The following is a 72089-nucleotide window of genomic DNA, read 5'->3' on the forward strand; positions in this document are numbered from 1 at the left end:
ACACAAAAAATCACTTACTGTACAATGTCTGCTGTCATTGGTATACCGACTGCCGGGTTGTTCGTATATTCCCGTTTAGATGAAGAATGACTCATGTTCCTCGCAGAGAAAAAAGGGGCGTGGAAATGTTTGTTTTTTTCCTGTCTTTCTTGCCATTTCCTGGTTTGAATTGGTTGTCAAAGTGTACCGACTTTTTGGTTTATGTCCACATCCTTACCATACCATGCCATACCAATTTTATTTATGAAGCCCTTTCTACTATCCAGGTGAGAGACATGATTTATAATCTGGGATTAAATTTCACCAGGTCAGAGGCGAGAGAGCAGTTCACCAGCTCATGATGTCAATATAGCCACGTATGGTAGTTAGCTTTCTGTGATCAATGTGCCGCTAAATGTAGGTCCTTGACTTTAGTTTAGGTTTTTTTTTACATGTCCTGTCCAGCCACAACTTCTCTTGTTGCCTTATTTGTATTTGACTTTATTAAATGGATTTATTTAATATTTGGCACAGCTAGAATGGAGCGGGAGGGGATAGAAATAATTTTAAAAAAGAATACAGAGCGGGAAATTGCAGGGACAAAAATGTTATAAGACAGAGAGACAGCAATAAAAAACAACAACAGAACAACGTCAGCAAATACGATATGTAAAAATATGTTGTCAAAAATTATATCAAAGAACTAGTTAATGAAGTAAATATTCATAACACAGAAATGACAATGAAGATTATCGCACTACAAATGGAGCAAAAAAAATACCAATAGAAATAGCACTATTGATAAAGAATAATAACAATTATGTCCATTATCAACAATACAATTGCTTCAAATGCAACAATATATATATGTAATAACTTGAATTACAAAATAAAGTAGATCAAGGGGGGGGGGGGGGGGGGGGGGGCAGAAAGAAGAGTTGACTAACCTTAAATATATTGTTATGATAAAATAGGCTAAGCTTTTGCAGTGTGCCATGTTTTCTACCAAGTTTCCCCTGAGGGGTGGGGGGTAACAACATTAATGTGTTTGATGAAACGTGATATTGTCACGGTTGGTAAAACTGGTGAACCCAAATGCAGAAAAAACAAGCAGAAGTAAAGTTCAAGGGTTATAATTAATAAAACCAGAGGGAAAGGAGGGAGCTCGTAGTCCTTGGCTTGGCAGTCCAGGAGAGCACACAGAGGCTAGCAGGCTGTGGCAAGCAGGCTGAGGCTAGCAGGCTGAGGCTAGCAGGCTGAGGCTAGCAGGCTGTGGCTAGCAGGCTGAGGCTAGCAGGCTGAGGCTAGCAGGCTGTGGCTAGCAGGCTGTGGCTAGCAGGCTGAGGCTAGCAGGCTGTGGCTAGCAGGCTGTGGCTAGCAGGCTGAGGCTAGCAGGCTGAGCAGGCACACACGGCAGGTAGGGAACTGAAGGCAGAGGGAAAAAACAGGGGTAGAATGAGGAGCCAAAAAAATACAAAAATGGCAGATTTGCAAGATATCCAAAAGTGCTATAATACAAGAACAAACGGGCGAGAAGCGTTACCACGTGTAGAAAGGTGAACGATCTGGCCATCGCGCCGAGTGAAGTCCAAACATTTGAAGGCTGCAGGTGATGAGTTGATGGCAGGCAGGTGAGTGATTAGGTTGCTGGGATCAGCTGTGCCAGGCTGAGAGCTGGAGCCACGCCTACGCCCAAAACACGCCCACTCTCCCAAAGACAAACACAGAGACAAACAGACACAGAGAGACTGTGACAGTGCCCCCCCCCCTCAAGGAACGCCTCCAGGCGATCTCCCAGGCTTGCCCGGGTGACTGCGGTGAAAGGCCAAGATGAGGGAAGGGTCCAGGATGAAGCTGCGCGGCATCCAGCAACGCTCCTCAGGTCCATACCCCTCCCAGTCCACCAGGTACTGCAGACCTCTACCCCGACGGCGCACATCCAGAAACCGCCGGACTGTGTAGGCTGGGTGGTCGTCGATGACACGGGGGGTGGGCATATCAGGGGGAGACAGTGGGCTGGTCGAAACAGGCTTCAGTTGGGAGACATGGAAGGTGGGATGGACCCTCCAGCGTGCAGGTACTTTGAGCTTAACTACTGTTGGATTGATGATGGAAATGATTTCATAAGGGCCAACATACCGGGGTGCAAGTTTCTTTGAGTCCACCTTCAAGGGAAGGTCTCTAGAGGAAAGCCACACCTGCTGACCTGGCTGGTATACAGGTGCCGGACTTCGGTGTCGGTCAGCATACCGACGATTTCGGTCCACAGAGCTGAGGAGGGCAGCACGAGCATCTTTCCACACCTTGCGGTAACGCCGCATCTGAGCCTGGACTGAAGGTACGGAGATGTCATCCTCCTCAGCAGGAAACAACGGAGGTAGGTAACCTAAAGATACCTCAAATGGTGACACTCTCATGGCTGCACAGGGTAATGAGTTGTGGGCATACTCAACCCATACCAGGTGGGTGCTCCAGGAAGAGGAGTTCTTAGCAACGACACATCGGAGGGCCGCTTCTAGGTCTTGATTTGCCCATTCCGTTTGCCCATTTGACTGAGGGTGATAGCCCCAAGTCAGACTCACAGTGGCTCCAATGGCCCGACAGAAAGCCTTCCAAACCTCCGAAATAAACTGAGGCCCTCTATCCGAGATCACATCTGAAGGAATTCCATGAAGACGGAACACATGCTGGACCATGAGGTTGGCTGTTTCCAGGGACGTGGGGAGTTTGGGTAGAGCCACGAAATGCACTGATTTGGAAAATCTGTCCACTATAGTGAGGATAACAGAATTTCCCTGAGAAGGCGGGAGGCCAGTGACAAAGTCCAGTGAAATATGAGACCAGGGGCGGCTTGGGACTGGCAAGGGATGGAGTAGGCCAGCAGGTGGTCGATTGGAGGATTTTCCACGGGCACACACAGTACAGGCAGACACGAAGGCCCGGGTATCAGCATTCATGGTAGGCCACCAAAAGTGTCGCTTGAGGAGAGTCATGGTGCGGCCAACTCCTGGGTGGCAGGCAAACAGGGAAGTGTGTGCCCACAGAAGAACCTGTGAACGTACAACATCAGGCACAAAGAGGCGGTTATCAGGACCATTACCCGGGTCTGGTTGGTCTAGCTGAGCCCTTCGGACCACCGACTCAATCTCCCAAGTCACTGCGGCCACCACACAAGACGCCGGAAGGATAGGCTCAGGACTGGTGGGACCCTCCGAAGTGAACTGACGTGACAGAGCATCCGGCTTGACGTTGCGGGATCCTGGACGGTAGGTCAGTGTGAAGCGGAATCGACCAAAAAACAAATTGAGACGCTTGGCAGACTGAATGTAGGTCAGGTTTTTATGGTCTGTCCAGATGATGAATGGGTGTTCTGCTCCCTCAAGCCAGTGCCTCCATTCTTCCAGAGCGAGTTTGACAGCCAGCAGCTCCCTGTTACCTACATCATAATTGCGCTCAGCAGGTTCTAGCCGATATGAGAAGAACGCGCAAGGATGGAGCTTCTGGTCCTTGGCAGAACGCTGGGATAGTACAGCCCCCACTCCAGACTCTGAGGCATCGACTTCCAAGATGAACTGGCGTGAGGAGTCAGGATGAATCAGGACAGGGGCTGTGGAAAAACGTCTCTTAAGCTCGTTGAAACCCCCGTCAGCCTCTGCTGTCCAAGTGAATGGGACCGACGGAGATGTGAGTCTTGTGAGGGGTGCGACCAATTGACTGTAGTTCCGGATGAACCGGCGATAAAAGTTTGCAAAGCCAAGAAAGCCCTGGAGACGTTTAACTGAGGTTGGTTGAGGCCAGTCTACCACAGCTCGCACCTTTTCGGGGTCTGCCTTCACTTGACCACACCGAGGAACCTTGTGGACTGAACATGGAACTCACATTTTTCTGCTTTAATGTAGAGCTTGTTCTCAAGAAGGCGCTGGAGCACTTGTCTGACATGAACCACATGTTCCTCCGAGTTGCGGGAGAAAATCAGGATATCATCCAGGTACACAAAGACGGAGCGGTTAATCAGGTCTTGAAGGACATTGTTCACCAGAGCTTGAAAAACTGATGGGGCATTAGTCAAGCCAAAAGGCATAACCAAGTATTCAAAATGACCAAGGGGAGTCTTAAAGGCTGTTTTCCATTCATCACCAGCTCGGATTGGAATCAAATGGTAAGCATTGCGAAGGTCTAACTTGGAAAACACTGTCGCTCCTTGGAGGGGTTCAAAGGCAGATGCCAGCAAAGGCAGTGGGTATTTGTTTTTAATGGTGATATTATTCAACCCTCGAAAATCTATACAGGGACGTAGAGTGCCATCTTTCTTTCCCACAAAGAAAAAACCTGCACCGAGTGGGGAAGATGAGGGTCGAATAATGCCTGCAGCCAATGAGTCATGGATGTACTTTTCCATCGCCTCTCTCTCAGGGCGGGACAGGTTGTATAACCGACTGGAAGGCAGGGGAGCTCCTGAAAGCAGGTCAATGGCACAGTCATAAGGGCGGTGCGGAGGGAGGGACAGTGTGTGTTGCTTGCTGAAGGCCTCTTCTAAGTCATGGTAGACAGAGGGAACCTTGGACAAATCTGGGGGCTCTGCGACAACTGGAGAGACTGTGTCCTCAGCAGGAACTGGAGGTTGAGGCTGTGCACATTGGCAAGTTGGGCTCGGCCAGCCTGGGTCTAAAGCTGGGGGGTTCCTATGACCTGCAAGGAACGGGGTCAGCTTGCCACTGGGCCATCTGGTCAGAGATGTTGATAGCTGCAGTAATAGCTTCGTCTAGGGACAGCTGCTCATTCCTCAGAGCAATCTCCCTTCCAATGACCCGACTAAGCCCATTCTGGAAAGCAGTGAGAAGGGCCTTGTCATTCCAGCCAGACTCCACCGCTAGGGACCGGAATTCACAGGCAAATTCTCTTACTGAGCTTTTCCCTTGACGAAGTCGCAACAACTGCTGACCTGCTTGCTGCCCTCGCATGGGGTGGTCGTAGACCCGCTTCAGTTCTGCAGATAGAGCAGCAAAGGACTGGACTGCAGGGGATCCTTGCTCACGAAGGGCATTGAAATAGCTCAAAGGGGGCCCCTGTAGCAGGTTAGCCACGTAAGCGATTTTGGCTGCCTAACGGCCAAAGCGAGAGGGCTGAGCATCAAAAGCAAGCTTGATCTGAGTTAAAAATTCACGACAAGTGCTAGGATTGCCAGAGTACTTATCAGGCGGGGGGATGTGTGGCTCTGCAGCAGGGACAGCAGGGGGTGCAGGTGGTGCAGGTGGTTCGGGTTGTGGTTGAGCTTGTTGATTGATGAGAGTGGTGAGCTGGGTGGAAACGCGTGACATCTGGTCAATAAGTTTCTGCAGTAGTTGGTCATGGTTTCCCAAACGCTGTCCTTGATTGGCAAGGGCCTCTCTCACACGGTCAAAATCTGCTGGGTCCATTGAAAAGGGCCAGATCGTTCTGTCACTGTTGGTAAAACTGGTGAACCCAAATGCAGAAAAGACAAGCAGAAGTAAAGTTCAAGGGTTATAATTAATAAAACCAGAGGGAAAGGAGGGAGCTCGTAGTCCTTGGCTTGGCAGTCCAGGAGAGCACACAGAGGCTAGCAGGCTGTGGCAAGCAGGCTGAGGCTAGCAGGCTGAGGCCAGCAGGCTGAGGCTAGCAGGCTTTGGCTAGCAGGCTGTGGCTAGCAGGCTGAGGCTAGCAGGCTGTGGCTAGCAAGCGGAGGCTAGCAGGCTGAGGCTAGCAGGCTGTGGCTAGCAGGCTGTGGCTAGCAGGCTGAGGCTAGCAGGCTGAGCAGGCACACACGGCAGGTAGGGAACTGAAGGCAGAGGGAAAAAACAGGGGTAGAATGAGGAGCCAAAAAAATACAAAAATGGCAGATTTGCAAGATATCCAAAAGTGCTAGAATACAAGAACAAACGGGCGAGAAGCGTTACCACATGTAGAAAGGTGAACGATCTGGCCATCGCGCCGAGTGAAGTCCAAACATTTGAAGGCTGCAGGTGATGAGTTGATGGCAGGCAGGTGAGTGATTAGGTTGATGGGATCAGCTGTGCCAGGCTGAGAGCTGGAGCCACGCCTACGCCCAAAACACGCCCACTCTCCCAAAGACAAACACAGAGACAAACAGACACAGACAGAGACTGTGACAGATATACAGTATCCATGAGTGTATGTAAGTATATGTGCATGTACAGGAGTTATGTACCGTATTTTTCTGACTATAAGTCACAGTTTTTTTCATAGTTTGGCCGGGGGTGCGACTTATACTCAGGAGCGACTTATGTGTGAAGTTATTAACACATTACCGGAAAATATCAAATAATATTATTTAGCTCATTCACGTAAGAGACTAGACGTATAAGATTTCATCGTATTTAGCGATTAGGAGTGACAGATTGTTTGGTAAACGTATAGCATGCTCTATATGTTATAGTTATTTGAATGACTCTTACGTTATGTTATATGTTATGTTATATGTTATGTTATGTTATGTTATGTTATATGTTACGTTATGTTATATGTTACGTTAACATGCCAGGCACGTTCTCAGTTGGTTATTTATGCATCATATAACGTACACTTATTCAGCCTGTTGTTCACTATTCTTTATTTATTTTAAATTGCTTTTCAAATGTTTATTCTTGGTGTTGGGTTTTATCAAATAAATTTCCCCCAAAAATGAGACTTATACTCCAGTGCGACTTATATATGTTTTTTTCCTTCTTTATTATGCATTTTCGGGCTGTGCGACTTATACTCCGAAGCGAGTCTCAATCCCACACACACACATATAGCCATGGACCGTGTGCCAGGACAAATGTGCTATTATTTATGAAGGAGTTGTACTCAGCCCCCTGGTTTGGTTTGCAATAGACTGACATGCAAAGCAGGCAACCCTTCAAAAAAAGCCTTCCAGATATGAATCAGGATGAGAGAGGAGCCGCAGTTCAGTGGAGATTTTTCTGGTGTATGTGTGTGTGTGTGTGTGTGTGTGTGTGTGTGTGTGTGTGTGTGTGTGTGCAGACACATTCATGAAATATTAAACTGAGTCTGTCACATTAATTCACAGTGACTGTGCTAATTGAAGCAGCGCGTACTTGCACTGTGTGGTGATGGAAGGCTGGAAGGGGAAACAAGCTGTTTGATGATTAAGCAAGGCTATACAAAGATAGTTCAGTTCAGTAAGATTTATTGTCTTTATCCTCTCATCATCATGATTAATGTGATGTTATACCTTCAGACCCCACTGCTTTAATTCTCTCAATAGTATTTCATGATGATTGTCTGTCCTGTCATCTATATGTGTCCCTTTAAGGCAGACCTGGGCATTCTACGGCCCGCGGGCCACATCCAGCCCTTTGTGCGTCCCTCTTCGGCCCGCTTGAGGCCAATCATAAATTACAAAATACATTTTAAAAAGTATCTATGTCGAGTGTGCAATACTTTTGTTTTGAAAAGCATTATTTGTATTACTTCCGTGTGGACTATGCTTGTGCGCGATTGTGAGTGAATGTGAACAGCGGCAATCACAAATGACAAAATAAATTTAAACACACATATATGTCGTGCGTGCAATACAACTGAGCTGCTTTTATTTTGAAAAGTGTTATTTATGTGCGTATGTCCGTGTGTAACCTGTGAGTGAAGGCACACAGCGACAAGTGATGCACGTTACCCCCGAGACGCTAAAAAGAGAAAAGTTGATGACGAATGCCGTGTTTTCAACAAGACATGGACTGCCACGTATTTCTTTACAAAAATTAAAGGTAAAGCCGGGTGCTTAATTTGTGGTACACAGGTTGCTGTGTTAAAAGAATATAGTTTGAATCGCCACTACACGACGAAGCACGAGGAAAAATACCGGAATCTGTCTGATGAAGCGCGCGCAAGGGAGGCTGATGCGTTGATGGTAAAACTGCAAACCCAACAAGGACTTTTTGCCAAATTTCACACCCCCAGAGATGCAGCTGTCAGGACAAGTTTCGTAATTTCTCACAAAATCGCCAGAAAAAGTAAGGCGTTTTCTGACGGAGAGTTTATTAAGGAGTGCTTATTGGACTCTGTTGCGCTGATATGCCCCGAGAAGAAGGGCGCATTTGAGAATGTGTCACTCTCCCGACGCACTGTAACGAGGCGGGTTGAGACCATCGCTGGAAACTTGGAGGTTCAGCTGAAGAACAGACTGTTTTTCGCTGGCTTTGGATGAGAGCTGCGATGTGCGTGACACCGCACAGCTGCTCATCCTCTTACGTGGGATAACTGCAGACTTTCAAATCACGGAAGAGTTGGCAGCCATGCAGTCAATTAAAGAGACAACCACAGGTAATGACTTAGGTAAATGCGTGTTTGGACATGTTAGAACTAAAATGGGACAAGCTGGCAGGTGTGACAACAGATGGTTGTTCAAATCTGACGGGGAAAAATGTTGGACTTTTAAAGAGGATGCAGGATAAAGTGACAGAAATTGACATTTTTGCATTGTTTTATACATTAGGAAGTGTTGTGTAAGACAGTGTTAAAAATAAAACCATCAAAAGCAATCTGCTTTTGTATAAAGTTAAGTTAGGTTAAATGAAATTATTATTATTTTTATTAGTATTATTTATCTTACGGTATATCAAAAACAATTTGAGCAAAATTTAATTGAAATATTGTCTGTGTGGCCCTCCAGCAGTGGTCGGGTTGCTCATGCGGCCCCCGGTAAAAATTAATTGCCCACCCCTGCTTTAAGGCCTAGTGGCTGTTGGTATTACCTTAATTCAGGGATTTGATTGGTTGATTGATTGATTGATTGAAAAGTTTATTGACATCTTGAAGAATTGAATCCATGTACTGCTTTAAAAAGGCAAATGGATGGCACAAAAAGCCAAATGGATGGCACAAAAAGCCAAAAGGCTTGTTTCCACTGTGTCCAAAGTGCGGCCCGGTGACCATTTGCGGCCCGCAGCTAATTGTTTACCGGCCCGCCACACATTTTGGAAATGCTATTGCAAAAATAAAAAAATAAAAACATTTAAAAAAGTGGAATGAGGTGAAAACTAGAAAAAGTTGCAATGTTGACACAAAGCTGCCATGCAGGCTGTTTTTTTTCTTTTGTCTATCTTTCTTTTTTTCTTTTTTTGCCATTGCTCAAAAAAAAAAAAGAAAATCAATGTTATAATGAATTATTGACCTATTCAAGGCTCCAATAACTTCAAATATTTCACTTTAAAATGTTTTATGTGGAAAATATTGCATATATTGTGTGGTTGCCATATAAATACATCAATGTTTTCTTTGACAAAAGAGCATAAAACAAACAAAATGATAGTTCAAACTTAAAATAGACAAATCTATCTGAAGTTGATCCTGTAACTTAAGTGTTGAAAGTAAAAAAAAAAACACTAATAAAAATGTATCACCTTTTGGATCCCAACAATATTTAGTGGGATTTTATTTATCTTTTCTCTGTGATTACTCAAAAATAATAATGCATTAAAATCAATGGTGTCCTGAATTATTGATCTTTAAGGGCTCTAATTACTAAATACTGCATATTTCAGTTTCACTATTAAAAAAAAAAAGTTGTCTTTGACAGAAAAGGCATAAAGGCATTTTTATTTTTATTATATATCAACCTGAAGTTCATATACAGATTTACTGCAAGCGTTAAATAAAAAATTATAATAATTTGACTTATTTTTAACGACTGAGACCCTTTATGGTCCCCGGGAACCCTAAAGGTAAAAAAAAAATTAAAAAATGGTTTGGTTTGAAAATTAAAAATATCAAAATGGCCCCTGCATGCTTTAATTTTTACGTGTGCGGCCCTCAGTGGAAACAGTTTGGACACCCCTGCCTTAATTAAAACTACTTGTGACACTTTTGGACTTGCCAATATTTTATTGTGTTCTTTGTTTTTTTTCCTGCACCAGAGCTCTCTTTCTCCAAAGATGCTATTTCCTATGTTGAGCGCTGAGCCACACACCTGCCTGGGTTTCATGATCACGGGACTCACCTGCATCTGATCACTAATTAGAAGGGTTTATATGCCAGCCTGGCTTCGTAGAAGAGGCTGACGTATTGTCTGTGCAATGGTCACATGTTTCTTTGTTATTGACACCTGTGATTGACTGCACTTCGCACGCGAGATTAGCTTTTCACCCACATGTCACCTCCTGTCTGAATCTTGGGGTCACACATTCCGTCGACATGCGAGTTTGTAACCATACTCTACAATTCTAATGCACACAACAACATTAATAATGATAATATTTTGTATACACATTTCATAGGTGTGTCCGATACGACTTTTTCCACTAAACTAACTAAACTATTATTCTACAATGTCACTCAGACATAGTCTTTTAAAAAAACTACAATACAATTTGAAAAAAAAAAAAAAAAACGTAACAATTTTAATTGTATTTGTGTTTGTCCGTCAAAATGAGGGGCACTAAAATAATACATACTTCTTTTTTTTTTTTTAAATCTTATATTACTGCTTTTATTTATTAATTAGATGCCTTTTACTGAATATGCACAAGCACTGTTTTTAATATTATGTGATAATGCCTTTTAGACTGTATTTTGTTTGTTTTATGTACTGCATGTGGTTTTATATCTACTTGGACATTGGAGTCTGCAATATAACTTGATTGAATAAAACTAGTGGTGTCCTAAGACTTTTGCACAGTGCTGTATGTCATTGGACAAATAACCTCCCTTGCTATAGCAAAGGTTGACCACGAGGTGGCAGTAAAGACCAACTATAGGAGCTCCTTGAAGAAGTCTCAGAACAAAACGTTGAGGCCAAGTTAAGGAAGTGATCCTCTAGATCAGAAGTCCTCACTCCTCAGTTACATTTGTCCAAAAGCCAGATTTTATTTCAGCAGGTACTTGCCAGATAAAATAATAATACATAAATAAATGAATTGAATACATGAATTAAAAAAAAATCCATCCTAAATTGAAATGATAATGTCAACATGGTAAAAATATAATTGTATTATTACCAATAATATATTATTTAATTTAAAAAAATACTAATAATATAAATAATATTTTAATAGAAGCAACAAAAAAGATAAGTGTAATTACCCCCTCACAATGTATACCCTCCGTTAAAGAGCAGTTACTCTTTATCAAACTGTATGATTTCATTATTTGGGTTAGTTGTGGTTATTTGGCGGGCAAAATGAACCGCCTATTAAGGATCCCTGATCTAGATCCTTATCTCCCCCTAAACCTACCTCCTGCTCTTACCAATTAACAAGATATTTTAAAAAAATGTATGCTTTCACTTTTACGGGGTGATCCCCGGGGCACAAAGCTAGGTCCATAAAGGCATGTTTGGATGAGTTTGACTCACCAACGCAGAGGGATGACCTCAACTACCATCAAATACCTTTTAAGATGAACTAGAACAGAGCTTTTGGATGTGACCTTTGACCTCGACATATTTGTTTTTGGGAGGGACGAATGCACCGAAATTCTAACAGACACCCTCAAAAATAAGTCTTTCCAGAAGAGTGGAAGCTGCAAACTAAGACTTGTTCTATTAGAAAATAGTGACATGTGAACATTTTAAACAAAGAAAGTGAAACAAATCTGTATTCTTTTAAATGTATTTATCATCCTTTACAACTTCCACTTTTTTAAAAAGAAGAAAATTACAGTGAATGTCATGTTTAAAAAATAAGTACAGAGAACAAATAAATTAACAAAGAGAGAACAACAAAAAAATTATTAAAAAATTAAAAAAAAAACAATAACAGTGAATTTCTTGTTAAAAAATACGGGGAAAAAAATTTACACAAAATAATACAATAAAAATAATGAAAACGAATCCCATCTCTACATGTTTTTATGCAAACATATACAGAAAATATGTCACAGTCCGGGCGCATGCCAATGCGCACTTATCTGTGCGCTCTGATGAGAGCACCTCCAAGAGCGCACCTCCAAGAGCGCACTTCCAGGAGCGCGGTAGGCGCGTGTCAGTCCTGCTGCAACCGGCAGCTGCAATCAATCACCTGCAATCAGCGCACCTGTGGTTAATGAGAGGTCCTGCCTTCATAAGCTTGCCCAACCTGCTATTCGGGCCAGAATGTAATCATCTGTTGGAGTACCGTAAGCGATCACCTAGCTCTACGCGACCTTGCTCTCCCTCTCTCTGTGTGTTCTCCACAGTCGTGTTTAATTGGTCTCGTGCCTTCCTTGTCGTCCTTCCTGCAGTCTGCCTTCGTTCCACGTGACGAGCTGTGACCATTGATGAAGGTTACGAGGACAGGGAAGCGTGTCGTAAGTAGCCCGTAGGAGGAAACTGATCCTTGCCTGTGGGATCTTCCACAGGTCAGACCAACTGATCTTGCGGTTGAGAACTCCCTCCCAGGTTGTCCAGCTTCCTTGTCGGCACCGCGACACAGCCTTGATCTTGTAGCGCGCTTCCTCTATCCTCGACACCTCTGCCACCACCATCTCCTTCCTCTCCTTGCAGTTAGCCTTAGACCAGAACCGCGGCGCTTCTCCCCATCCTAGCCCTGCTCTTCCTGCCTGGAGTCTGCCCATGATCTCTCAATGTTGCAGCCTGCTGGTCAAACTCAGCTTGGGCGTTCCACCTTCACCCAGTGGGAACCTTGATGTTGGCATTCCTCACTGACTGGTCAGTGGACTCCCTTAGATCGAGCACCAGCCTTGACTTCTCCTGCATATAACCCAGCCTGATGGACTGCAATGGAATATGTAGTGCATTCTTCCCAAAGAGGCCTGTTTCAGAAAGACACCGTGGCAGTCCCAGCCACTTTCAGATGAATGCGTTGGCTTTTCCATCCATCTTACTCACAGCGGAGGACGGGATCACACTCATTTTCAGGGGCCACATCACCCTCCTGTAGAGTATGTGCTGGTAGCACCGGACTTTATACATTAGAGATGGAATATTGGTAATCTGTGCCAATATTACAGCGGACATCAGTTAAAACAATTGCAAAGGATCCGCAAATCTGAGTGTGAAGTCTTAGGTTAACCGGAAAAGTAAATGGTAAATGGGTTATACTTGTGTAGCGCTTTTCTACCTTCAAGGTACTCAAAGCGCTTTGACACTATTTCCACATTCACCCATTCACACACACATTCACACACTGATGGCGGGAGCTGCCATGCAAGGCCCTAACCACGACCCATCAGGAGCAAGGGTGAAGTGTCTTGCTCAAGGACACAACGGACGTGACTAGGTTGGTAGAAAGTGGGGATCGAACCAGGAACCCTCAGGTTGCTAGCACGACCACTCTCCCAAGTAATTCAGTTATCCGCGCTAAAACGAAATAAGCGCCCCCCAGTGTACGGGAGGCACATGGCGTATGACCAATAATCGCGTTTCAGAGTTTGCATGGACACTTGGACTTCACACGTAGGTGTAAAATTAAAAATTAAAAAACAGTATACTTACTAGTAATTGTTGAAACATGGAGAAAGCGTATATTAAATAAGAGATGCTTGTTTTTATACGTATTTTCCAACATTCATAATTATGCCATTTAAAGGCCTACTGAAATGAAATGTTCTTAATTAAACGGCGATAGCAGATCCATTCTATGTGTCATACTTGATAATTTCGCGATATTGCCATATTGTTGCTGAAAGGATTTAGTAGAGAACATCGACGATAAAGTTCGCAACTTTTGGTCGCTGATAAAAAAGTCTTGCCTGTACCGGAAGTAGCGTGACGTCACAGGTCGAAGGGCTCCTCACATTTACACATTGTTTACACCAGCAGCGAGAGCGATTTGGACCGAGAAAGCGACGATTACCCCATTAATTTGAGCCAGGATGAAAGATTTGTGGATGAGGAAAGTGAGAGTGAAGGATTAGAGTGCAGTGCAGGACGTATCTTTTTTCGCTCTGACCGTAACTTAGGTACAAGGGCTCATTGGATTCCACACTCTCTCCTTTTTCGATTGTGGATCACGGATTTGTATTTTAAACCACCTCGGATACTATATCCTCTTGAAAATGAGAGTCGAGGATGCGAAATGGACATTCACAGTGACTTTTATCTCCACGACAATACATCGGCGAAGCACTTTAGCTACGGAGCTAACGTGATAGCATCTTGCTTAAATGCAGATGGAAACAGAAGAAATAAGCCCCTGACTGGAAGGATAGACAGCAGATCAACAATACTACCAAACCCTGGACCTGTAACCACACGGTTAATGCTGTGCCGCCTGGCGAAGCCTAGCAATGCTGTTGCTAACGACGCCACTGAAGCTAACTTAGCTACGGGACCTCGACAGAGCTATGCTAAAAACATTAGCTCTCCACCTACGCCAGCCAGCCCTCATCTGCTCATCAACACCCGTGCTCACCTGCGTTCCAGCGATCGACGGCGCGATGAAGGACTTCACCACGATGATCGGTGCGGTCGGCGGCCCGGAGACGGAGGAAGTCAACCCAGACAGGTGAGGACAGCGGTGCGGCGGCGGACGGCGTTGTAGCTTTCGACAACACCCCGGCCGCCATCAGAGTCGGCAAGAAACATATAGTTCCCAAAAGTTACGTACGTGACATGCACATAGCGGCACGCACGTACGGGCAAGCGATCAAATGTTTGGAAGCCAGAGCTGTACTCACGGTAGCGCGTCTGCTATCCAACTCAAAGTCCTCCTGGTTGTGTTGCTGTAGCCAGCCACTAATACACCGATCCCACCTGCAGCTTTCTTCTTTGCAGTCTCCATTGTTAATTAAACAAATTGCAAAAGATTCACCAACACAGATGTCCAGAATACTGTGGAATTATGTGGTGAAAACAGACGACTTAAGCTGGCCACCGTGCTATTCCAAAATGTCTGCTTCAACCCGTTACGTCACGCGTAATTTCCCGGGAAATTTTAAATTGCACTTTATATGTTAACCCGGCCGTATTGGCATGTGTTGCAATGTTAAGATTTCATCATTGATATATGAACTATCAGACTGCGTGGTCGGTAGTAGTGGGTTTCAGTAGGCCTTTAACTTGTTAATAAGCATGTTCAAACAAAATATACCATTACTACAAAATATACATTATGAGGATTTTTTGAAGCAAACGTACATGTGAGTCACAAGATACATTGTTTGACACATGAAGACCATCATCTGTGAGACAGCCATCCTGATTGTCTTCTAAGACCACACCGTTCTCGCATTAATATGATCAATATACAGGCTGGCAGCCTTGATTTGTGCGACACACCTCTTGATCCTCCCCCCCACCCCCCGGCTGTGAAAACTGATGAGCTGTCGTTGCCTGGCAGCTAAATTAAACACTTCATTTAATATCCGCTCATATGTTGTAATGGTCACAGGGAGGATCGATAGAGGTTAAAAATGAATGATAACGCGCAGACAAGACAGTCGTGGAACCTCTGTGTCACTTTAGGATGAGAAGAGCTATCAAAATTGTGAAGAAAATATAACTTAGTTTGAGTACAAAGGCTTAGAGACGAATAAGGCGGAAAATATAAATTTAGATGACAACATACATAACATACACACGAAAAATGTTGGGTTAAAAATAACCAAATTTTAACCCAACTGCTGGTTCAGAAAAGGACAAACCCCTTATTTGAGTTATTTTAACTCAACATTTTGGGTTAAGTTTTTCAACTCAACTTTTGCGTTGAATTATTTAACCAAAAAGTTGAGTTATGATAACTTAATGTTGGGTTATTCCCAACCAAACTATTGGGTTTAATTATTTAACCCAAAAATTAAGATATGTTAACTCAATGTTGGTTGATTCATAACCCAACTAGTTGTCCTGGGCATGATGTTAAAGTGCATCCGGCAGTGGAGGCTCCTCTATGGGGTCTTGGGGCACTAGGAGGTTAACCACTTTACTACTGTTACGCAGGTGCCCCTTGGCAAATGCCTAGTACCTGACTGCCCCCTAACCAGGGATACGGCGAAGACCTCAACGGCGGAGCAGGCGGAAGACTGTAGATTTAAGAACTACCACAACGGCTGCAGCAGAAAAGGGTCCCCAGTCGTCTTGGACTCAATGCCACTGGACCATGACCCGATTCTGTCAAGGATCGTGTGGTGACTGTCTGTGCACCAGTCTTCCCACGTTAATCAAAGTCACGCACAGGCATCCTCCATGGAGGGATATGCCCCTACCAGGAGGATCGTCATACTCGTTCGAGTGACCGCCGATGATGATGAGTGGGTTGAATTTATTTCACACAAAAGCTGAGTTATGTTCACTACAATGTTGGGTTATTCCAAACCCAACTATTGGGTTGCGCGATTTAGCGCTCCTACTGATCAAAATTATTTTTATTCCATTAAAATATACTCAAAAGCAACATTAGTGACATTTCTTTTACAAGAACTGCCGTGTATGGTCATAGTTGTCACGGCGGGGTCGCATTTTGCGGCGTGGATCGTTCTCCCAGGATGCAGACGGGACTCCGGAGGCAAGGTGCAGGTAAGGAAATTATTTATTGTCCATAAATCATGCGGGATACAACCAAAAGAGCACCAGCGTGCCGATAGCACGGGAAGCTAACAAGAAAAGCTTAGCATCTAAACAGGCAAACAAAAAGGCGAAGCTTGGCTCAGGAATCCAATTAGTAGCCGTCGTAACTGTTGTGTGGAAGCAAATAAGAAAGCCAGACTGGGTGTGGCGAAAAGCTCTCTGATTAGTGCCCAGGAGCAGGTGAGCGTCCCGAACACGAATCAGAGGCAGGTGAAAACAAACTGCAGTCATGGCAACTAAGACACAAACCCAGGGGTGCTCAAAACAAGAACTGAGGGAGTCAAAAACTGAACAAACATGATCCGGGCAGCGGATCATGACAATTGTAGTTCTATACAGCATGCTCAAATATGTTCATGTACATAAGATATGTGATTGTAAATAATGTTAATGAGATCAATCCTTAATAAAATTCCCTTTAAAAAAAAGTACTTTTTTAATTAAAAAAAAAAAGCCTTTTACCCAAAAATGCGTTACTCATTGAAAAACAAACCAAAAATGGTTCATAGTTTTGAAAACCCAGACATTTAGTTAAAATAATACCCTTATAACCCAAAAAATGGATTGCTCTTCATAAAAATAACTCCAAATTTTAATCCAACACTCACAACTCATATATTGGGTTATCAAAGTAACCTAGCATTTTTAGTGTGTACTTCGGACAGCACAGAGTGTTTTGTTTTGTTTCTCCCATTTTCATATCTGCCTTTGCACCTGTATCTCATGTAGCAGATGCAACCCTTGTGGGGGAAAAGCTGCCAAGTTGCTCGAGGATGCTGTGATGAGAGCCATTTCTGGAAATGTTTGAACGTGTTTTTCACAAAACGCTGAATATTGCAGGTTTCCACAGCACACTGGAAGTAAAATTGCAATTCCAATTTAAATTGAAGAAAGTATACATTTCAAGTTGATAGCACAGTGGCACAGGGGTTAGTGCATGTGCCTCACAATACAAAGGTCCTGAGTAGTATTGAGTTAAATCCCGGGCTCGAGATCTTTCTGTGTGGAGTTTGCATGTTCTCCCCATGACTGCGTGGGTACTCCGGCTTCCTCCCACCTCCAAAGACATGCACCTGGGGATAAGTTGATTGGCAACACTAAATGGTCCCTAGTGTGTGAATGTGAGTGTGAATGTGAATGTTGTCTATCTATCTGTGTTGGCCCTGTGATGAGGTGGCGACTTGTTCAGGGTGTACCCCGCCTACCGCCCGAATGCAGCTAGGATAGGCTCCAGTACCCCCCGCGACCCTAAAAGGGACAAGCGGTAGGAAATGGATGGATGGATGGATGTTTTGTTATTTCCAGAATCAACTATTGTACTGTTCCAAAGTCAAGACGGTCAACTTACTGTACTTGGCACTTTCATGCTAGGTGTTAGCGTCCTAACAGCATCCATATTTCTTAAACTGTTCCAAAGTTAAAATTCTCAACTGACTCATGGACATGTATTAGCATCTCTGTACTTGGTGCTTTCATGCAAATTTAACCATGCGCTGTTCCTTAATTTAATTTGTTAAACATATCTGAAACTAACAAATCATAACCATGTTAGCATGCTAACTGTTAGCATTTTAACCAATTTATATTTTTTGTGGATTCCTGCTAGACACCGACATTTATTTAATAATACCACCTTTTTTATGACAACCAAACAATTACAAAAGGCGACTCGGTAAAGAATCTGGGTATTATCTTCCACCCAGCTCTCTCGTTTGAGTCACACATTAAAAGTGTTACTAAAACGGCCTTCTTTCATCTCCATAATATCGCTAAAATTCATTCCATTTTGTCCACGAGCGGCGCTGAGATTATTATTCATGCGTTCGTTACATCTCGTCTCGATTACTGTAACGTATTATTTTCGGGCCTCCCTATGTCTAGCATAAAATGATTACAGTTGGTACAAAATGCAGCTGCTAGACTTTTGACAAGAACAAGAAAGTTTGATCATATTACGCCTATACTGGCTCACCTGCACTGGCTTCCTGTGCACTTAAGATGTGACTTTAAGGTTTTACTACTTACGTATAAAATACTACGCGGTCTAGCTCCAGCCTATCTTGCCGATTGTATTGTACCATATGTCCCGGCAAGAAATCTGCGTTCAAAGAACTCCGGCTTATTAGTGATTCCCAGAGCCCAAAACAAGTCTGTGGGCTATAGAGCGTTTTATATTCGGGCTCCAGTACTATGGAATGCCCTCCCAGTAACAGTTAGAGATGCTACCTCAGTAGAAACATTTAAGTCCCATCTTAAAACTCATTTGTATACTCTAGCCTTTAAATAAACCACCATATGTGTGTGTTACCCACATATGCGGTCCTCTCCAAGGTTTCTCATAGTCATTCACATCGACATCCCACTAGGGTGAGTTTTTCCTTGCCCTTATGTGGGCTCTGTACCGAGGATGTCGTTGTGGCTTGTGCAACCCTTTGAGACACTTGTGATTTAGGGCTATATAAATAAACATTGATTGATTGATTGATTCCGGAATCAACTACTCCCACACTTCTTAACTGATTTAAACTGTTCCAAAGTTAAGAGGCTCAACTCATTCATGGACATGTATTAGCATCGCTGTACTTGGTGCGTTCATGCTGTGTGCTAGCATGCTAACAGCATGTTTCAGACATGTTAAAATGTGTAAATGTAACTGCATGATGTAACTTGTTAAACATGTCTGAAACATATAAATCATACCCATACACATGTTAGCATGCTAATTGTTAGTATTTTAGCCAATTGAATTAAAATTCAATGAAATTCCGATTCATATTTTTTGTGAATTCCAGAATCAACTACTCCAACATTTCTCAACCGATTCGAAATGCTCTACTTATTCACGTCATTTTGTGAGCATTTCTTTGCTTCGCACTTCCATGCTAGGTGCTAGTGTGGTAACAGTTAGCATGTTTCAGACATGTTTGATTGTGCAAATGCAACCATGTGATGTTCCCTAATATAATGTGTTAAACATGTCTGAAACATATCATAACCATAAACATGTTAGTATGCTAACTGTTAGCATTTTAGCAATTGTATATTTTTTTTGTGGATTCCAGAATCAACTATCCACACATTTCTAAACCAATTCAAACTGTTCCAAAGTCCAAATGCTCTACTCATTCATGGACATTTGTTAGCATCTATGTATTTAGCGCTGTCATGCTATGTGCCAGCATGCTAACTGTTAGCATGTTTCAGACATGCTAAATTGTGCAAATTTAACTACATAAAGTTCCTAAATGTAACTTGTTAAACATGTCTGAAACAAATACATCATAACCATGTTAGAATGCAAGCTTTTAGCATTTTAACCATTTGAACTTAAATCGAAATGTTTTTGATATTGTTTGTGAATTGCTATATAAACTACCCCCAAATTTCTCAACCAATACTAACAGTCAAAATGTTCAACTTATTCAGGACATTTGTGAGCATCTTTGTACTTTATCAATGTCATGCTAGGTGCTAGCGTACGTGCTAACAGCATGTTTCAGATATGCTAAATTGTGCAAACGTAATTACATGATGTTGGTTAATGTATTTTGTTAAACATGTCTAAAACAAATAACTTATAACTATAGCCATGTTAGCATGCTAACTGTTAGCATTTTAGCCAATTGTATAGGGCTGATGAACTATTGCAGAATTAAGAATAATTGTGAATTCCAGTATAAACTACTACAAGATTTCTCAACCAATTCAAACTGTTCCAATTTTAAGTAATTATGAGCATCTAGCAAAGGTTATTATTCAGTTACTCTGTAATTATTAATAATAATGTTAATAATTACTCAGTAATTACTAAGTACTGACTAGAACTTGAATGTGTCATAATACAGAAGAGTTGTCCGACTATTTTTGTGGCAGTGAAGGCATCACTGGCTGAGCCAAGTGTATGGGTCTTTTGACGCAAATGAAAGAGAGCGCGCGGCTGCTGTCAATACGACATTTATTTGTTTTGGTGCGCTTACAACAGAAAGTGACCAGTTTTGTTAGATAGTGGTTTTGTTGCTGATGTTGTTTTGTTGTAGTTACGGCCGACAGTAATCCGTTTTGCTCAATAAAATGATTGTTGACGCATTGCACTTCCTCCTCCTCCAAAAACGTCTTGGCTGACTTCGTCATTGTTTTATCTGTTGTGAGCAATTGTTGAAAATGGTACAGAATGATTTGTTAAGTGTTTATTTTGTTTAGAGTTTAAATTTGATTAACATTGTGTGTGTTGCATCTAGATATGAAATATACATACATACAAATAAACATAGAGACACCAGGCTAAAGTAGCCCAAATCAGATTTTTCACAAGTGGTAGCAAATGGATGGATGGATGTCTACACCGCAAGTAAAACATGATCTTTATCAGACTCCAGTATAAACACGCGCAGGCCCCAGTGTGGGCCCCATATGCGCAGTTCGATACATTGTAAACAAAGGAAGTTGATCTGTCAAAATGAGCTTCTTTTAGATGAGGAGTTGACTTGTCACTGGCGCTACAGGTAATCGATGATTTTATTATAGATTTTATTTGACATCCAAAGGAGCATTTTGAAAATTAGGGTGACATTTTTAATCCGACAGCAGCAAAAAACAATAGCTGGTAGCTTTTTTCGACAAAGCGACTCATTTAGACCGAACACAGGATTCCGTAAATGAGGAAGTCGCTAATACGCGAGAAAACATGGCTGCCACAGATCAGCATGTTAATAGGTATGTAGAAAGTCGGCCGATAATGAAAAACCACTGCAGGATTGAATTGCAAAAAGGAAAGAGATCAAAAAGCCCAAAGATGACGTAAAAGTCAACATTCAGGTTGTGTTTCCGTTTGGACTGCAGTCGCATTTGAAAAGATCAGTGTGACAGGGGCGTCGTTAGTGAGAGGAGTGTTTATTAAACACAAAGAAGTTGAGTGTGTAATTCAACCAAAGAAGTATGGTGTGACTATGTGTTGTGTCTAACTGATTGTTACCCGGGGTTGTTGAAGGTGCGTGTTGAGTGAGGAAGCAGACAAGTCCAAAGAGGCTAGGCAGAAGAAGGTCCGTGTCCGAAGCGGACGAGGATCTAGGGAGGCAGTCAGAATCCAGAGGTGGTCTAGGGAAGTGAGGCGCACAGTTCACTTCCAAGGCGACGGAGGGTATTCTGAGGGAACAAGGGAAATGACAAGGACAGGTGAGCACAAGGGCAGAGGTACACGGAGAGAGAGATAGACATGTGGGCTTACAGTACCGCGACATGTAGCTACGTTCTGGCACTGGAACGAAGGTTGCGCCGGCTTAAGAGTAGTGGTGCCTCATCAGCGTCAGGTGTGTGGATTGTAGATTACCTGCAGCCACATGGAGGCACGTCTAAAGCCGTAGGGGAACGCCCGTGGGCGTGTCCAGAGGCGCATTCACTGGAGCGCACATATGGATGAGAGGTTCCAAACGGATCTGAACTACATCCTGATATGGTCCAAATATGATGTGAAAAGATACGATTTGAAGCACTTTGGTAAAAAAGATCCGATATGTGTCACTTAGGCGGAAACAAATTGGCTTTTGTGTGCAGTGTTAACAGGGCAATAGTCACCTTTACACTTGTTTAATCCAGTATAGCACTAGTTGTCAAACTTTTTTCACCAAGAACCACCTCAGAAAAAAACTTGGCTCTCCAAATACCACCATAATAACCAACATAAAAATGCAATAGAGTGTTCATTAAGAGAAGAGAAGAGAATGGACTTTATTGTCATTATGTTTGCATATAACGAGATTAAGGACTCCAATTTAAGGTGCGGTAGTGGGAACAAATTTGGGATAAAAATAAATTACACAAGAAGTAATAAAGATAAAACTAAGAACTTAAATAAATAGACTACTATCCAATAAAAATTATAAGCAATCCTACACAATACTGTACAATATACAGAACAAGACAAGAGTACCGGAGTGATAACAATCAGTGTCCGATGTATTGCACTTGAAGGGTAAAAACAAGGCAGAGGTTTTATTCAACACATATACAGTCGCGATCAAAAGTTTACATACACTTGTAAAGAACATAATGTCATGGCTGTCTTGAGTTTCCAATAATTTGTACAACTCTTATTTTTTTGTCATAGAGTGATTGGAGCACATACTTGTTGGTCACAAAAAAAAACATTCATGAAGTTTGTTTTTTTTATGAATTTATTATGGGTCTACTGAAAATGTGACCAAATCTGCTGGGTCAAAAGTATACATCCAGCAATGTTAATATTTGGTTACATGTCCCTTGGCAAGTTTCACTGCAATAAGGCACTTGTGGTAGCCATCCACAAGCTTCTGGCAAGCTTCTGGTTGAATTTTTGACCACTCCTCTTGACAAAATTGGTGCAGTTCAGCTAAATCCAAACATATTGCTGGGTATTGTGGCATATGTAATGTGTCACTGTGTGTATATGTATATATATATGTACATATGTCTAATATGTATATATATATACATACACATATTGTATATATATGTATTTATATGTATATGTACATATATATACTGCATATGTATATATATAATGTGTCACTGTGTGTATCTATGTATGTATATGTACATATATATATATATATATATATATATATATATATATATATATATATATATATATATATATATATATATATATATATATATATATATATATATATATATAATGTATAAATGTGTATACATACACTACCGTTCAAAAGTTTGGGGTCACATTGAAATGTCCTTATTTTCAATGACGATAACTTTAAACTGGTCTTAACTTTAAAGAAATACACTCTATACATTGCTAATGTGGTAAATGACAATTCTAGCTGCAAATGTCTGGTTTTTGGTGCAATATCTACATAGGTGTATAAAGGCCCATTTCCAGCAACTATCACTCCAGTGTTCTAATGGTAGAATGTGTTTGCTCATTGGCTCAGAAGGCTAATTGATGATTAGAAAACCCTTGTGCAATCATGTTCACACATCTGAAAACAGTTTAGCTCGTTACAGAAGCTACAAAACTGACCTTCCTTTGAGCAGATTGAGTTTCTGGAGCATCACATTTGTGGGGTCAATTAAACGCTCAAAATGGCCAGAAAAAGAGAACTTTCATCTGAAACTCGACAGTATATTCTTGTTCTTAGAAATGAAGGCTATTCCACAAAATTGTTTGGGTGACCCCAAACTTTTGAATGGTAGTGTATATATACTGTATATATATATATATATATATATATATATATATATATATATATATATATATATATATATATATATATATATATATATATATATAATGTGTCACTGTGTATATATATATATATATATATATATATATATATATATATATATATATATATAAATATATATATATGTGTGTCAAAGGTGACTAAATATATGATTATTAATTATTGGTTTAAAATGTTCAGGTTTTTCTTATTAAGTTCTGATTTTGTGTTCTTGTTCTTACATTTTTACTGTTGTTTTATATTATATGAAGATCCTCGAATGCTAATAAATCATCAATCCATGTTCAGATACACATTATGTCCCTCTCTTGCAGGCAGTGTAATGAGTGTGTGGTGTGCTAGGAGGCAGTCAGGAGGGAGGCAGGCTGCTCCCATGCACACATGAAGAAGGTATGAACACTCACTGGAAATCAAGCAGGAGGACAAACTTCACTTCAGCAGAACATGGAGGAGCTAGAATATCAATTTGTCCGGATTGTTTCAACTTTTGCCACATTTAATCTCGCTGGCTAGGACTTATTAACTTGTTTTTTTTTGTTTTTCTATGCAAAAAAAAAAAAAAAAAAAGCCATAATGGATAACAACATGACTGTTTTAAACGACACGACGCCGGCGGGCAACCAAACGCTGGGCGTGTGGAGCGACTACCCGCCGGAGTACAAAGTGGTCAGCGTGCTTCTGGTGTGCCTCATATGCGGCGTGGGGATGGTGGGCAACATCATGGTCATCCTGGTGGTGCTGACCACCAAACACATGCGCACCCCCACCAACTGCTACCTGGTGAGCCTGGCCGTGGCGGACCTGATGGTGCTGACCGCCGCCGGGCTGCCCAACATCACGGACGCCCTGCGTGGGCAGTGGGTGTACGGCTACGCGGGCTGCCTGGGAATCACCTATCTGCAATACTTGGGGATAAACGCGTCGTCTTGCTCCATCACCGCCTTCACAGTGGAGCGCTACATCGCCATTTGTCATCCCATCAAGGCGCAGTTCCTGTGCACGCTGTCCCGCGCCAAGAGGATCATCATGCTGGTGTGGGCGCTCACTTCCGTCTACTGCGTCATGTGGCTCTTCCTGTCCGACACGCAAACTTTGGTGTATGACAACGTGGTGCTGCTCAGCTGTGCTTACAAAGTGTCCAGGAGTCATTACCTGCCCATTTACTTCATTGACTTTGCGGTGTTTTACGTGCTGCCGCTGCTGTTAGCCACCGTCCTGTACGGGCTCATCGCCAGGATACTTTTCCTAAACCCTCTGCCTTCACACCCTAAAGACAACAACAATAAATGGAGGAGAAGGACGAGCAATGGAGGGGAAAGGATGATCAATGCGAGCTCCTCCAGCAGCACCACTGCTGCTTCTCGCAGACAGGTGAGGGAACTTCATTGGCCTCCATATTTCATCTCTTGGTGTTCTATAGCAGAGGTCCCCAACCACCGGTCCGGGGACCGGTACCGGTCCGTGACGCATTTGCTACCGGGCCGCAGGGAAACAGTAAATAATTTATAAACGACTGCATTTTCTCCAACTTAACTTTTGCCTGTCCCACTACACCAGGCCTGGGCATTTATTTTGACCACATTTAGAGGAAAAAAACGTGTCTGGGGGCCGGTATATCTATCTATCTATCTATCAGTGGCGTGCGGTGAGGTTAATGTCTAATGCTAATGTTGTGTCCCTGCGGTCGTTCGCGGCTCCTGCAGCGCGAGCATTGTTGTGTTTGCACTTTTTGGCTTCTTGTTAAGTGACTTTTTTTGGGTGGATTCGGTCTTGCACGTGGAGGGTTTGGGTGTGGGCTTTGGTTGGTGTGGCCGCGGTGCTCCCGCCGGGCGGTGCATTCTGCGGCGGAGGTGCTTGCACCAGGAGGCGGGGTTATGATACGAGCCTCACACAGTGTGTCTCCGCAGCAGATATATGATCGCTCAGCACTAAAAATACGTTACACACATACAGTTGTTGACAAAATACACTGTACATTATATACCTCAGCTAACTAAACTATGGAAATGTATAATATAATTCATATAGCAATACGGTCTCACTGCACAGCAGGCCAGCAGTTAGCCGAGTCGCAATCCATGGTGAGGCACAAGTGCCTCAACTGGCTGCTGATCACCGCACCGTCTCTTAGTATTTGAACGGCAAATGTGAAAATAAAAATAAAAATAATCTAAAACTGGTGAAGTTAAATGGAAAATAACTTTAGTATAATCACTGGATACATATAACAATTTATTTTATTTTTTTTCTTTTTCTTTTTTTTTTCTTTCCTTGATGGCAGGTGAGGCCCCGCCTCCCCTGCCTCTAGTGACGGCACGCCACTGCTATCTATGTATATATACTGTGTATATATATATATATATATATATATATATATATATATATATATATATATATATATATATATATATATATATATATATATATATATATCCATCCATCCATCCGTTTTCTACCGCTTATTCCCTTCGGGGTATATATATATATATATATATATATATATATATATATATATATATATATATATATATATATATATATATATATATATACACTACCTTTCAAAAGTTTGGGGTCACATTGAAATGTCCTTATTTTTGTAGGAAAAGCACTGTACTTCTCAATGAAGATAACTTTAAACTAGTCTTAACTTTAAAGAAATACACTCTATACATTGCTAATGTGGTAAATGACTATTCTAGCTGCAAATGTCTGGTTTTTGGTGCAATATCTACATAGGTGTATAGAGGCCCATTTCCAGCAACTATCACTCCAGTGTTCTAATTGTACAATGTGTTTGCTCATTGGCTCAGAAGGCTAATTGATGATTAGAAAACCCTTGTGCAATCATGTTCACACATCTGAAAACAGTTTAGCTCGTTACAGAAGCTACAAAACTGACCTTCCTTTGAGCAGATTGAGTTTCTGGAGCATCACATTTGTGGGGTCAATTAAACGCTCAAAAGGGCCAGAAAAAGAGAACTTTCATCTGAAACTCGACAGTCTATTCTTGTTCTTAGAAATGAAGGCTATTCCACAAAATTGTTTGGGTGACCCCAAACTTTTGAACGGTAGTGTATATACAATCCCCGTTTCCATATGAGTTAGGAAATTGTGTTAGATGTAAATATAAACGGAATACAATGATTTGCAAATCATTTTCAACCCATATTCAGTTGAATATGCTACAAAGACAACATATTTGATGTTCGAAATGATAAACAGTTTTTTTTTGCAAATAATCATTAACTTTAAAATTTGATGCCAGCAACACGTGACAAAGAAGTTGGGAAAGGTGGCAATAAATACTGATAAAGTTGAGGAATGCTCATCAAACACTTATTTGGAACATCCCACAGGTGAACAGGCAAATTGGGAACAGGTGGGTGCCATGATTGGGTATAAAAGTAGATTCCATGAAATGCGCAGTCATTCACAAACAAGGATGGGGCGAGGGTCACCACTTTGTCAACAAATGCGTGAGCGAATTGTTGAACAGTTTAAGAAAAACCTTTCTCAACCAGCTATTGCAAGGAATTTAGGGATTTCACCATCTACGGTCTGTAATATCATCAAAGGGTTCAGAGAATCTGGAGAAATCACTGCACGTAAGCAGCTAAGCCCGTGACCTGCGATCCCTCAGGCTGTACTGCATCAACAAGCAACATCAGTGTGTAAAGGATAACACCACATGGGCTCAGGAACACTTCAGAAACCCACTGTGAGTAACTACAGTTGGTCCCTACATCTGTAAGTGCAAGTTAAAACTCTCCTATGCAAGGCGAAAACCGTTTATCAACAACACCCAGAAACGCCGGCGGCTTCGCTGGGCCTGAGCTCATCTAAGATGGACTGATACAAAGTGGAAAAGTGTTCTGTGGTCTGACGAGTCCACATTTCAAATTGTTTTTGGAAACTGTGGACGTCGTGTCCTCCGGACCAAAGAGAAAAAGAACCATCCGGATTGTTATAAGCGCAAAGTTGAAAAGCCAGCATCTGTGATGGTATGGGGGTGTATTAGTGCCCAAGACATGGGTAACTTACACATCTGTGAAGGCGCTATTAATGCTGAAAGGTACATACAGGTTTTGGAACAACATATGTTGCCATCCAAGCAACGTTACCATGGACGCCCCTGCTTATTTCAGCAAGACAATGCCAAGCCACGTGTTACATCAACGTGGCTTCATAGTAAAAGAGTGCGGGTACTAGACTGGCCTGCCTGTAGTGCAGACCTGTCTCCCATTGAAAATGTGTGGCGCATTATGAAGCCTAAAATACCACAACGGAGACCCCCGGACTGTTGAACAACTTAAGCTGTACATCAAGCAAGAATGGGAAAGAATTCCACCTGAGAAGCTTAAAAAATGTGTCTCCTCAGTTCCCAAACGTTTACTGAGTGTTGTTAAAAGAAAAGCCATGTAACACAGTGGTGAACATGCCCTTTCCCAACTACTTTGGCACGTGTTGCAGCCATGAAATTCTAAGTTAATTATTTGCAAAAAAAAAATAAAGTTTATGAGTTTGAACATCAAATATCTTGTCTTTGTAGTGCATTCAATTTAATATGGGTTGAAAAGGATTTGCAAATCATTGTATTCCGTTTATATTTACATCTAACACAATTTCCCAACTCATTTGGAAACAGGGTTTGTATATATATATATATATATATATATATATATATATATATATATATATATATATATATATATATATATGTATATGTATATATATATATACCATATTTTTCAGATTATAAATCACAGTTTTATTCATAGTTTGCGATTTATACTCTGGAGCGACTTATGTGTGAAATTATTAACACATTACCGTGCTACTACTTCCGTACCTACTAAAATGTATCATTTCAACACTGGCGGTAACTTATAAAAACTGAGAAGGGCTGAACAAAAATGGCACCGGAAAGGAAATCATATACTGCAGGTTACAAGCTGGAAGTAGTGAAATATGCTTTTGAATGACTCTTACCATAATATGTTACGTTAACATACCAGGCACGTTCTCAGTTTGTTATTTATGCGTCATATAACGTACACTTATTCAGCCTGTTGTTCACTATTCTTTATTTATTTTAAATTGCCTTTCAAATGTTTATTCTTGGTGTTGGATATTATCAAATAAATTTCCCCCAAAAATGTGACTTATACTCTAGTGCGACTTATATATGTTTTTTTCCTTCTTTATTATGCATTTTCGGCTGGTGCGACTTATACTCCGGAGCAATTTATAATCCGAAAAATACGGTATATATTTATTATTATTATCGGCGGTCACTCGAACAAGTATGACGATCCTCCTGGTGGGGGTGTATCCCTCCATGGAGGATGCCTGTGCGTGACTTTGTTTAACGTGGGGAGACTGGTGCACAGACAGTCACCACACGATCCTTGACAGAATCGGGTCAGGGTCCATTGGCATGGAGTCCAAGACGACTGGGGACCCTTTTCTGCTGCAGCCTTCCTCCGCCATCGCAGCTGTTGTGGTAGTTCTTAAATCTACCGTCTTCCGCCTGCTCCGCCGTTGAGGTCTTCACCGTATCCCTGGCTAGGGGGCAGTCAGGTACTAGGCCTTTGCCAAGGGCCACCTGGGGTAACAGTAGTAAAGGGGTTAACCTCCTAGTGCCCCAAGACCCCATAGAGGAGCCTCCACTGCCAGATGCACTTTAACGTCATGCCCAGGACATATATATATAAATATGCGCACGCGCACACACACACACACACACACACACACCCCCACACACACACACACACACACACACACACACACTTTTGAGCTGTGAAAACGTGCTGTACAGTATGCGTGTTTGGATCCTAACACTAATACAAAACCTCACAATAATGTCTGATTGAATGCTAAAAACTTTATGATAGACCGCATGAAAAAAGGGGATGGAATTTTACATTTTCTACTGAATGAAACACCCAGAAAGTACATGACAATAATGTGGGATTTACAACATTAACTATGAACGATAAAACACTGAATATTGACAACGTATGAACGTCAATCCTCTTTTACTTCTCACATCCCCTTAACAGCGAAACACAACAATAATGCAACAAACACGGCGAAATATGAACGTGAAGAGTAAAAAAAACCCACCTACAATCTGATATATCCCTTTTATTGCAGAACTTTGTTGTAAAAATCGTCTTCCAAGTCTGTCCCTGACACCCGCATTTCAGGCTCTGGAAACACTCTGTGGAAACATTCCCCACCCACACTGCTTGGTCTGAGCTGCTGTGACTTACATTACCATAGTAACTAGTATATTACCATAGTAACTAGTTTATGACCATAGTAACTAGTATATTACCATAGTAACTATTATATGACCATAGTAACAGGTATATTACCATAGTAACTAGTATATTACCATAATAACTAATTTGATTACCATTGTTACTAATTAGATGACCATTGTATCTAATTAGATTACCATAGTAACTAATTATATTACCATAGTAACGAGTATATCATGCAAAAGCACAGATTCCAACCCTTGGAATACTTTGTATTGTTCAAGACTTACGGTCTTTAGAAAACATCACTGCACATCATAATGGCAGCTACACTTTCCATCTTAAAGATCTAAAAAAATTATTTGGGAATGTCCGGCGGGCCAGATTGAAAAGCTTAACGGGCCACATGTGGCCACCGGGCCTTAGTTTGCCCAGGTCTGCACAAGACGCACCACTAAGCTTGTTTATAGATGTACAATAAAACTCCTGATAGGAAGTTGCTATTTGTTATATTTGTTATAACTTTGCTACATGATACAATGAACATATCAAATATAAATGTGACAGATTGTAGCCAAAGACTGATTTCCATCTGCATTTCATTGAAAAGAAACAAGCCCAGGGCTCCCACTAATTCAGCGTTATGGTGAGTTGTATTTTTCATGCACTTATTTTTGCTGTATTTATCTGGCACAAGTGGAAAGCCGGTCCCTGAAAATAATGCCTACATTAAACCGGTCCGTGGTGCAAAAAAGGTTGGGGCCACTGTTCTATAGCAGACCTGGGCAAATTATTATTATAAGTCTTGAACTATACAAAGTAGGGTATTAGTATAGTACCGCGATACTAATGAATCATATTCGGTACTATACTGCCTCTGAAAAGTACTTGTCCACCACCCCTCCACGCCCCCGTCGTCGTCACGTCATGTCATTGCTGGTTTACGAGCAGACGAGCATGTTCGGCAGCGCACAATCACGGAGTACTTGCAAGCAGACACAGTGCGTGGACGGAAAAGGGAGAACGGACGCATTTTGGCTTGAAAACTAACGATAAAGGTGAAGTTATAACACTGAAACGCTCACCTGAAGAGGTGCTTTAAGACATGGCTAGCTAGCTAGCGGCTAAAGTCCAGCCCCAGTCGGCAGTGTTTTAGCTACTTCTAAATCACTAATCCTCGCCTGCATGGCGACAAATAAGGTAAGTTTCTTACAAGTATCTTCCCTGCAGGACGAGGAATAGCTAAACATGCTTCACTACACACCGTAGCTCACCGGCGTCAAAATGTAAACAAACACCATTGGTGGATCTACACCTAACATCCACTGTAATGATACCAAGTATAGGAGCGTATCTAGTCGATACTACGTTGATATGTTTTGGCATCGCATCATCTTCTTTCGTTTTTTTTTAATTTATGATTATAAACTCAGGAAATATGTCCCTGGACGCATGAGGACTTTGAATATGACCATCGAATGATCCTGTAACGACTTGGTATCGGATTGATACCCAAATTTGTGGTATCCATCCATCCATCCATCCATCCATCCATCCATCTTCTTCCGCTTATCCGAGGTCGGGTCGCGGGGGCAGCAGCCTAAGCAGGGAAACCCAGACTTCCCTCTCCCCAGCCACTTCGTCCAGCTCTTCCCGGGGGATCCCGAGGCGTTCCCAGGCCAGCCGGGAGACATAGTCTTCCCAACGTGTCCTGGGTCTTCCCCGTGGCCTCCTACCGGTCGGACGTGCCCTAAACACCTCCCTAGGGAGGCGTTCGGGTGGCATCCTGACCAGATGCCCGAACCACCTCAACTGGCTCCTCTCGATGTGGAGGAGCAGCGGCTTTACTTTGAGCTCCCCCCGGATGGCAGAGCTTCTCACCCTATCTCTAAGGGAGAGCCCCGCCACCCGGCGGAGGAAACTCATTTCGGCCGCTTGTACCCGTGATCTTGTCCTTTCGGTCATAACCCAAAGCTCATGACCATAGGTGAGGATGGGAACGTAGATCGACCGGTAAATTGAGAGCTTTGCCTTCCGGCTCAGCTCCTTCTTCACCACAACGGATCGATACAGCGTCCGCATTACTGAAGACACCGCACCGATCCGCCTGTCGATCTCACGATCCACTCCTCCCCCACTCGTGAACAAGACTCCAAGGTACTTGAACTCCTCCACTTGGGGAAGGGTCTCCTCCCCAACCCGGAGATGGCACTCCACCCTTTTCCGGGCGAGAACCATGGACTCGGACTTGGAGCTTCTGATTCTCATCCCAGTCGCTTCACACTCAGCTGCAAACCGATCCAGTGAGAGCTGAAGATCCTGGCCAGATGAAGCCATCAGGACCACATCATCTGCAAAAAGCAGAGACCTAATCCTGCAGCCACCAAACCAGATCCCCTCAACGCCTTGACTGCGCCTAGAAATTCTGTCCATAAAAGTTATGAACAGAATCGGTGACAAAGGGCAGCCTTGGCGGAGTCCAACCCTCACTGGAAACGTGTCCGACTTACTGCCGGCAATGCGGACCAAACTCTGGCACTGATCATACAGGGAGCGGACCGCCACAATCAGACAGTCCGATACCCCATACTCTCTGAGCACTCCCCACAGGACTTCCCGACGGACACGGTCGAATGCCTTCTCCAAGTCCACAAAACACATGTAGACTGGTTGGGCAAACTCCCATGCACCCTCAAGGACCCTGCCGAGAGTATAGAGCTGGTCCACAGTTCCACGACCAGGACGAAAACCACACTGTTCCTCCCGAATCCGAGGTTCGACTATCCGGCGTAGCCTCCTCTCCAGCACACCCGAATAGACCTTACCGGGAAGGCTGAGGAGTGTGATCCCACGATAGTTAGAACACACCCTCCGGTTCCCTTTCTTAAAGAGAGGAACCACCACCCCGGTCTGCCAATCCAGAGGTACCGCCCCCGATGTCCACGCGATGCTGCAGAGTCTTGTCAACCAAGACAGCCCCACAGCATTCAGAGCCTTAAGGAACTCCGGGCGGATCTCATCCACCCCCGGGGCCTTGCCACCGAGGAGCTTTTTAACTACCTCAGCAACCTCAGCCCCAGAAATAGGAGAGCCCACCACAGATTCCCCATGCACTGCTTCCTCATAGGAAGACGTGTTGGTGGGATTGAGGAGGTCTTCGAAGTATTCCCTCCACCGATCCACAACATCCGCAGTCGAGGTCAGCAGAACACCATCCTCACCATACACGGTGTTGATAGTGCACTGCTTCCCCTTCCTGAGGCGGCGGATGGTGGTCCAGAATCGCTTCGAAGCCGTCCGGAAGTCGTTTTCCATGGCTTCCCCGAACTCCTCCCATGTCCGAGTTTTTGCCTCCGCGACCGCTGAAGCCGCACACCGCTTGGCCTGTCGGTACCTGTCCGCTGCCTCAGGAGTCCTATGAGCCAAAAGAACCCGATAGGACTCCTTCTTCAGCTTGACGGCATCCCTTACCGCCGGTGTCCACCAACGGGTTTTAGGATTACCGCCACGACAGGCACCAACTACCTTGCGGCCACAGCTCCAATCAGCCGCCTCGACAATAGAGGCGCGGAACATGGTCCATTCGGACTCAATGTCCAGCACCTCCCTCGTGACATGTTCAAAGTTCTTCCGGAGGTGGGAATTGAAACTCTCTCTGACAGGAGACTCTGCCAGACGTTCCCAGCAAACCCTCACAATGTGTTTGGGCCTGCCAGGTCTGTCCGGCATCCTCCCCCACCATCGCAGCCAACTCACCACCAGGTGGTGATCGGTAGAAAGCTCCGCCCCTCTCTTCACCCGAGTGTCCAAAACATGAGGCCGCAAATCCGACGACACAACTACAAAGTCGATCATGGAACTGCGGCCTAGGGTGTCCTGGTGCCAAGTGCACATATGGACACCCTTATGTTTGAACATGGTGTTCGTTATGGACAATGTGTGACGGGCACAAAAGTCCAATAACAAAACACCGCTCGGGTTCAGATCCGGGCGGCCATTCTTCCCAATCACGCCTCTCCAGGTTTCACTGTCGCTGCCAACATGAGCGTTGAAGTCCCCCAGTAGAACGAGGGAATCACCCGGGGGAGCACTCTCAAGTACTCCCTCGAGCGAATCCAAAAAGGGTGGGTACTCTGAGCTGCGGTTTTGGCGCGTAAGCACAAACCACAGTCAGGACCCGTTCCCCCACCCGAAGGCGGAGGGAAGCTACCCTCTCGTCCACCGGGTTGAACTCCAACATGCAGGCTCTGAGCCGGGGGGCAACAAGAATTGCCACCCCAGCCCGTCGCCTCTCACTGCCGGCAACGCCAGAGTGGAAGAGAGTCCAGCCCCTCTCGAGAGAACTGATTCCAGAGCCCTTGCTGTGCGTCAAAGTGAGTCTGACTATGTCTAGCCGGAACTTCTCCACCTCGCGCACTAGCTCAGGCTCCTTCCCCCCCAGCGAGGTGACGTTCCACGTCCCAAGAGCTAGCTTCTGTAGCCGAGGATCGGACCGCCAAGTGCCCTGCCTTCGGCCGCCATCCAGCTCACTTCGCACCCGACCTCTATGACCCCTGCTATGGGTGGTGAGCACATTGGAGGGGGCAGTCAAACCTAAATCCACACAAACAGTTACCCACAGGGAAGAAAAGTTTGTTATGCATAATAGGGCCTTTTTAAATGAAGCCCTTGACATGAGTACATGTTGCTGTCTGTTTACACTGAACTGATTTAACGCTAAGCTACTAAATGACATGTTTATATTTAACTCCCTACTAACTCATTAGGTAACTTGCCACTAACATAATTTGACTCAGTTATTATGTCTTACTTTGGCGTGCAAAGCTGGGTGGAGCACGCAAATGATGCGCCATATCAGACATATTAGACCAGTGGTTCTTAACTTGGGTTCGATCGAACCCTAGATCGATCCTCATTTACTTTCACAGCGTGGCAACATGCAACACTTTTCGGGGCTAGAAATAATGTTAACTCAATAAAGTATATTTCTTTTTTTAGCTTTAACTTTTCATTTATTAGCATTGTAACCACATTTGCAAAGAACTTTTCTCTTCATAGAATGTTCTTTCAATAAAGAAATAAAGTGCAAAAATGTCAAAGCATCATAACAAACAGTTATGTCAAATAGCAGCAGAAGTGCACTTTTTGGAGAGCTGTATTATTTTCAGTTTTGTGCCCAAGGGACTGATTTTATTTAACACTATATTATTATTTATACACCTATAGTGATCACAGAGACAGGTTGTTTTTGTGTTACTGTACATATTTGTTTCTCTGAAAAATCCCACTTAATATACTTTGGGTAACAACAGTCAATATTTATTTATTTTATTGTATTTTTTTAGGTGGGTAACAGTCAATATTTATTTATTTATTAGATTTTATTTTTTTATTATATAATAAAAGTGAGCTTTTGTTAAACCAAATATTGTGTGTTTTTTTCCATATACAACAACCTATCTGGACTCGATAAGAGAATCGATAAGGAATCGGTTCGATAAGAGGATTCGATAATAGGCTCGAACTCGATAATTCCTTATCAAACATCATCCCTAACTAAAACACACGGTAAATAATTGTGATGTTTTCAATCACGGTTGATAGGAAAACCGGTTAATCGTGGCCTCAATAGGCGAGAGTGAACTTTGCGACCGCCCACAACTGCCCAGAAAAAAGTCTAATTTTAAATGTCAACACAACAAATTTGCAACACAACAATCTGAAGAAAACATAAGTTATTTAAATAATTACCCTCAGATTAAGTAATAACTAAAAACCCCCAAATGTTGTGCAAAAGTCATGGGGAGAAAATGGTGCACATCTTAATTTAGATTTTTTTTTTCTTTTAATTAAATTCTGCCATTTGGTACCCCTGGCAACTGCCCTGTCTTGTGCAATAAATCATGATAATGTGATATGCTAGATTACAGTAGAGTAAACCCTCGTTCATCACTGTTGATTGGTTCGGAGCCTGACCGTGGTAAATTAATTTATTCGCAAAGTAGAGATTGTTATTCCGATCAGGGTTTTATGGCTTCCACTTACGATACCAATCATCCATGAGTGAGATCAGCTCATACCAACCATTACCGATCATACCTGTCAACATTTGTATTTCAAAATATGGGACATTCCCATCACAAGTTGCCTTTCAATAATAAAATACAACTTTCTTGGATGTTTTGTAGACAAAGCACATATCACTCTGCAATGAATTTCCTCAACAAGCACCGGGTGGTGCCGTGAGCACCTCCTCACGCAGCAGTCCCAGCTGCAGTCAGAGCAGCGAGGAGGCCCACACCCCAATAAAATGTGCATGTGAAAAGCTGCCGTTATTTCCGCCTTGGTTTACAGAGCGAGATTTAAATGTTTCTTCACTGTCACGGTATAATAAATCACTGCAACATCCCAATCCTATTGTTCATGTTAAGGGGCCAGTCAGTAGATTTGTGAATGTCACACTAATCCAGTCTTTTGATTAAGTGTGATATTCTAACATTTACCAACTCTGAACATAATTGATTTGAATTTAAAGAAAAACAATTTAAACAATCATCAGAAGAAAGTTCATTTATCTAATCTAATGAGCATGTTTTAAACTGACACTATGTTATTCCTCTCTCCTACAGCGTCCATTGCAATCAATTATGTATGAGAAAACCTGAAGTGTAAACAACTGCGTGCTCTTTTCTAGGTAAAGATAATACGTTTTTTTGTATTTTTAAAGATATTCACACAAAGTGTGGATGTTCCTAAGTCAATCAAAAATTTAATTTACCATTTAGGAATTCAAGCAAAAGGGACGGTATGTGTACAAGATGAATATAATGCATATTTACTTGTTTAATACTCATAACTGAAGTATTAAATCAACTGAAAATAATTAGAAAGTCAACACTTAAATTGCATGCTGATTCATTTATTTTTAATATATTGAGCAGGTGTATACAGTGAAGGCAAAATAATAATAAAAAAGACTGTCACTGTCGAAATACTTACAGCAGCTACAAGGTTTACAACAACATTGATAGCAAAGGATGTTTAGTGTTAAATTTGTGGTTTAATTTGAATTACCAGTGAAATGTTTGGACTTACTTACTTATTGCTATAAACAAGGTGTTCTTAAACTTTTAACAGTAGTGTAGGTCATATATTTATTACCTACACTATTTGCGTCATAGCTGACATAGCAAAGAGTTTGTAATTATTTGCATTTAGACAAATGGCTCCTGATCCGAACCTTGGCGACACCTGGTGTAAGTAATGACACTAACATTTAATACCCAATGTAGGTCTTTAACATGCTAAAATTACTAAACAACAATGTTCACAAAGGACATCAGTGATTCAACTATATGATTCGAATTGGTTAGGTTAAGGCCGTAGGTTAAGTTCGTCTCATAAAAAATTCTCAATCAACCTTAAAACAAAAGTATTGGCTGAAACTTTAAAGGCCTACTGACACCCACTACTACAGACCACGCAGTCTGATAGTTTATACATCAATGATGAAATCTTAACATTGCAACACATGCCAATACGGCCGGGTTAACTTATAAAGTGCAATTTTAAATTTCCCGTGGAACTTCCGGTTGAAAACGTCTATGTATGATGACGTTTGCGCGTGACGTCGATAGTTGAAACGGAAGTATTCGGACACATTGTATCTCAATACAAACAGCTGTGTTTTCATCGCAAAATTCCACAGTATTCTGGACTTCTGTGTTGGTGAATCTTTTGCAATTTGTTTAATGAACAATGAAGACAGCAAAGAAGAAAGCTGTAAGTGGGATCGGTGTATTAGCGACTGGCTACAGCAACACAACCAGGAGGACTTTGAGTTGGATAGCAGACGCGCTATCCGACGCTAGCCGCCGACCGCATCGATGATCGCGAAGTCCTTCGTCGCGCCGTCGATCGCTGGAACGCAGGTGAGCACGGATGTTGATGAGCAGATGAGGGCTGGCGTAAGTGGAGAGCTAATAATTTTATCATAGCTCTGACGAGGTCCCGTAGCTAAGTTAGCTTCAATGGCGTCGTTAGCAACAGCATTGCTAGGCTTCGACAGGCGGCACAGCATTAACCGTGTAGTTACAGGTCCAGTGTTTGGTTCGGTGTCTCCTGATAGTAGTATTGTTGATCTTCTGTCTATCCTTCCAGTCGGGGGCTTATTTCTTTAGTTTCTATCTGCGTTTCTCCGTAGCTAAAGTGCTTCACTGATGTATTGTCGTGGAGATAAAGCCACTGTGAATGTCCATTTCGCGTTCTCGACTCTCATTTTCAAGAGGATATAGTATCCGAGGTGGTTTAAAATACAAATCCGTGATCCACAATAGAAAAAGGACAAAGTGTGGAATCCAATGAGACAGCTTGTACCTAAGTTACGGCCAGAGCGAAAAAAGATACGTCCTGCACTGCACTCTAGTCCTTCACTCTCACGATCTTCATCCACGAATCTTTCATCCTCGCTCAGTTTCATAAATACACCTTACGGTGCAACCTGGACACATCATCAGTGATTCTCCCGGGGTCATAGGGTGTTTCGGGTCTTAATCAAACACCCTCTCGCGGGCGACCCAGCCGAGGGTGATCAGTCCCTCGACTTGTGTCCAGGTAGCGCTCCACGCCACGCGTCCCCCCTCCGACGGTCTGCCCCGGGGTTGCGCCGGTGGTGCTTGGAGGTTCCAGGCACTGTGGGGAGTGTCCGGGCCTGGGTCCTCCTCCGTCTCATCAGGGCCGTACAAGGTACTGGCCCTGTGCGTTGCACCACGGGTTTCCTCAGGCAGCCTATCTTGATCTTATGTGTCTTCAAATTAATGGGGTAATCGTCGCTTTCTCAGTCCGAATCGCTTTCGCTGCTGGTGTAAACAATGGGGAAATGTGAGGAGCCTTTCAACCTGTGACGTCACGCTACTTCCGGTACAGGCAAGGCTTTTTTTTATCAGCGACCAAAAGTTGCGAACTTTATCGTCGATGTTCTCTACTAAATCCTTTCAGCAAAAATATGGTAATATCGCGAAATGATCAAGTATGACACATAGAATGGATATGCTATCCCCGTTTAAATAAAAAAATGTCATTTCAGTAGGCCTTTCATGTGTGTTTTGGAAGGGGAACTGATCGTATAAAAAGCATGAATTCAAATACAATCCAAATTTAAGTTACTAAATAGCAACAACTTACCATGTTCAGTAAAACCATTTTCTTTTTTCAGGTGGCTAAAAACATTTTTATAGAATCCAAGCTAATACTGCCATTATTTTATCTTGCAACTTTTTTTCGCACTGAACGGGACATTATGTATGCCACATTTTAATGTTCTTTAACACGGCAGTAGTGCTATTGCGGAACGCTGGTTAGTGATAATAAGGATGTTGAAAACATGACAACATATGTCGACGTATACGGACAATTTTATATAGAATTAAACATATTTGGCTCTCAAATTTGATGTTGAGAAAAGCGGCCAACCTGCAGGTACAGGCCATGTATGTCAACGTTGACGTACCATGTTGTATATCTAAAGGCGCAAAGTTAAAGTAAATCTACTAAACAGTAAAGGCTCGTAAAAATATTTTACTCCTTTGCAGAGCTGCATGTTTGTTTATTGGATGAAGGGAAGAAACCTTCATTGAATGCATTGAGGGTGTGGTACCCTGAGGATCCCTTTCCCCATCGGCCGATTTTAATCAGTTAACTCTAACTCAAATAGGACTTTATCTGCACAGGTAGATGCATATTGTTTGACAAACGCACACCCACAAATACCCACGCACATATGTTGGTCGGCATTAACTGAACCACTTTGAACACAAGTAAGACAATTCTGTGTATACTTTTTAGATTAGTCAAAGGTCAAGAAAGGATCTGGGATTAGGTTTTGCTCACGGATGACGCCGAAAGTATTGATGTACTGCAGCTTGTGTAAATGTCACTTGTCTGTCTCATTCGAAATAACTCACTGTTGAATACAAAACTGAGCAACACTTTATTTGCTTGCCATCTTTGTCAGCCAGAGCTCTTGTGCAATAGCTTTTGAAACATCATTATGATTGGTCATCTTGTTATTATTTGAGATTGAGAAATATTTACATATATTAACATTATGACCAGTTCTATGTTAACAATGGCAACAAGAAAACTGTCACATTGACACTCTGATCCTTTAGGAATCAGGAAATTAGCAGTGATCGGCAGTAGCAAGTTACATGTAGCAAAACTACATTTTCCAGTAGCTTCACTACTTTTTGAACAAGTAGCGATGTTTGTAGCTCAGCTTTTTTTAGACCCATGTAGGGAGGTAATTTACATCAAAGCTACAAGCTACAAAGAGAGAAAATGGAAGATAATAAAAACACAATTTTTAAAACGCTATTGATTTGTTTGTCAAGTTTAAAATCACTGTCTATAGTGACGCCAAGGCTGGTGACTTTGGGACGTACATCATTTTGCAATGGTCCCAAGTCAGTGAGGGCCGGACCAAAAACTAAAATTTCAGTTTTTCCCTCATTAATTATTAAAAGATTCTACGCTAAACAAGTCTTAACGTTGCATAGACAGTTGAGAAGGGGTGTCAGAGGGCCGTGGCCTTTTGAAATTGTCATATAAATTTGGCAGTCGTCTGCATAAAAATTAAAAGACACTCCATGCCTCTTAAAAATCTCTCCAAAAGGGAGTTATGGTCGAAAATTAATTTCATAAACATTTTATAGATTAATCCGGTGACAACCAAGCCATCATTTATGTCACGGCATGTTGCACGTCTATGTTATTATGCCCAAGCCATGATAAGATGAAAATTACAGTTTATCCCACCTTTTCTTGTGTTTCTGCAAACCAAGTTGTAATGTCGCGATGTCGAGTTTAGCAGCTAATCCAACTTCGTACTTAACTGGTCCATGTTGACAAAACAGTCCCGTGTAAAATGTTGTTTGTTTCATTTCATAGAAATCAGAGCAGGTGGAAGAGCATATAATGAGAAGGAATGACACAAGACTTTCCAGGCAGCGGTAACTAATCTTGGCACAAGAGAGCAGAGTAGAGAGGAGAGGCCAAGTCGAGAGAATATACGACACTGTGGCATCTCTGTTTTTTGTTTTTTTTGTCATAAAGAAATACAATCATGTGTGCTTACGGACTGTATCCCTGCAGACTGTATTGATCTATATTGATATATAATGTACAGTGTTTCCCATAAACTGCCAAGATACCTGTGGCGGTGGGGGCGTGGCTATGGGCGTGGTCACCATGACATCATCGAGTAATTTGCATAATTTACTACAATGATATCATTTTCTCTAAAAAGGCTAAAAAAATTTATACTTACTAATTAATAATAGTTTTGTTTTAAACGTCCATCCATCCATCCATCCATTTTACAATATAATTACAACACTTTATATACATATTTATATACAGATTTGAACAATAAGTTATTCACTGAAATATATTTATTAATTGTGGTTCTTACAAAAAATATATCTTATAAAATATAAAAGCTAAAATGTCTCTTAAAGCTCTGCCCCTTTAATTAGTGCATACTAAATAATTTAACTTTAGCCTACTACTACAACCATATTATTTACCAGCAACATAAAGTGAAACAGAGGCAGAGGTGTCCTGCCACAGTCAGTAACAAATAAACAGAAAACAGTAGTGGTCAAATACAAATAAGGCAACAAGAGAAGTATCCTACACTTCTCTTTTGTAAAGTAAATCTGAACAGCCTATATGGGCATCTACATCAACTATATGATTTGCCTGAGAAGCTGGAAAGGACAAAAAAAAAATAAAAACAAAACAAAAAAAAAAAAAATATATATATATATATATATATATATATATATATATATATATATATATATATATATATATATATATATATATATATATTTTTTTTTTATTTTATTTTTTTTTTTATTGTATTTTTTTTAAAATTTGTGGCAGACGTAATTCTTTCATGGCGGGCCGCCACAAATAAATGAATGTGTGGGAAACACTGATGTAGGAACAAGAAATATTAATAACAGAAAGAAACAACCCTTTTGTGCGAATGAGTGTGAATGAGTGTAAATGGGGGAGGGAGGTGTTTTGGGTTGGTGCACTAATTGTAAGTGTATCTTGTGTTTTTTATGTTGATTTAATAAAAAATGTAATTAAATTAAAAAAAAAAACATTTTTTGTTTTTTAAATTTCTTGTGCGGCCCGGTACCAATCGATCCATGGACCGGTGGTTGGGGACCACTGCTCTAAATGACTGACTTTTAATGGCCAAAGGTATAGATGTGTGTCCAAATTAAAGGAAATGACGTGATGTCTTCTTCGAATGGATTTATAACAATCTACGCAAGCTGAGTTACGTTTGCTGTGGTCTGGAACAACATGGCGCACAAACAACTATCAGAAATGCAGGCAATATTACATACAGATAATATGTCATGAGAAATGCAGGTATAAATTAAATACACAGAGGACATAGGAAATTAAATGAGCTCAAATATACCTACAAGTGAGGCATAATGATGCAATACGTACATAAAACTAGCCTAAATAGCATGTTAGCATTGATTAGCTTGCAGTCATGCAGTGACCAAATATGCCTGATTAGCACTCCAACAAGTCAATAACATCAACAAAGCTCACCTTTGTGCATTCACGCACTGCATAAAATGATTGGTGGACAAAATGAGACAAAGAATGAGTGGCATAAACTATGTCCTTCTCTGGCATCTTTGAAGAAATTTGTACATGTAAACAAACTACGGTGAGTTCAAGGACCGCCAAAATTAGTAGCACGAAACAGCGCTCGCCAAATACTCTCATTAGAGAATCATGTTTAATATAAAGAGTGGGATTTCTAACAATCAGAGAGGTTTGTGTCATGTTGTCCTCCTACAGAAACCATATTAAAACAAAAATATTAATTTTTCTATTTTCATACATTTTTGAAAAAGCACCAGGGAGCCACTAGGATGGCACTAAAGATAGAGCCACAGGTTGCAGACCCCCGCCCCAGACAAACGTTCCTTCTCCTCACAATGACAGCATTTCAGTCTCATTTTGTCAATTAATGTGACTGTTCACCTTTAGTGGTAGATTCTGATTTTCTCCGCCAATTCCGCAACTCATAGAAATCATAGCTCGGCCTTACGTTCCAAACTGAATAGTAACAAAGAAAAAGGAACATGATCTGAGCAACTCCGATCTGTATTAAATCAACCAGGCGGTTATTTTTTTTCATTAACTATTCCATCTGTAGTCAAGGCTAAAAAATATAATAAACAAAAAGTAGCGAGACAAGGTCAAGGTCCTCATGTGGACCGCGAGCCACCTATTGAAGTTATTTTATCGAGAGTCGTTGTAGCTAAAACAAGGTAACACTTAATCTTGAATGCAAAACATATTCCATCTTATTGTTTGTTCCCTCCCTCAGCAGTCATTTATATGTCTGAATATTAGTATGTTTGTCTCTCTTCTATCCTAATGAGTTTGTAATGAGCTGATGTTCTTGTAGTTTGCTTCATCATGGGTGTCCAATCCAATTGCAGCTCATTTATTAGCTGCACCTGGTAATCCTGCTGCTATCCTATCAGCTCCGCCAATTATCAGATATATTATTGTGTATTGTGCCAGCATGCCACAGAACAATAAAAATACATAAATGTAAAAGAAGAAGGAAAAAAACAACCTTGAAGGCTCTCAAAATCCCAATCTTGTCTGAAGGCAGCACTTCACCATCAGGATGAAATTTCAAGATGCATATGCAGCCACTTGCAGTCATTGTTCTACTGCTGGTGCCATCAAACATCTTAGCAATCACTACAATGATAGGAGAAAAATATTTCATATATTTGGAACAACAGCTAAGGACACTTTGGGTCATCTTATTGTTCAGTCTGATTATCATAGTATAGAAGGAGGAGGTGAGGGGGTGTTCAATTATGAAAGGGTGTTGAAGTTAACACCAAGTAATATGGGAAGATAATAAATATTGTCATTTCCAAGTTCATGCTGATGCATTCATTTCAAATGATTTTTTTTGTATTATTCTCACAGGAAAATCCACCTAAAGCATGTCCTCATAGTTTAGTTGTATCGTATCTAGATATTTCACCACAATTGTTGATTGATATATCAATCAAATATGTTTGAAGTGGAGATTATGACTTTAATATAAAAGGGTTCCAAGGCAAGGTAGATTAAATGGCGCTACAATGAGACGTCTAAAGGGAATTACAACTGAAAGTAGGGACATCATGGTCAATATATACAATCCATAGAGCATGTATGTAACCTATAAAGACTAAAGTTAAGTTTGCTGTCATTATCCGTTGCCCGAGTCATGTTTTGCTTAGTTTAGTAATTACCTTAGTCATCAATCAATCAATCAATCAAAGTTTATTTATATAGCCCTTATTCACAAGTGTCTCAAAGAGCTGCACAAGACACAACATCCTCGGCTAAGATCCCACATCAGGGCAAGAAAAACTCAACCCAATGAGATACAATGAGAAAGCTTGGAGGGGACCGCAGATGTGGGGACCCCCCCTAGTTAATAGTGTGAGAGTCCAGTCCATAGTGGGGCAAGCAGGGAATCATCTTGAGTGGAGACAGGTGAGCAGCGCAGACATCCCCAACTGATGCACAGATGAGTGGTCCACCCCGGGTCCCGACTTTGAACATCTGTGGTTACCTAATAACCTCTCCACGCTTGTTGATTAGTTCTGTTTCAGCACCCTTGTTTGTTTTCTTTGTTGCCATGGGTGATGATTTTTGTCACCTGTCTCTGACTAGTGGTCGGGACGCTCACCTGCTCCTGGTCACTAATCAGAGAGCTATTTATTCCTACCTCGCGCCACACTCTGCCTGCCAGTTTTATTCACATCACGAGACACTTACGTTGGTGTGAGTTTTGAACTACTAGCTTCGTGCTGCCTGGTTTTTGAGTCTCCTTGTTAAGCTTTGCCGTAGCTTCCTGTGCCATTGGCACATTTTCAGTTTTCGTATGTTTGCCTTTATTATTGGAATAAATCACATCCTTACCTGCATACTGCTTCCGGACGTCCATCTGCATCTTGGGGAAACGATCACCGCATAAATATGAGACCCCAATGTGACAGTTAGCAAGGTGTAAAAACTAGCAGAAAGTGAATATATCTGCAGTAAAAGGTCTGGCAACGCATTTCTAGGAGCTCCACACTTCAGCCACTCTACCTGCAAATTGCTAAGTTAAATAGATGTAATAAGTGGCGGTGTTCCAATTTGATATTGATATTGGTCCAAAAAAAACCATTGTTTTATATTAGTAGAATTCTGCCTCGGATACTTTCTATCTGCAAGTAATATGCAACTATAATTATTTGATACTTGTAAATATTGACAAACCTCGTGTTTTTATATGTTGTTCAATAAAGGACACTTATTATGTATGTCTATCTTGTGTGTCTAGCTGCTAGTTCCGAGTAGCTGATAGCCTACCATGTTTACCTTTTGTAAATCACTTCAGTAAAATACAAGAAAAGACCAACCTTGTGTGCTTATTGGAAGATATTTAGCTGCAGTACTGCTTGTATCACAGCACTTATATCGGCGATTTAAGATGATATTAGAAATTATACAGTAAGAAACATGTTTGAATCATACAACTTAACTTAATTGGTGTCGCCAAGAGAAAAACATATTACTCCGCTTCAACTGAAAGACAGAAATAAGTCAACCTAATATTGTTCTCTCGTTTGAGTAATTTCACCTGATCAAGCTTTTTTAGACACTACAAAATAATCCAAGTATGTATGATTCGTGCTGACATATCGACTCGATATCGGTATCTCCAATACTCAAGGTTCTATTATATTGGATACAATCAAAGATGAAATAGTTGTTTCGGGACACACTTAGTTATAAGAAATAATGTAAATCTAATTAAACAGTTTCACACACGCTAATATATAATACAAAACACATTTTAGGCATGCAGAAAATGTGATATAAACAAGAAATCTCACGGACACATTAATATTTAACATTGATTTAACCTTTATGGAAGAGTCTTGTTGGAGAAGACGGAAATGAGCAGCCCAACCCTAATTAGCGGAGAAGCGGGGAGACCCACAAGGGCAGCACCTTCGTACTTTGCTACTGGTTCTTTTCTATCACTTTCTATATCGACGTGCTGACCCTCAGGACTTTCTTTGGCAACATGGTAGATTTTGCAGCCGTACTCAATAAAAAAAGAGATGTGTGGTGTAAACCACAGAGTCAACCAGTGATGATGTCAGAGGGGTGACAGAGCAGGGAGGAAATGACTTCTGAGTGGTGATGTTGAGAGCTGGTATGTTTTGTAATAATGATATACAGTATTACATAGTTGGACTCACTCAGTGTATTAATAACACGGCTTGAGTTAGTTACAAATGCATAGGGTACTTAGTTTTTGCACTAGATTTTGCAGAAAGATACATGGGCAAACAGACTAGTTTGTTGGATTCTAACCCAGTTACTGAATTCAGTACTTTTTTAGGCACCAACCGAATTCTGTTGGCACTACCGGGTATCGATTCACGTAAAATCAAACAATGCTAAATTTCGATACCTTTTGTAGAATGTAACATCACGTCCATTTTCAAACACTTGTCAGGCAAACAAGCACTCAAGCAGCATTTAGGGAATGTTGAAATTTTCTAAGCCAACAAAGCAAGTATGCCTTATAAAAAATATTCCGATGTACAGTAAGGCTCCACTTTCCAAAAATGCTTGCGCCGGATGCTAATTTACTTTGAATTTGCCTTTAAAGGCCTACTGAAATGAATTTTTTTTATTTAAACGGGGATAGCAGATCCATTCTATGTGTCATACTTGATCATTTTGCGACATTGCCATATTTTTGCTGAAAGGATTTAGTACAGAACAACGTCGATAAAGTTTGCAACTTTTGGTCTCTGATAAAAAAAAAACTTGCCCCTACCGGAAGTCGCGTGACGTTGTCAGTTGTTCACTCCCTCATATTTTCCTATTGTTTTCAACGCAGCTAGAGCGATTCGGACCATGAAAGTGACGATTACCCCATTAATTTGACCGAGGATGAAAGATTCGTGGACGAGGAACGTTAGAGTGACGGACTAGAATGCAGTGAAATACATTTTTTTTCCCGCTCTGACCGTAACTTAGGTACAAGCTGGCTCATTGGATTCCACACTCTCTCCTTTTTCTATTGTGGATCACGGATTTGTATTTTAAACCACCTCGGATACTATATCCTCTTGAAAATGAGAGTCGAGAACGCGAAATGGACATTACAGTGCCTTTTATCTCCACGACAATACATCGACGAAGCTCTTTAGCATCTTTAGCATGAGCTAACGTGATAGCATCTGTCTCAAATGCAGATAGAAACAAAATAAATAAATCCCTGACTGGAAGGATAGACAGAAGATCGACAATACTATTAAACCATGTACATGTAACTACACGGTTAATAGATCTCAGCCTGGCAAAGCTTAACAATGCTGTTGCTAACGACGCTAAGGCTAACTTAGCAACCGGAGCTCACAGAGCTATGATAAAAACATTAGCGCTCCACCTACGCCAGCCAGCCCTCATCTGCTTTGCTCAGCAACACCCGTGCTCACCTGCGTTCCAGCGATTGACGGCGCGACGAAGGACTTCACCAGATCATCCGTGCGGTGGGTCTGCTAGCATCGGCTAGGCGTCTGCTATCCGAGTAAGTGGTCCTTGTGTTGCTACAGCCACCTACAACGTTCTTCTTTGCAGCCTCCATTGTTCATTAAACAAATTGCAAAAGATTCACCAACACAGATGTCCAGAATACTGTGGAATTATGAAATGAAAACAGAACTTTTTTGTATTGTATTCAATGGAGAAGGCATACCTCTGTTCCTCGGGCTACGTCACGCGCATACGTCATCCTTCGAAGGCTTTTTCAACCGGAAGTGTGGCGGGAAATTTAAAATTGCACTTTATAAGTTAACCCGGCCGTATTGGCATGTGTTGCAATGTTAAGATTTCATCATTGCTATATAAACTATCAGACTGCGTGGTCGGTAGTAGTGGGTTTCAGTAGGCCTTTAAACTACTACTGATTAGCTTTAGCAATTTTATATGCCGATTTCTACACCTCCAAATTTGATAACGAAAACAACAATTAAGATGAAAGTAATAATCAAGTACAATACTTACAGTATACACCCTTTTTGAGGGGCAACAAAAGACTTGATGCAGCCCTAATGGCAAAGACTTCTCTCTGACTTGGCAACACACCATAGCCTAAACACTACTGCCATCTAACGTCTTGGAATTGCAACTGCATGCAAGTGTAATGGGGGCCAGTCAGAGTGGCTGCGCCAGCAGTACGTTGGTAAACCCATCCATCCATCTATTTTGTACCGCTTGTACACCCTGGACAAGTCGCCACCTCATCGCAGGGCCAACACAGATAGACAGACAACATTCAAACCTCACTTCAAATATTGTACAGCACAGTTATCAATATCAACTCAGTGTTGAATGCCAAATGAAAAAAATTAGATTTTCCTAACACACATCAAAGTACCAAGGATTGGTACTGTTGAGTACAGGTATTGATTACCAGGTACATAGAATTGGTACCGCATGGATTAAAATGTGAAAGGTACCCAAACCTTCCCACTGTATAATGAATTAATGGTTTGCGTGTACAAATGTGTGATCCATACTGCATATATTAACACGTTTTATTGTAATAGGTTACAAAGATGCTGGCTGTGGTCGTGATCCTTTTCGCCTTACTTTGGATGCCCTACCGGACCTTAGTGGTGGTCAACTCCTTCCTGGACAAGGCCTACCTGGACAAGTGGTTCCTGCTCTTCTGCCGCCTCTGCATCTACTTGAACAGCGCCATCAACCCGGTCATTTACAACGCCATGTCCCAGAAATTCCGCGCAGCCTTTAAAAAGTTGTGTCACTGCGGTCCTCAGCGCCTGGAGAAACCTGCTTCATACAGCATGGCGCTTACCTACAGTGTCATCAAGGACATATCCAATGGGGAGAGTCTTGACCACTTCACCACGGACATGGAGGAGCTCCACACCCCGAGCGACCAGTTTGTACCCATTCCACCAACTGCCAAAGAGATTCTGTTTGAAGAGCCTCTGCTTTTGGGAAATATGTCTAAATTTAGTGAAAGGGGATCACTGGAAGTCAGTGAATAAATTAATCTGATACATTTTGCACCAGATATTTAGAGGTGTTAGCTTATGATCAAGATGCACAAATCATATCAGGATTGTTTACAGAAGTTTAAAGCAGATACCCCATGTAAGGAAATAGTGCATTATTTATCCTGTTTGACCTCCTACTTGTTCCTAAGCATGGTGTACCCAATGGAAACTCCCACAAGACTGAGCGGCAAACTACAGCTTGCCCATAGACAGGAAGGAACAAACACACTGTTAGAAAATGACCCCCAGAATACCATTATATGAATCATATTTTTTATCTATTTATGCACATTATGGGCCTGGTCTACTAAAGGTTTGTGTTTATTAAATACGCGCAAACTTGATTGGGCATGCAAATGGGATCTACTAAACTTGTGCACACAGGGGATTGATTATGTTTCTTAAAAAGGAAAATTAAAGAGTGCAATCTACTTTACATAGCATTTCTGTCGTTATGTACAGTACATGCCAAAAGTTTGGACACACCTTCTCATTCTATGCGTTTTCTTTATTTGCATGACTGTTTACATTGTAGATTGTCACTGAAGGCATCAGACATATGAATGAACGCATGTGGAGTTATGTACTTAGCAAAAAAAGGTGAAATAACTGAAAACATGTTTTATATTCTAGTTTCTTCAAAATAGCCACCCTTTGATCTGATTACTTTTTTGCACACTCTTGTCATTCTCTCGGTGAGCTTCAAGAAGTAGTCCCCTGAAATGGTTTTCACTTCATAGGTATGCTTGAAGCTCATCGAGAGAATGCCAAGAGTGTGCAAAGCAGTAATCAGAGCAAAGGGTGGCTATTTTGAAGAAACTAAAATATAAAACATGTTTTTAGTTATTTCACCTTTTTCTGTTAAGTACATAACTCCACATGTGTTCATTCATAGTTTTGATGCCTTCAGTGACCATCTGCAATGTAAATAGTCATGAAAATAAAGAAAACACATTGAATGAGGAGAAGGTGTGTCCAAACTTTTGGCCTGTACTGTATATGCAGAATATATGAGGATTATCGGAACACCGACAATACTGGGAGGCGATGCAATGTAATTTATGAAGGATAAAACTGGTTTGTGTCTCTTTATTTGCATTTGTGCAAACTGGCACAGTTACGCATAAATAACTGAGACAAGAGGCGATGGCGCTGCAAAGACAGAAGATTGAGAGAGAGAGAAAGAATATTCCATATATGCGTGTCCACTAGGGTTGTACGGTATACCGGTATTAGTATAGCACCGTGATAGTAATTAATCATATTCGGTACTAAACCGCCTCTAAAAAGTACCGGTCCCCCGACCCCTCGTCGTCGTCACGTCGTGGCATTGCTGGTTTACGAGCAGACTAGCTAGTTCGGCAGCACACACACACACAGAGTACTTACAAGCAGACACAGTGTGTAGACAGAAAAGGGAGAACAGATGCATTTTTGCTTAAAAACTAACGATAAAGGTGAAGTTATAAAACTGAAACGTCCACTGGAAGAGGTGCTTTAAGACATGGCTAGCTAGCTAGCGGCTAAAGTCAAGCCGCAGTCAGCAGTGCTTTAGCTACTTCTAAATCACTAATCCTCGCCTTCATAGCGACAAATAAGGTAAGTTTCTTACAAGTATCATCCCTGCAGGACGAGGAATAGCTAAACATGCTTCACTACACACCCTAGCTCACTGAATGTAAACAAATGCCATGGGTGGATCTACACCTGACATCCACTGTAATGATAACAAGTACAGGAGCGTATCTAGTCAATACTATTATGATTACATCGATATTGTTTAGCATCACAAAATCTTGTTTCGTTTAAAAAAAAATTGTATTATGTTTATAAACTCAGGAAATATGTCCCTGGACACATGAGGACTTTGAATATGACCAATGTATGATCCTGTAACGACTTGGTGTCGGATTGATACCCAAATTTGTGGTATCATCCAAAACTAATGTAAAGTATCAAACAACAGAAGAATAAGTGATTATTACATTTTAACAGAAGTGTAGATAGAACCTGTTAAAAGAGAAAGTAAGCAGATATTAACAGTAAATGAACGAGTAGATTAATAATTTATTTTTTACCACTTGTCCTTAATAATTTTGACAAAATAATAAAATGGAAAATGACACACTATGTAACTGCATATGTCAGCGAGCCTTTGTTTGTTTACTTACTACTAAAAGGCAAGTTGTCATGTATGTTCACTATTTTATTTAAGGACAACATTGCAATAAGAAACATATGTTTAATGTACCCTAAGATTTTAGTTAAAAATAAAGCCAATAATGCCATTTTTTGTGGTCCCTTTTATTTAGAAAAGTATCAAAGTACCGGACAGTATCTAAATACATTTTGGTACCGGTACAGTTACCAAAATATTGGTATCGGGACAATACTAGTGCCCACATATTTGGACTGTCACATATTCTACTCAGCAGTAACATTTTATAACCGCTGAATGATTAAGAGGCGTAATAAAACAAATCAAACTGATTCGCTTTGGTCTTTGGCGTTGTTGTTTTTTCGTTTTTCAGATACAAAAATGTATATCCTATTTAAAAAAAACCTCTTGCAAAATTATTTTTCTTGCATTGGGCTCATTCCAGAGGCACCGTCACAACACCAGAGCACACCATCAGCTTGCTTAGAGTAGGTTCTGTTGTCTCGATCGCGCTTCAATAAAGCCTAGAAAAGGTGGTTCATATTATATTTGTATGCTGCATGTGAACAGCATGATGAAAAGCCAAGGGTTAGATAATATGATGCCATAAATGTAGAGAGAAATGAGTGTCTCCATGACGACAGGATAGTACATGCAAAAATGTCATTTAAATAGGGCGATCTGCACCACTTTTGTACTTGTTTTCAATTGTACACACAGTCTTAGTACTGTAGATCCACAGGAAGCCCACTAATAGTACACACAATGTTATAGTGTGCACATGCTATTTGTTTGGATCTTAATAGATCAGGCCCTATATGCATAATAGATACCAGAAAGTAGACTAAGACTAAGATCACCACTCATTGACATGTATTTTGGGTGATGCAGACAAACTCTGTAGTCATGTTGGTCCACTAAATAAAACCAGGGAAGTAAAGTACAGTAGTAGTGTTCTCACAGAGGTTTATTAAGATGTTGTACAATATGTACTGTACTGTAATATTTAAATGCTTGTAGTGTACTAACTGAGTCAAAAAAAGCTTTTTTTTTTTTAATGAAGCACGTTCCAAGCATAACCACTATTTTACAATTGATGGCGTTTCCATGGCAACGTAAACTTTTGGTCATGTTTTGTAGAGTGTGTTGTGGCTGGACTCGCTTCGGAATTGAACGCCGCTTTGTCTGTGCATGCCCTTGTAAAGTTGGAATGTATAATATTTACTCTTTGTGTTGTACAATTTCCTACTATATTCCTGTGAGAATGTAGACAGATCGAATTGTATACACAATTACGCTTAAAATGACACATGCGGGGTTGTTTTGGGCACTTGGGGGGGAAAAAAAAGGATAGTTTTTTCTTGCAGCATTCTTGCAAAAAGTCAGTTGCCAGTGAAAAATTATTGTAACAGTTGTCGCAGTAATTTATTGATATTTTAAATAAGACTGCTGAGAGCGGCATTTCCGTGATATGTGTTATGAAAAATGTGCGAAGCGATGATGGAATGTGTAAATAAATCTTGATAAGGTGCCACACTGTCGCCTGCAGTATGTATATAGCGGGTGTTGCTATTATTAGAAGGTACAAAGGAGCTCCAGTGGGAATGAAGAGTTTCTGCAAAGTGATGTTTTGTTTTTTAGCCCACTCTGTACAGTTTTGATTTGTGCTTGGTAATGGAAAATCATTTCAGTATTGTGTTCCGCAAATGTGCACCACCAAGTGCATTCTGGAGAAGAAAAAAAAAAGAAGCTTGTTTTGTTCCATTCTGTTGTGTTTTGTCATTTCAAACCAGTCCGAGGAAATGGTTTGCCTTCAAAGTGAAATGTGTGGAAGACTAAAAAGGTATTGTGTTGTATAGCCTTCGTTGTGAAATAGCATCATTTTGCACTTTTACATCTCCCTCTGCTTTGAGTTCAAATGTTATTTTTTTAGGCATTCTACCAAACCGCTGTTCTGTGATGTGTAATGCACGAGCACAATATTTTGTCTGATGGTTCTTCTTCTTACCTATCTGATGCTTTGTGCATATTTCTATGTCAAAACAACTTTGTTGCTTTGTGTTCTCTTGTTATTGATCATGTTGATTTTTTTGTATCGTTCTCAGTCTGTAATAAATAGAGAAGGTGACAGTCGTGCAAAGTGCATTATTGCCCATTGTTCATTTAAAGGGGTTAGTGGCGCGCAGGATCGTTAAAAGTTCCCACCTTAAGATTTGATAAAAAATAAAGGTAGGCCCACTTGTTGATTATAAAACATGTACAAATCTAGTGTAACGTTATCTGTGATGAATATAGTGAAAGTATGTATCCAACTGAAGCCACTGTTGCGTTCATGCAGCGTTGCTTGCAACATAGTGTTGTCCCGATACCAATATTTTGGTACCAGTACCGGTACAAAAATTATTTCGATACTTTTCTGTACTTTTCTAAATAAAGGGGACCACAAAAAATTGCACTATTGGCTTTATTTTAACAAAAAATCTTAGGGTACATTAAAGGCCTACTGAAATGATTTTTTTTTATTTAAACGGGGATAGCAGATCTATTCTATGTGTCATACTTGATCATTTCGCGATATTGCCATATTTTTGCTGAAAGGATTTAGTATAGAAAAAGGACGATAAAGATCGCAACTTTTGGTATCTGACAAAAAAAAGCCTTGCCCCTACCGGAAGGAGCGTGACATAGTCAGCTGAACATTTCCGCAAAGTTCCCTATTGTTTACAGTGATGGCGGCCAGAAGTGAGAGCGATTCGGACCGAGAAAGCGACGATTTCCCCATTAATTTGAGCGAGGATGAAAGATTTGTGGATGAGGAACGTTAGAGTGCAGTTCAAGACATATCTTTTTTCGCTCTGACTGTAACTTAGGTACAAGCTGGCTCATTGGATTCCACACTCTCTCCTTTTTCTATTGTGGATCACGGATTTGTATTTTAAACCACCTCGGATACTATATCCTCTTGAAAATGAGAGTCGAGAACGCGAAATGGACATTCACAGTGACTTTTATCTCCACGACAATACATCGGTGAAACACTTTAGCTACGAGCTAACGTGATAGCACCGTGCTTTAACTGCATATAGAAACAAAATAAATAAACCCCTGGCTGGAAGGATAGATAGAAAATCAACAATACTATTAAACCGTGGACATGTAAATACACGGTTAATGCTTTCCAGGCTGGCGAAGGTTAACAATGCTGTGCTAACGACGCCAATGAAGCTAACTTAGCAACCGGACCTCACAGAGCTATGCTAAAAACATTAGCTCTCCACCTACGCCAGCCAGCCTTCATCTGCTCATCAACACCCGTGCTCACCTGCGTTGCAGCGATCGACGGTGCGACGAAGGACTTCACCCGATCACAGATGCGGTTGGCGGCCCGGAGACGTAGGAAGTCAAGGTGAGGTCACCGGCTAGCACGTCTGCTCTCCAACAAAGTCCTCCGGTTGTGTTGCTGTAGTCCGCCGCTAATACACCGATCCCACCTACAACTTTCTTCTTTGCAGCCTTCATTGTTCATTAAACAAATTGCAAAAGATTCACCAACACAGATGTCCAGAATACTGTGGAATTATGAAATGAAAACAGAGCTTTTTGTATAGGATTCTACGGGGTACCAATACTTCCGTTTAACTGACTATGTCACGCGCCTACGTCATCATACCGAGACGTTTCAGCCGAATATTTCCCGGGAAATTTAAAATTGCACTTTATAATTTAACCCGGCCGTATTGGCATGTGTTGCAATGTTAAGATTTCATCATTGATGTATAAACTATCAGACTGCGTGGTCGGTAGTAGTGGGTTTCAGTAGGCCTTTAAACATATATTTCTTACTGCAAGTTTGTCCTTAAATAAAATAGTGAACATACAAGACAACTTGTCTTTTATTAGTAAGTAAGCAAACAAAGGTTCCTAATTTAGTCTGCTGAGGTATGCATTAACATATTGTGTCATTTTCCATTCTATTATTTTGTCAACTTTATTAAGGACAAGTGGTAGAAAATGAATTATTAATTTACTTGTTCATATACTGTTAATATCTGCTTACTTTCTCTTTTAACATGTTCTATCTACACTTCTGTTAAAATGTAATAATCACTTATTCTTCTGTTGTTTGATACTTTGCATTAGTTTTGGATGATACCACCAATTTAGGTATAATCCGATACCAAGTTGTTACAGGATCATACATTGGTCATATTCAAAGTCCTCATGTGTCCAGGGACATATTTCCTGAGTTTATAAACATAATATACATTTAAAAACCCCCCGAAATAAGATGTTGTGATGCCAAGAAGTATCGATGTAATTATAATAGTAATGCTCCTGTACTTCGTATCATTACAGTGGATGTTAAGTGTAGATCCACCAATGGCGTTTGTTTACATTTTGACGCCGGTGAGCTACGGTGTGTAGTGAAGCATGTTTAGCTATTCCTCGTCCTGCAGGGATGATACTTGTAAGAAACGTACTTTATGTGTCGCCATGGAGGCGAGGATTAGTGATTTAGAAGTACAAAACAGCTGAATCTACTGTCATTAATGGAGGCTTCAGAAACTGGAAAAAAAAATCTTGCGAACAATTCACTTTACACCAAAACTCTCGAGCCCACCATCAATCACCATGTGAGTGTGAGTCACCCAAATCCCATCAGTGCACAATTACCCAACACAGGCAGGAGGTGCTGTAGCAAGACATTGCCTTGGGAAGATAATTTGCAGCATGTAGTCAGGTTCAACACTTGAATCTTTGAATTGATACCAGGTAGGGTTGTATGGTATACCGGTACTAGTATAGCATCGCGGTACTAATTCATCAAAAATGGCACTATACTCTGTTTGAAAAGTACCGGTTCCCCATTTTTTTTCTTTAACGGACATGATGGCGCCTCGTCACGTCATGACAGTGCTGGTTTTACAATCAGACGAGCATGTTCGGCAGCGCACAATCACGGAGTACTTACAAGCAGACACAGTGTGTAGACAGAAAAGGGAGAGCGGACGCATTTTGGCTTAAAAACTAAAGCTAAAGGTGAAGCTATAACACTGAAACGCCCTCAGGAAGAGGTGCTTTAAGACATGGCTAACTAGCTAGCGGCTAAAGTCTATCCGCAGTCTGCAGTGTTTTAGCTACTTCTAAATCACTAATCCTCGCCTCCATGGCGACAAATAAAGTACGTTTTTTACAAGTATCCTCCCTGCAGGACGAGGAATAGCTAAACATGCTTCACTACACACCTTAGCTCACCGGCGTCAAAATGTAAACAAACGCCATCGGTGGATCTACACCTAACATCCACTGTAATGATATTAATGACAGGAGCGTATCTCGTCGATATTACTATGATTATTTACTACTATCGATATTTTTTGTCGTCACAAAATCTTTTTTTCCTTTTTTTAGAATTCATATTATGTCTATAAACTCAGGAAATATGTCAATGGACACATGAGGACTTTGAATATGACCAATGTATGATCCTGTAACTACTTGGTATCGGATCAGTACCTACATTTGTGGCATCATCCAAAACTAATGTAAAGTATCCAAAACAACAGAAGAAGTGATTATGACATTTTAACAGAAGTGTAGATAGAACATGTTAAAAGAGAAAGTAAGCAGATATTAATAGTAAATGAACAAGTGGATTCATAATTATTGTTTACAGCTTGTCCTTTATAATTTTGACAAAATAATAGAATGGAAAATGACACAATATGTAACTGCATATGTCAGCAGACTAATTAGGAACCTTTGTTTGTTTACTTACTACTAATAAGAAGTTGTCTTGTATTTATTTTATTTATGGCCAACATTGTTCTTCGATTGCAATAAGAAACATATATTTAATGTACCGTAAGATTTTTTTGTTAAAATAAAGCCAATAATGCCATTTTTTGTGGTCGCCTTTATTTAGAAAAGTATTGAAATAAGCTTTGGTACCGGTACCAAAATATTGGTATCGGGACAACCCTAATATCAGGTTTATATCAGGTCTTAGAACACAAGAAGCACACTCAAATGTGCATAAATCCAAAATCTTGGAATTAAATTCTAAACATCATGGCCAGTACCATAATCTGGGGCATTAAGGCTGAAATTAGAAGTATTTAGTTTTCAGATACTGTATGGTTGAGTCTACTAGTTTCTGTTGTTTATCAAGTGACAGGACGTTCACCCATTAGGATGGAAACTATATTCTTATAAGGGGCGGCATAGCTTGGTTGGTAGAGTGGCCGTGCCAGCAACTTGAGGGTTCCAGGTTCGATCCCCGCTTCTGCAATCCTAGTCACTGCCGTTGTGTCCTTGGGCAATACACTTTACTCACCTGCTCCCAGTGCCACCCACACTGGTTTAAATGTAACTTAGATATTGGGTTTCACTATGTAAAGCGCTTTGAGTCACGAGAGAAAAGCGCTATATAAATATATGTCACTTCACGTATTCAAATTTGAATTAAAGTATACTGACAACAACACATCAGTATTTCATTCATCAGCATTAAGTGAATGGCAGCAATATCAGTGAAGGCAAGATTTAACTACAGAAGAGTTCCCTTAACACAATCACTCACCTTTCACCATGCAAATGCTCGGCAGTTGGATTCACTGCATTTGTTTACAGAGGAGACAACGGCACCTGACAATAGGCACACTTTTCGTCCCTTACTTTATTACGCACCTATTGGGAACGTGTCTCCAACCAAAAATTCCGATCCAAGTACCTGTACGCTTACTTGGAGAACACATTGAAAGAATAACTATGGTAGTAATGCAATTAATGTGTGCTTGTGAAGGTATAAGTGACACCAGAAGAAGCATGTTTGGTTCTTCTGTAATCAAAGTATATTGTTTAAGAACATATTTTGAGTGTTAGGTTCTTGTAAAGCTATTGTAGTTGAGATCAGACCAGTGTTCATGGTAAACAAATCAATCATGTTAGGTCATATATGATGTACAGTAACCCAATAGTGTTGCTAGTTGAACACACAATAATGTCTCGACAGAGAACATATGGACTCAGGACATGATGATAAATGACATAAACATTGGCAAAGTCACTGATGGTCTGTTGACTAACTCACCTGTTTTCAATTACAGGCAGTGTTGGTTCAGTTCCCACTCACTTCTTTGTTTATTTAATTTTTTTCTCCAAGATGGTAGTGGCTGCTGGTGGCAGGAGCTCTGTGTTCTTGTGTCATCCTTTTGTGTTCCTGAAGTTTTCCTCTTGTTTTCATGTTTTCTTTTGCCTTTTGGTTCGGGACCCTTTGGGACTGTGTGACAAAGGGTGGCACTTTCCTGACTTCTGCGGTGCTTTTTCGTGAACTTCTGGATCTGCCTCCCCGGGAGCCTTTTGGCCATAGAGACCAGCTGCTGGGTCTCTGCCACACCAGAGTCCGTTTGGAGAGACAGGAGGAGATGCGGATGAAGAGACAGGGCTGCGGAGCTGGCGCTAAGCGCCGGTACGGACAAGCTTCACAGTGTCTTGGCTGAATGATCGTGTATCTGACACCTCGGTCTCCTTGGACGCATCCTCGCTCATCCATGCAGACTGGACACTGAATGTTCTATGATGTTTCTCTCTTACACACATGTTTATGTGTGCTATGGCTATGAGGCCCAGACTTAGACTGAATATTTTTATTTTCTCACATTTTTAATCCGATTCAAACCATTCCATCTTCAGCCTATTTGGGAATCACGGGCTTTCCTATGAAAAATTCCAAAAAATCACAGATTTCCCAGACTTCCAGGTTTTCCGGGACATTTTCCCCATTAAAAATGAACAGGCCATTTTCAAACTTTCACCATTTCCACATTTTTCAACCGATTCAAACCATTCCATCTTCAGCATATTCCACTCATCCTGGAAATTCAAACAAGTTCAAAACAATTTCAAGAATTCCCAGAATTCCTTTTTTTTCAAACTCTTTTTCTGACCCTTTTTTCTGGCGATTACTCCTCCCACATTTTTCAACCCACTTTAACTGTCCTACCGTCCAAACATTCCTCTTAATCAGGACACAAAACCACGTTGTTTTTTGAACTGGAGAAATTCCCAGTTTTCCTGCAATTCCTGGAATTCCTTAATACCATTTGTCAATTAAAAATGTTAGTACTTCAACATTTCCTGACAGATTTCAAAAATCCCAACACCAATCATTTCAACTCATTCAGAACATTCAAGTCTTTTAACATTTTCCAAAAAATTCCCGCTTTTCCCAAAATTCCCAAATTTCCATGAAATTCCCATTTAAATGAATGGGACATTTTTCAAAGTTCCACAATTACCACATTTTTTGATCCGATTCAAACTGTTCCAACTCCAAAATATTCAGCCTGTTCAAATTTGTGTGCTCTCCCTCAACAATTTTACAAAAATTCCCGGATTTCCAAGAATTCCCAGTTTTTGGGGACATTTTCCCCATCCAAAATTAATTGTCCAATTTTTAAACTTCCACAATTCACAAATTTTTCAACCGATTCAAACCATTTGATTTGATTTTTATTAAGGATCCCCATTAGCTGGTTGCCTCAACAACCCACTAGTCTTCCTGGGGTCCACAATTCAATACAATTACAAGTAAAAGCATATAATTATAACTACACAATACAGAAAAAAAATAAAAGCATCAATAAAAAAACAAGCAAACAATTTACAGTCACAGAATAATAATTACCATATAAATATAACAAACAAATCATCAATGAGCAAACTAATTTAAAAACTCAGATAAAATATTACTCTCTTTTTAAAAACCTGTTTACTTTCAATGCTGGTGAGAATTCGAGGCAGGTTATTCCAGAGCGATAAAGATCTATAAATAAAAGATTTCCGCAAAGCATTCTTCCTGGGACGAGGGAGTACAAAATGCCCCTCACTGGATGCCCTGGTATTGTGATTATGTATAGTGCTACTGTGAACTATTTGGGCCATGAGAAAAGCAGGAGTTTTACTACCGGTTACTGATTTGAACAATATAAGAGTATTAGCCAACAACCTGTTCTGCACTGTTAGCCAGGAAAGAGAAGCATGCATTTGGTTCACATTGGTTCTTAGTGAACAACCAAGAACCAGCCTTGCTGCCCTATTCTGGACAATCTGGAGCTTACTGATCTCACCACTTGCAGCAGACGCCCAGACTGTAGAACAATAGTCAATATGACACAAGACTAAACTCTTAACAATTTGACAAAGAAGAGGTGGATCAGCAAAACCAGCACATTTCCTGGAAATACCAACAGCCCTTCCCATCTTTGTAACTATATCACTGATATGATTTGACCAGGATAGAGTGCAGTCCAGCATCACTCCAAGGAGCTTGGCACTTCTGACCTGTTGAACTGTTGAAATACCTAGCCTCAAATCCAACTTTGGGTCACAAGATAACCCTTGCCTAGTCCCCAATATAATACTTTTTGTTTTTGAGGTGTTAAGGACAAGTCTGTTACATACTGTCCAGTCATGCACAGCTTTTAGTTCCTCACTCAATACTACATTAAGTACACTGCATGATGGTGCAGCATGATATAAGGTTGCATCATCAGCATAAAGAACCAATTTTGCACGCCCGGTAGCCCAAGGTAAATCATTGGTGAATATAGAAAAAAGTAAAGGTCCTAGGCAACTTCCCTGTGGAACACCACAATCCAAACTTCTGCTATTAGACAAGCTGCCATTAAGATACACCTGTTGTGATCTTGAGGACAAATAACTCTGTATCCACATTAAACTTGAAGTATTAAAACCATAACATTTAAGTTTCTCAATTAAAAGAGAGTGGTCAATCATGTCAAATGCAGCACTAAAATCTAACAGCACAGCTCCAACCAACATAGAATTATCTATAGCATTAAGCCAATCGTCCGTCATTTGTATAAGAGCCGTGGACGTAGAGTGGCCCGTTCTATATGCATGTTGAGAATCAGTTGCTAGCCCATTTGATTGAAAGTAAGCTTGAATTTGTGCATACACACATTTCTCCAGTATTTTACATAACCCAGGTAGGATGCTTATTGGTCTAGAATTGCCCTCATTGAAAGCCAATTTGGTATCCTTATGTAGAGGAGTAACCTTAGCCACCTTCCATATCTTTGGACACAGGCCCACTTGTAAACATTTATTAAAAATATGACAAACAGGCACTGATATGATACCAGCAGTCATTTTCAGTAATTTACTATCCAGGTTGTCTACACCAGCTACTTTGTTGTCAGGAAGAGAGTGTAGTAACCTCTCAACCTCACTGACTTCAACCTGATGAAAATTGAATTCACAGTCCTTATTATCCATTATAAAATTCCTAATGAGGTCAGCTGATTTGTTGTTATTGGATATATGCATACCATGCCTTAATTGAGATACCTTGTCAACATAATAGTTATTAAAATGATTGGCAATGTCACATGGCTTAGTGAGTACCAACCCATTTGATTCCACAAAAGGTGTACAGACATTGTTCTTTCTACCCATGATTTCATTCAAAACATTCCATAAGTTTTTGCTATCATATCTCACATCATATAACCTCTGTTTGTAATATTCCCTTTTTTTCAGTTTGTTTAACTTTGTGACCTGGTTTCTTAAGGAACAGTACTTATGCCTGTCATCAATTAAACCAGAGTTGACGGAGGCTTTTTTAGCCATGTCTCTTTCTGTCATTAAACCTCTAAGTCCATTATCAATCCATGGGGCAGACTTAGTTTTGACAGAAAACTTCTTCAAAGGGGCATGCTTGTCCACAACACTCATGTACATTAACATAAATAAGTCCAGTGCAGCCTCAGGGTCTTCCTCACTGCACACCTCGTTCCAATTTAAACAGGATATTTCATCAATAAAACATTCTTCATCAAATCTCTTATAAGACCTTGTAAAAATAATTTTCGCTTTAGGTTTAGGAACCCTTGTCTTTCTAGTGACATATATTATATTGTGGTCAGTAAAACCTACAGGAACCGAGACTGCTTTGGAGCATTGGTCCGGAACATTTGTATAAATATGATCAATGCATGTAGCTATAATAATACCATCACTATTACTACCTATTCTCGTGGGAGGGGCAACAATTTGGGACAGATTGCAAGCATTTAAAATGGATAGTAACTTATTTTTGTTTGTACACCCCTGTCCCAGCCAGTCAACATTCATATCACCCAGTAAATAGATTTCTCTATTCGCATCTGATATCCTGTCAAACATCTCACATAACTCCTTCAGATACAGAGCATCAGCACTAGGAGGCCTATAGAAACAGCCTACTATAATTGGTTTCAAATAAGGCAGATAGACCTGCACACAAATAGCTTCAATACTGTCCATCATCAAATCATTGCGCACTTTGATAGATAAATGATTCTGAACATAAATAGCCACCCCACCCCCAAACCTGTTCCTATCTTTCCTAAAAATTGAGAACCCCTCAATGGATTCCACATTCAACACATTCAACTCATCAAACTAACACTTTCCCAAGTTCCAAACCAAATCCCGTTTTTGCTGGAAATTCAAACTCTTCAACATTCAAACTATTCCAAAATACAAACTGTTCTTACATTCATACTACATTCTATCAGCATTTCAGTTTAACTTCAGCATTGGAGCATTCACACACCATTCCTTCAGGAATTGCCTCATCTAGTTATACTTACTCTTCAATATTATTTTTATCTCCCCTTCACAAATTACTCTCTGAATTTTATCGCCGGCAACCATAGAAGCAACTACTTCATCCAAGATGCTGCCATAATCAGATAACTAGACTATCAGAGGACATAAATCAAATGGATTGATAACTAAATTGCTTAGCATGTGGTGCTTGAGCAATCTGTCAACGTTCCAAAAATGCCACACAATTTGATTTATGTTCAGGTTCTGTGAATAAAAAAAAAACGGAATCGTCAAGCTGTAGTTGGTCATTCTGTTAATACTTGGACGAGATTTGCAGGAGTATATACTTTACTATGCTAATTATCAGATACTACAGAATGCCATTTACACAGAACAGACAATGCAGTACGTTGTGCACTGTTTTTAATTCGTTTTTTGTGTGATTTGGTTTTAGCGGAAACATTTCACCAAAAACGTGTCTCGATTTACCCTGTGCATGTCTTAGGTGATGTGGGAGAATGCCACAGTACCAGGTAAAGTCCACACAGGCACAGAGACAACATGCAAACTCCACACAGACAAGAAATTCGAACCCTTGATCTCGTTGACTGTGGGCAAATCCAGCTAACCGCTCGGACACCATGAAGCCTATAATGTAAAAATGACAGAAATAGTTACACATGTTAAGTAGTGGTAGTGGTTCATTTAGAACATGCTTTACAGTCTATTCACAGTTCACCATGTTTAAAAGAGCGTAGGAAACACTAAAGCTTAGTTACTCCTACCCCTTTAATATATTGCATCCCAGAAATTGGGAGTAAGTTTGTTCACTTTCTGTGCTCAAAATGAATGACCCTAAGAAGGCAAGAGACACAGGCCCCCGGTGAAACACCAGAATGAACTCAAAATGCACCATGAATTCTGCAGGGGAACCTAACCCGACGCACCTGAACCCCCAAGCACACAGGTCCCGTCTCAAGTGCTCCAGCATTTTGCTCAACTCGCCAAACAATACAACGTCAAGTTTCTGATGTACCTAGTCTTCCCCTCTACATTAAAACTCAGAAGGTTGATGCTGCATGCACTAGCAGTGGATTGTAACGGAATACAGAATAAAATACATCGCATTCTTTATTGTGTTCAAGGCTGCTGAATCACAGTCAGAGGGTTGTACATATTCGATCACTCAGCAGTGCACATTTTGTACTACTTTTAGTCAGCTTCCCTCTTCAATTATTCAACCATGCATCGACCAGCTGGATTGAACATATCTGTCCAATGCCACGGCAGGATGTGATGCTCTCATCTGAAGTCTGCAGAGAAAAAATGAGACCTATAATTGAAGAGAGAGAGAGAGAAAAGTGTGAAAAGCTTAGTTTTCACTTAAACCAGGGGTCGGCAACCCACAACGTTGAAAGAGCCATATTGGACCAAAAATACAAAAAACTAATCTGTCTGGAGCCGCAAAAAATTAAAAGGCGTATATAAGTTTTATAATGGAAGCAACACATGACGTAAGTGTCTATATTAGCTATATTAGCCTACTATCAAAATGACTATGTGTCGCAGGCTGAAGCAAATCTTTGTTGACAGAAATGTTGAAATGCAATATTTGTTAAAAAGTACTGGCTTTTAATGGCCAAAGGTATAAATGTGTATGTCCAAGTTAAAGGAAATGGCAGGCTGTCTTCTTTTATTAGATTTATTACAATCTTTGGCAAGCTAGGTAATGTTTGCTGTGGTCTGGAACAACATGACACACAAACAACTATCTGAAATGCAGCCAATATTACACACAGATAATGTGTCATGAGATATGCAAAACTAAATTATATACAAAGAGGATATTAATGAGCTGTGTGCAATTATTACTTTCCACCCACGGTCTGAATGCTTCTGTATATATGTATATAGGATAATATTTAATATTTAATATTTAAACAACACATTCAGAACATTTGTTCTGAACCAGGACTGGACTGTGCACCTTACGTCCTTTTGCTCTATTTTTATTTTCTTTCCTTCCTATGTTTTGCATACTTACAGACTGTCGCACTGATACTGGAGTTGCTTTTAATCTCATTGTACCTGTGTATAGTGACAATAAAAGGCATTCTATTCTATTCTATTCTATTCTAAATGAGGCTTAAAGGCCTACTGAAATAATGTTTTTTTATTTAAACGGGAATAGCAGTTCCATTCTATGTGTCATACTTGATCATTTCGCGATATTGCCATATTTTTGCTGAAAGGATTTAGTAGAGAACATCGACGATAAAGTTCGCAACTTTTGGTCGCTGATAAAAAAAAGCCTTGCCTATACCAGAAGTAGCGTGGCGTCACAGGAGGAAGGATTCCTCACAATTCCCCGTTGTTTACAATGGAGCGAGAGACATTCGGACCGAGAAAGCGACAATTACCCCATTAATTTGAGCGAGGATGAAAGATTTGTGGATGAGGAACGTTAGAGTGAAGGACTAGAGTTTAGTGCAGGGTGTATCTTTTTTTGCTCTGACCGTAGCTTAGGTACAAGGTCTCATTGGATTCCACACTCTCTCCTTTTTCTATTGTGGATCACGGATTTGTATTTTAAACCACCTCGGATACTATATCCTCTTGAAAATGAGAGTCGAGAACGCGAAATGGACATTCACAGTGACTTTTATCTCCACGACAATACATCGGTGAAGCTCTTTAGCTACGGAGCTAATGTGATAGCATCAGGCTCAAATGCAGATAGAAACAAAATAAAAAAAAAACCCTGACTGGAAGGATAGACAGAAGAGCAACAATACTATTAAACCATGAACATGTAAATACACGGTTAATAATTTCCAGGTTGGCGAAGCTTAACAATTGAAGCTAACTTAGCTACGGAGCGGCGGAGGCGGCGGGCGTTGTAGCTTTCGACTTTCGATAGTCAGAATCGGCAAGAAACATATATTTCCCCAAAGTTACGTACGTGACATGCACATAGCGACCCGCACGTACGGGCAAGCGATCAAATGTTTGGAAGCCAAAGCTGTACTCACGGTAGCGCGTCTGCTATCCAGCTCAAACACAACACAACCTCCTGGTTGTGTTGCTGTAGTCCGCCGCTAATACACCGATCGCACCTACAACTTTCTTCTTTGCAGTTTCCATTGTCCATTAAACAAATTGCAAAAGATTCACCAACACAGATGTCCAGAATACTGTGGAATTTTTCGATGAAAACAGAGCAGTTTGTATGGTGACACATTGGGTCAGAATACTTCCGTTGCCGTCGTGACGTCACGCGCATACGTCATCATACATAGACGTTTTCAAGCGAAAGTTTCCCGGGAAATTTAAAATTGCACTTTATAAGTTAACCCGGCCGTATTGGCATGTGTTGCAATGTTAAGATTTCATCATTGATATATAAACTATCAGACTGCGTGGTCGGTAGTAGTGGGTTTCAGTAGGCCTAAATAGCATGTTAGCATTTATTAGTTTGCAGTCATGCACTGACCAAATATGCCTGATTAGCACTGTAACAAGTCAGTAACATCAACAAAGCTAATCTTTGTGCATTCACGCACAGTATAAAACGTTTGGTGGACAATATGAGACAAAGAAAGAGTGGAAGATTGTACATGTAAACAAACTGTTGCATCACAGTCCACACTGTGGTGAGTTCAACAACCGCCAAAATGAGTAGGACAAAAAGAAGCATACACACAAACATATTAAACAGTGGGATTTCCAACAATTGGGAAGGTTTGTGTCATCCTCAAACAAAAAACATACTAAAACAATACAAATATTTTCCCCCCATCTTTTTTCATTTTCGATCCTTTTTTAAAAATGATCCAGGAAGCCACGAGGGTGGCACTAAAGAGCAGCAAGTTGCTGACCCCCGACTTAAACAAATGAAACGTACCTGGTTGAATGAATATAATGTGTTCAAGCCTGTTGTAGCTATACTGGATTGGAACCACTCTAATATTGAACATTTGAACTTTTTGGTCAGTGTTTCTGATTTTAACATTTGCACTCGCAATGTAAATGCACTTGAATGATTGACAATAGAGTGAGTCCTGCAAAGTCCAAACTCTAAAAATCCTGAATGACGTAGCACAAGTGCTAAATCAAGCATGAAGGACCCTGACTGACGAGAGCAAAATCCGGCCATGCCGGGCTCGTGTTTCCTTCACCTCAACCAATCCCGGACTGAAAGAAAATGATGGGAGCGTGAAAGGAACCATGTAATCACAATTTGTTTCTGAGGTGCCCCAGGTAGTCTTTCACAGGAGTGTGCCTTTGTGAACAATGGCTGTGGTCGACGAGACGGAATGGGAAGCGGCTGAAAGTAAATTATATGAGCTCAGCCAGGCACTTTTACTGGAAGGCTTTGCAAGTCACTACAATGTGTCATTTTTGCAACAAAGTCGTTATCTCTTACGTGCAGCGATGTCAATAAAAAATGTCCTTCCAATCTGAACTTTGACGGGTCAGAGGTTTTTAATGGTTTATTTTCTTTATAGTTTCAACCAAAAAAATTTTTTTGGAAGCATTGGGTAAATAACAGTCTCAGCGAGGCAGACTGTAAAGGAAAGAGATTGTCAGCCATTGTTCTGAATTAGGGTTGTACTGTATACCGGTATTAGTATAGTACCGCAATACTAATGAATCATTTTCGGTACGATACAGTCTCTGAAACGTACCGGTCCCACGCCCGCATCGAAGTCACGTCGTGACATTGCTGGTTTACGAGCAGACGAGCATGTTCGGCGGCACACAATCACAGAGTACTTACAAACAGACAGTGTGTAGACAGAAAAGGAAGAACGGACGCATTTTGGTCTAAAAACTATCGATGAAGGTTAAGTTATAACACTGAAACGCCCTCAGGAAGAGGTGCTTTAAGACATGGCTAGCTAGCTAGCGGCTAACATCCATCTGCCGTCGGCAGTGTTTTAGCTACTTCTAAATCACTAATTCCTGGTCTCCATGGCGACAAATAAAGTACGTTTCTTAAAAGGATCATCCCCGCAGGACGAGGAATAGCTAAACATGCTTCACTACACACCGTAGCTCACCGGCATCAAAATGTAGACAAACGCCATTGGTGCATCTACACCTAACATCTACAGTAATGATATCAAGTACAGGCACGTATCCAGTCGATACTACTATGATTACGTTGATATTTTTTGGCATCACAACATCTTCTTTCGGTTTTTTTTATACATATTATGTTTATAAAGTCAGGAAATATATCCCTGGACACATGAGGACTTTGAATATGACCAATCTATGATCCTGTAACGACTTGGTATCGGATTGATACCCAAATTTGTGGTATCATCCAAAACTAATGTAAAGTATCAAACGACAGAAGAATAATTGATTATTATATTTTAACAGAAGTGTAGCAGACTAATTAGGAGCCTTTGTTTGTTTACTTACTACTAAAAGACAAGTTGTCTAGTATGTTCACTATTTTATTTAAGGACTTAACTGCAATAAGAAACATATGTTTAATGTACCCTAAGATTTTTTGTTAAAATAAAGCCAATAATGCAATTGTTTTGTTGTCACCTTTATTTAGAAAATTACCGAAAAGTACCAAAATAATTTTAGCACCGGTACCGGTACCAAAATATTGGTATTGTTACAACACTATTCTGAATATTTACAAACATCACACATCATTAAAAAAACAAACAAAAAAAAACCACTTACAGTGGATGAGAACTTACTGTGGTTGCTATTTTACTTTTTTTCCTGCATGTGACTGTGGTCAACAGTAAGGTGACTGATTGCATTTGAGAAGACAGCAGCATGAAAACACCACCCTTTTTTGGGTGAATGTGGAACTACAGGTATTTGTTGTGGAGATGTTGTTCGGCATTTTGACTTGTCAGGTGCCCTTGAGCAAGACACTCTGGGGCGAAGTCGCCAAGGCCCAATCAAATAAGTAGCATTTAAGGTAAAAGTGGTTTCAAGTGAGGGTTTTATCAATGAGATACAATTATTAATGTTATTTACAAGGATACATTACTCCATTAAAAATAAGTTTTGCTCTCAAGGTGACTTCCTTCCAAGTGTTTCTTTCCACACTCTGTCCCTCAGATGTGAAAAGTATCATATACATGCCTATTGGGCCACAGGTCATTTAGCTCCCTTCTGATAGACTGCTTTTGGTGGTATGCTCCAAGCACAACATGCCTCGGACTGATACACATGACTCGTGTGACATTGTTACTAATACCAAGTAAGGGCAATATGATTACCAACTAAAAAAACAAAACAAACACCTATAATAAAAGTCCACAAAAAGCAGTTTTTTTGTTAACTTGTGGTATAGTTTTCTTCTTGTTCATAGTCTATCTCTCTCTGTTGCTACTGGGAATCATCATAGACTTTACCTCAATTTAATGAATGAATGAAATGAGTTTATTTCGGTCATATAATCAACCATTTTCTGTGATCAATTTAACAGTACAGATTACACATATTTAACAATCATACACATTTACACACAAAAAGAAAAGAAAAAGAATGACTGAAAAGGAATAGGCTGGAGCCAAGGCTTGTATTTGCCTATCCTATACATTCACTGAAAATAACATTAACTGGAACATCAACGTTAAAAAAATCAATGGGATGAAAGTAATTGTTACTATATTTTATAATGTTTTATTATTTCACCTTTCAAGGCTTTCTTAAACCTTAACAAAGAACTATATGTCTCCAACTCATCACTGAGCTTCTTCTATTATTTAACTCCTAAAACTGAAACATTTTTGTATTTTATATTCGTTCTTACTTTACCTATTTCAAAAATCAATATCCCCCGTATATTATAGTTTTCTCCTATTAATTTAATTAGTTTTTTAGTTTAGTCTTTATTTGAAGGGACAATGCACAGAAACATTAAGCTCAAAGACAGATATGTTCTGTACCAGATTATAGATAAATAGCTAATTTCCATCTGCAGTCCTGGCTACCTAAATTAAAGGGATACAAAAATCATGCAATAAAATTATGACAAAAAAATCATACTATAGCATGTAATCAAATTAAGAGAAGTCATACAATGCCCTTTCATGGACACATACTTAATATACAATACAACCACACCTCATTTACATCATCACACAAAGACAATACATGCTTTTGTTCACATCTGTCATTATTTGTAAAAACAACCATGATTTTAACACACACACCTCACAATTTACAACAAAAATGCTCTCATGGATAAATTTAATACACATTAAGTTGATGTGTCAAATATAATGCCCACCTTAGTGACCGTGTGAGCAGCTTTGATTGCTTCAAAGCCACTTTTTAACTTCAATTGTGAATGAAGAGTAATCTGTTAGACTTAACCTAAGAATACAAGCTGGAAAGCTGTTGTTTTTTACTCAAAACATAATTTCCATTGATTTTAAAAACACAATGTCTGAAAATTTTAACACATTAGAACTTATAAATAATGGTTCATAGTAGCACACTTTGTGTATTATTCTAATGACCCTAATTTACGTATTAATTTTCCGTGGATATCTATAATTCATCCATCCATCCATTCATTTTCTACCGCTTGTCCCTATTGGGGTAGCGGGGGTGCTGGAATTCAATCTCGTGCAATTAGATTCACGGTATGGTTAATGCACGGATTCACAAGAATACATTCTCGATTTGAATTTGCAGCAAACATAACTGGGACTGAAATGGCCAGCTAACTCTGGGCATGTTATCAGTTATCGGGCTGAAATATGCAGACATGCAAAGACAGAAAATAAAGCCTGCAGGGATTTATGGGGCTTCAACTACCCAAAATATGGCTAATAAATACTTGATATATCAGTGAATAAATCAGTGGTACGGAATAATCTTTAGTTGCAGTTCATCTAGTAGTACTGTAGTTTACACTACCATTCAAAAGTTTGGGGTCACCCAAACAATTTTGTGGAATAGCCTTCATTTCTAAGAACAAGAATAGACTGTCGAGTTTCAGATGAAAGTTCTCTTTTTCTGGCCATTTTGAGCGTTTAATTGACCCCACAAATGTGATGCTCCAGAAACTCAATCTGCTCAAAGGAATGTCAGTTTTGTAGCTTCTGTAACGAGCTAAACTCTTTTCAGATGTGTGAACATTATTGCACAAGGGGTTTCTAATCATCAATTAGCCTTCTGAGCCAATGAGCAAACACATTGTACCATTAGAACACTGGAGTGATAGTTTCTGGAAATGGGCCTCTATACCCCTATGTAGATATTGCACCAAAAACCAGACATTTGCAGCTAGAATAGTCATTTACCACATTAGCAATGTATAGAGTGTATTTCTTTAAAGTTAAGACTAGTTTAATGTTATCTTCATTGAAAAGTACAGTGCTTTTCCTTCAAAAATAAGGACATTTCAATGTGACCCCAAAGTTTTGAACGGTAGTTTATATACATGCAACGTAGGAACAGCCACATTCTTAGTAACATGTAATATTTACGTATTTTGCTCATTTTAAGCATAGAGTTTTGAATTTATTTCATAGACTCATCACAACCTTCACTTTTTCCTGCAACAACCACGCTGAATATACATACAACTAGTGGCGGGCCGTGCGTTTCTCACCTAGGCCTTCAGTGATGTACCTAATTAGTCCGACTTTACCTCTTAAAATACCATAATTTATGTCACCACATGGACACGGCTGGAGATACTATACAGAAACGCACTTGCGCACTACTGTGCATTGAACCTCTTCAACAGTGTACAAAACGGTCTATTTTATGGTGCATTTAACATTCAAATGACAGCAGATAGTGCACAGTAAGTGTTGTTTTATTATGTTTGTTAGCTCTAATGAAGTCCGCAGAGTAATAATCAATTATGTTGTTGAAGAAAAAAGCGAACGTTGTGATATGTTTTTGAAATTAATGCGCCACATATGCTTAAAATGAGCAACACACGTAAATATTAAATGCTATTTTAAATGTGCCTGGTACTACATCACATATATACTTACAGCATGCATATAAAACCTTTAATGGAGGTGTTTGGGTGTTTTTTTTAAGAGTTAATCAGCAGAATAGATCAACTCCGAAAGGCTTCATTGTAAGTGGACATTTGATCATGTATTTACTATTAGA

The 72089-nt window shown here is 40.6% G+C and overlaps 1 protein-coding gene across 1 annotated transcript; it reads left to right on the forward strand.

Annotated features, from left to right (window-relative positions):
- The first annotated feature begins 24108 nt into the window (after positions 1-24108).
- Positions 24109-49758, forward strand: trhra (thyrotropin-releasing hormone receptor a). The gene is made up of 2 exons (XM_062064319.1): positions 24109-25074; positions 48713-49758. Exons 1-2 carry the CDS (start codon positions 24277-24279, stop codon positions 49175-49177), a joined length of 1263 nt encoding a protein of 420 aa, XP_061920303.1. The 5' UTR covers positions 24109-24276; the 3' UTR covers positions 49178-49758.
- Positions 49759-72089: the final 22331 nt, after the last annotated feature.

Source organism: Entelurus aequoreus, linkage group LG11 (assembly GCF_033978785.1).
Source record: "Entelurus aequoreus isolate RoL-2023_Sb linkage group LG11, RoL_Eaeq_v1.1, whole genome shotgun sequence".
In the NCBI taxonomy this organism is placed as follows: domain Eukaryota; kingdom Metazoa; phylum Chordata; class Actinopteri; order Syngnathiformes; family Syngnathidae; genus Entelurus; species Entelurus aequoreus.

Excerpts from the sequence above, each read along its gene's own strand:
- trhra (XM_062064319.1), top strand. The coding sequence starts at position 24,277 with ATGGATAACAACATGACTGTTTTAAACGACACGACGCCGGCGGGCAAC. Across the intron at positions 25,075-48,712 it reads CTGCTGCTTCTCGCAGACAG|GTTACAAAGATGCTGGCTGT; the intron begins GTGAGGGAACTT and ends TTATTGTAATAG.